This window comes from Corvus moneduloides, chromosome 24 (genome assembly GCF_009650955.1).
Source record: "Corvus moneduloides isolate bCorMon1 chromosome 24, bCorMon1.pri, whole genome shotgun sequence".
NCBI classification, from domain to species: Eukaryota; Metazoa; Chordata; class Aves; order Passeriformes; family Corvidae; genus Corvus; species Corvus moneduloides.
Window position 1 is genome coordinate 2206592 of NC_045499.1, and position 51525 is coordinate 2258116.

General features: G+C 55.9%; 1 protein-coding gene across 3 annotated transcripts; it reads right to left on the bottom strand.

Moving 5' to 3' along the window:
• Window positions 1-222: 222 nt before the first annotated feature.
• CACNA1S (calcium voltage-gated channel subunit alpha1 S) lies at window positions 223-47902 on the bottom strand. Of its 3 annotated transcripts, XM_032133366.1 has the most exons (45): window positions 47649-47902; window positions 45618-45757; window positions 41473-41578; window positions 32185-32324; window positions 31550-31683; window positions 30823-30975; window positions 30365-30570; window positions 29700-29803; window positions 27944-28092; window positions 26909-26990; window positions 26248-26408; window positions 25434-25659; window positions 24666-24873; window positions 24251-24371; window positions 23697-23811; window positions 23477-23570; window positions 22675-22744; window positions 22314-22446; window positions 21943-22072; window positions 21152-21211; window positions 20447-20553; window positions 19939-20026; window positions 19645-19752; window positions 18763-18815; window positions 18365-18511; window positions 17905-18106; window positions 16400-16558; window positions 15541-15651; window positions 14982-15065; window positions 12182-12238; window positions 10250-10378; window positions 9587-9652; window positions 8965-9056; window positions 8309-8468; window positions 7753-7880; window positions 7243-7339; window positions 5791-5893; window positions 4871-4972; window positions 4627-4751; window positions 3463-3591; window positions 2637-2836; window positions 2124-2188; window positions 1624-1718; window positions 930-1046; window positions 223-698 (listed from the first exon to the last, which is right to left on the bottom strand). In XM_032133366.1, exons 3-45 carry the CDS (start codon window positions 41509-41511, stop codon window positions 438-440), a joined length of 5310 nt encoding a protein of 1769 aa, XP_031989257.1. In that variant the 5' UTR covers window positions 41512-41578; window positions 45618-45757; window positions 47649-47902; the 3' UTR covers window positions 223-437. The 3 variants fall into 3 exon arrangements, with proteins under 3 accessions (XP_031989257.1, XP_031989254.1, XP_031989256.1); XM_032133363.1 differs by lacking the exon at window positions 47649-47902 and having other exon boundaries at window positions 45618-45861; XM_032133365.1 differs by lacking the exons at window positions 12182-12238; window positions 47649-47902 and having other exon boundaries at window positions 45618-45861.
• Window positions 47903-51525: the final 3623 nt, after the last annotated feature.

Sequence of the window (51525 nt, forward strand, 5' to 3'; positions counted from 1 at the left end):
CTGCAGGCAGGAGGCTGCAGGCTCCAGCACAGATATGAGGATGCAGGGTCCAATGCTTGGATATCAGGAGACCCCCAGAGCTTGGCAACCTCAAAATGACTGGACTGGAGGCTGCCACGTGAATCTCTGCCAGCTCTGGCTACACGTGGTCTCGCATTTGCAACCCCCTCCACTGGCTGTGCAGGCAGGGCAGCAGAGGAAGGAGGGGAGGGGGATCCAGAGTCACACAGCAGGAACACTTTAATGACCTGTCCAGCTCTTGCAAGACCCCGCTGGAACAGCACTGTCCTGTTCTGCACCAGCATCCCAGAGACCTGTCCCAAAAATAATGCCACAGCTGGCCAGAGGACCTCAGGACCACAGGCAGCAGCAGGGAACAGTGTGGCTCTGCTCCAGCACCCCCTGTGACAGGACCCTGGGCTATTGCAGCGGGCAGCTCACAGGCGAGTGGCAGTGACAGTCTTTTGGGAGGGGGCTGCACCGAGCCCTGGGGAGCTGCCTGGCAGCACGGCTGAGGTGTCCAGTGGGGCAGAGCGAGTTCTTGTGCCCTGCAGTGTTTCTCTTCCCTTTAGCAGCTCCACGGCTGCTTTCTCCACTTCATCCATCTCCAGCTGGCTGCTGGCCGCCATCTCGTCCCTGGTCACTGCTACAAATGATGAGTCACGGGCCAGAGCCTCGAGGCCTCCAGAGATCAGAGCCTGTGCAGAAGAGGAGAGCACAGCCTGGGTGCTCAGCCTGGGGAGCTGCCCTGGCTGCAGGCACCCACCCTCTTCTCCGCCCTTCTGCCCTCAGGGCTGGCACATACCTGCTGCTTGCCCTTGCAGCTAAGCTTTGCCCCCCAGTCTCCCATCGTGGCATAAGCATGGTATCCCTGGAACTTCCTGTCTCATCCCGGCTGTTCCCTCTGCCAGGCTGTGCCCTTGCCTTACCTCCTGAATGAGGAAGGTGATGGCTGGGGTGGAGGATGTTCCTGGCTGACCAGTTTCTCCATGCTGGAACCTTGAGCTGGATGCTGTTCCTGTCACAGTGCCATCCTCTGTGGGCAGCTGGGTGAGAGTAGCACAGAGCTGCAACCTGGGCTGGGACACTGCCCAGGGAAGATCTCTCCTATGTTAGTGTGGGGGCTGCAGGTTCTGTCCCCTGTCCCTGTCCAGGGCCTGGACAGGCAATGCCATCCTGCTGGAGCTCCTGGGTCCAGGGCACCCCCAAAATGGGACCAGCAGGGCCATGTGAACAGAGAGCTGGGAACCAGCCCCAGCCCCCTGCCCTGGCACGTGCTGGGCATGAGGCACTGTGCCCAGCAAAGGGAGCATGGGGGCAAATCCGATGCGCCCCTTCTGCCTGCCCTGGCTCTGGAGGCTGATGGGGAGCCAGAGGAATGTGCTTGCAGCTGTTCCAGCTTCCAAGAGCTCCCCAGGACTGCTACAGCAGTGGGGTGGGAGCCCAGCTCCATCTCCAGGCTGATCCAAGAGAAAAGCTCTGGCAAGGCTGGATTCACACAGTGAGCCCTGGAGTGTGGCTCTGTCCCAGCACAGCTGTGACAGCCTTTCCCAGGATGGGAGGGAGGTTCCCCCGTGTCCCCCACATTACACATCCCCTCTGGACATGCACTGACCCTTTTACCTGCTGGGGGAGGAGTGGCCCTGGTGATGAGGGACCCCCAGAGGTGGCCCCTCGCCTCCTGCTCAGCCTCTCCATGGGTATGGGGCAGCTGTGCTCTGTGGGAGGGAAAGGTAAGGACATTAGATGGGTACAAGAGCAAGGACACCACTGCCAGAGATGGGAATGGGCTCGCTAGACTGGGGGAAACAAAGGATTTAGAAGTTCAGCAGCACCCAAAGTCCCTGTCTGAGGAGGTCTTGTGGCCCTGCTGCCCTGGGATGGCCAGTGCTCCCCTAGCCTGAGGCACTGTCTCCGTGTTCCATCTCCCCAAACGGTAGAAGGAGGAGAAGAGTCTCCTGGAGCTCTCCAGAGAGGTCCTGCTGTGCTCAGTGCTCTCAGCAAACCTCCAGCTTACTGGGGCCTGCATCTCCTCCTTCCACCCATCCACATCAGACCCTTCCCCCTGCCCTGGCCCCTGGGCTGGTCCCAGTCCCGCAGAAGAACAACGAAGCCAGACTCACCCCACGCTGGGCGCCTGCGTGCTGCTGGTACCGTCTTCCTCAGCACCTCATCCTCATACTGCACCCTGGCAAGGGCAGGCAGGTGGGTCAGCCTGAGCAGGGCCCACACACTGAGCCCAGCTCCCCCTGGGGGTGCAGCCCTCCCCACCTTCTCCACCCTGGGGGGACAGACCTGTAGGGACAACTGGAATGGATGAACAGGGTGGAGACCCCAAGAAGCAGGACCAAGCACACTGGTAATCTTTGTCCCTTCTGCCTGTGCCCAGGCATGTGCTGGTGGCCCCAGCCTGGGCCTTGGCCCTCAGACATTGGCAGGTAAGGGGGAGGGATGGTTCCTGCAGTCCCTGGAGCCCTGCTGTCCACCTCCATCCTCATGGCACTGAGATGAAGGGGTGATGGGATGGGAGCCCCTGGGTAGGCCAGGGTGCAGCCAGCTGCCAGGACAGCCCAGGGCAGTGTGGCACGGCCAGCACTGCCCCTCTTTGCCCATGCACTGAGGCTGACTGCCCTTACCCCTCCAGCCAGCTGCTGCTGTTGGCATTGTTGATGTTGGTGTTGCCTTCCTGGGGGAAGTCATCAAGGAACACGGGAGAGTCGAGATCCTCATTGCCCACCTCAGTGAACTGCAGGGGCCTCTGGCTGGCCACCTGGGGCTGCAGCGGGCTGCTGGGCTCCATGAAGCTGTCGACCTGGCCAAACAAGCCACCTGTCCTCTGCAACCAACAGGGAGGGCATCAGGGGAAGCCTGGAGCTCCAGGCTGCTCTGGGACCATTCCCATGTCAGAACAGCGATTGCTCTGCTCAGGCCTTGCAGACCCAAAAGCCTCATTGCCCAGGTGGGAAAACTGAGGCACTGAGGGTCGATGGCCATGCAACAGCACTGGGATAAGCCAGCCCATGACAAATCCTGTCACCTCTGTGGGACAGCCTAAGGTGGTGGCACCTCTGGACACAGAAGGAGGTGCAACTCTGCAACTCCACAGCTGCCCAGGCTGTGTCTGAGACTCCCAAGGAGTGGGCAGTGAATCAGCTCCTGTGACACCAGAGCTGTCCTGCCTTAGCCTGGCAGAAGGTGTGAGTGGGAACCTCCAAACCAGCAGGTAAACATCCAGCACAACTCTGCCAGGCACATGGGCTGGGTCCTTTCACAGAGGGGAGACTGAGGCAGAGAGCAGCTTGCCCAAGATGACACAACCAGGATGTCCTGATGCTCACAGAAAGAGGTGCCGATCATCCTTGCAGAGTGCCCCCCAGTGCTAGTAGCCAAGCTGACCCACCAGCACCACTCTGAAATCAGGGCTGGGTGGGACCACCAAACCACCCTGAGGGCTGAACTCACCCTGTATATCCCTTCCTCCATGGCAGCCTCCACCATGGCTCTTTCCAGCTCCTCCTCAGCAGTCAAGTCCCCAGAAATGGCCCGATGGATTTCAGGAGCAGCTTCTTCTTCAATGCTCCTCAGCCCAGCCTGGAGGGGACAGGAAGGCAGGGCTGATGTGGCTGTGCCCCACCACCCCTCTCACCTTGGTCTTGGGAAAAGGAAACATGACAAGGCCTGCTCACCTTGCCAGGTGTCCTACCAAGGACAGGCCAGGGCTCACACCCTGCAGCTGGCTCTGTGCTTGGTGGAAGTGCTTCTGGGCTCAGGCTGTCCCACAGCTGCCCCACAGCTTCTGGGCTCAGGCTGTCCCACAGCTTCTGGGCTCAGGCTGTCCCACAAAAGGGAATGCCAGGGGCAGCCTGGCAGAGGGTCAGGCTGGTGACAGCCGAGGGCAGGCTGGGCCTCTGTCCTGATCTGGGACCTGGCTCTTTTCCTTGCTTTGCACCTTTGGGGCTTGGTCTTTTATCTCTACAGGTGATTTCCTCCCTATAAAGTCAGGAGAGTCTAGGGGCATCCCATCCTTCTGGCCAGGCACAGAAATCCTCCACCAGCACCCCTCAGGCCTGCTGTGCAGGCGTCTCTGTGGTCCCACTCAAAGCCAGCCACATTGACTCCCCTCCACCTGATGCTCCACGAGGCTGAGAGAACAGAGACCACCAGGCACACGGAGCTATCCAGACACTGCTAAGGGGAGAAGAGGGAGAAGGCCCTGGGATTGGAGCAGAGCAGGTGGGTAAGGGCTTGGATGGGCAGCATTTGGCACAGACAATCGTCTGTGGTGGGAGTTTCCAGGTCTGAAAACTCCTTGGTGAGGCACCAGATCCTGCCAAGCCCTCTCTACAACTGGAGTCAGTGGAGCAGAGAGTCAAAACCCTCCTCTTCTTTCTGAGCCACCTGCACCCTGGACACTGAGGTCACGCTCAGCGCTGGGGTCTCATGGCCAGTTCAGTGTTGGTTTACCTGGGGCACACCTCACTTCCAGAGGCCTGAGGCACAGGGGTCTCTGCCACTCTCTGAGTCACCCTGGACTTCCCCAGGCTGGGGGAGCCTCTTCCCTGACCTGCAGAATTCCTTGCCTGCCTCCAGGAGGAATCACCCCTCTGGCACCACCCACACACCAACCTGGATCTCCACAGGGTTTTTCTTGGGCCGGTACCCGTAATATTCCTCCTGGCGCTTCATGAACTTTCTGAAATGCTCTTGGATCAGGAAAGTAGCATAGAATTTGCCCACTGTCACCTCATCATCTGGAGGGAGGAAACCAACATGATGATTCTGCCTGTCACAGGACCCCAAGTGGCTGGAGCAGCGAGACCCTGACCAGGAGTGGCTCTGTCCCTCTGGGAAGTGCCACCTGGTGACATACCTCCAATAGGTGGGATAACCTGGTCCAAAAGCTTCATACTTGTTCGCTTCCAGATTTTTTTGATAATAGCTCTGAGCTCCTCATTGGCCTGTTCAAAATTACCTGTGAGGAAAGCGAGAAGGACAGAGCAGTTCATTCCCAGGGATGTGAACAGGAGTGAAGACAAAGCATGTGAACACCTGGCCAATCTCCTCGAGGGTGTGGCAGCTCCTCTCTGTCTCCCCACCCAACAAAAATGAGCTTAGTAAGACAGAGGCTTTGATTTTAGCCAAAATACTTGACAGATTTTGACCTCCCCTTTGATGCTCCCACAGGGTTCATCATTCCTGAAACCCCAGTCTATCCCCAAGATCTCCTGGGCTTCTCCCAGGCTGCCATGTTCTCACCCCAGCCAGAGGGATGCACCATGCCACACAGCTGGAAGATGCTGATCCCAGCAGCTCACCACTGCCTGGCCTCGGCTCCTGCCACAGCCCAGAGCTGCTCATGGTACAGGCACAGCCCACAGGCACAGGAACAAGCTGGTGGGACACCTTCCCACAGCAAGGCTCAGCAAACTGTGCTGCTGGCAAGGAAGGGGTGAAAGCAACTCCTCCCCAGCACAGCTCAGTTCAGAGGATGGGAGCTGGAGCAGCCCCACTCCCAAGCTGTTCAGGGTGGCACTGGTTCACTCCTCAGAGCTGCAACACGTGGGCCTTCAGCTAAAACCATCCTCCAGGCTCAGCCTGAGCAGTGCAACGCCCACACCCAGGGCTCTGGTGCCAAGAGATGGGCAATGAACACAGAGCTGAGGGTTTGTCCAGAGGCTCTGATCCCACGGACAAGTGCCCCGAGATTCCTGCCAGGGGTGTGGAACCCGCACCCGGCACCACGAGGAAGGTCCCTGTCAGGCTGTAGAGGCAGACAAGATCACTGCTTACCTTCTGTCTTGATCTTGAGGGCCGTCCTCACCAGCGCAAAGAGGGTGGCGTTGAAGGTGACGGTGCCGTCGCTGTTCAGGGGCATGTTCATGCACACCAGACGCTGCACAGCAAACCAGCACCTGTGACCCCAGGCGGCAGAGGAGGCTGGCAGCCCCCAGACTCAGGGCCTGTCTTGGCCAGAGGCTCTGCTCAGGGCATGGAGCTCTCCCAGCCCTACCTGCCCTGGCCCAGGGGCTCTGCACCACCCCTGCTACCACAACTGCCAGAGGCAGGGACATCCCTTGTCCCAGCCAGCTGAACCAGGGCAAGGGATGGGTAGAGCCAGGGGAAATAACCTATAGGGGCATGGGTGCCATGGGAGAAAATCATGGAATCACACAATTGTTGTTTGGCCAGGTCGACAGCTTCATGGAGCCCAGCAGCCTGCTGCAGCCCCAGGTGGACAGAATCACAGAATTTAGGTTGGAAAAGATCTGTAAGATCATCAGGTTCCCCCAGCACTGCCAAGGCCACCAGAAATACCATGCCACACCCACACAGCTTTTAAATCCCTCCAGGGTGACCCACAGCTGCCCTGGACCGCCTGTCCCCGAGCCTAACCAATCTTTCGGCGAAAAAATTTTCCCTAGTATCCATCCTAAACCTCTCATCCTGCAACTTGAGACTGTTTCCTCTTGTACTGTCACTTGTTACTTGAGAGTAGAGACCGACTCCCACTTGGCTTCAGCCTCCTGTCAGGGAGCTGTAGAGAGCAAGAAGGTCCCCTCTGAGCCCCCTCTTTCTGCAGGCTGAATCCCCCCAGCTGCTTCCAGAGAGACAGGAATCATTTTGTTTTGTGCTCCCCACTCCAAAACACGCTCCAGGCTGCTGTGAGGAATCCGGGGATCAAATTTCCCGATGTGTTTGCCCAAAACCAGGAGGGGTGGCACCAGTGCCTGAGCTCCTGCCCATGCAAGTTACACACAAGCCTCACACACGCCCTGGATTTGTTCAGAAGGAGCTGAGCCAGGAAAAGTGTATTTCTGCCAAGAACGTTGGGGTTTCCTGCTCCCTAAGCACCATCAGCTCTTGGAAACAAGCTCTGCAGCCCAGCTGACATGGCCACACGCTCAGGCCCTGCACTGCCCTCCTGCACCAGCTGCACAGGGGAGGCCTGGCACTCCCCTGCACGGAGCGCTGCGGGCAGAGCCAGCCCTTCAGTGCCACACCTTTGAGGCAGGAGGTGAGCACAGGTAAGTTCTGATCTTCAGGAGCCTGAACCACATCAGCAGCACCTCTCCTTGCCCCCCGAATACACCCCTTCACTAAAAAGGAGAGGTCAGGGCAGAGTGTAAGCCATGGCACTGGGAAGCTGGCTGAGTGTCACTCTCAGCCTCCCGCGAGGACACAGTGACAGCTTGGAGAAGGTGTCCCTGTGCTCACACACCTTGTCACCCCCTTGGCTCTTACCTTACAAGCTACACGGTGTGGGCAGAACTTTCCAAAGCCCAGGGGAGGTTGGATACGCCTCAGCAGAGTCACCACATCCAAATGTTTGATTCTGCCCCTGCAGAGGGAACACACCAGCTCAGCAGACCTGCTTAACGATGGCCTGGGGAGGTGCTCTGGGAGCTCATCCCTGGGATCTCCCCCGTGCTTCTGCACTGGGAAAATCCCTGCTCTTCCCTGTGCTCCCCCTGGGGAAAGCAGCTGCTCCCTTTGGCTCCAGGGAGGAAGGAGAGGTGTGCAGTGGCATGGGAAGAGCTGGCGGCCTCACCACAGCTGGATGAAGAGGGAACTGAAAGTCTTATGTTCCCAAATATCCCGATGGCTTTTATCAGATCTGGACCAACTCTGGCAAGCCCACATCCACCTCTGAGATGCTGGAACCTAACTCGCAGGCAGTGCCACAGCCTACCCTGCCATGCAGGTTTCCCACTCCATGGAACACCCTCTCCTTGCTCACCCACTGACACTCACTTGGCCTCGGGGTCGTACTCAGCCCAGATCCGTTTGAACTCGTCCAGGTGATGCGGCCCGAGGATGGACCAGTCCCGTGTCAGGTAGTCAAAGTTGTCCATGATGACAGCCACGAAGAGGTTAATGATCTGAGGGCAGAGGAATGGATGGGAAGGACCCAGTTAGGGGAGAGAGACCCAGGCAGCAGCACGAAAACATGGGAGGATGTGTTCTGGAGAAGAAGGGGCTTGGGACCTCCTGGAATCAGGGGATGCTGGGGGAGGGTCTTCCCATGCAGAGAGGAACCCCCTGCTCAAGCAGGGCTTGTGAAAGGACAGGCACATCGGCATCTTGTCCCTCTCCATCCTGGCAAAGGCCAACACAAACATCTGGAAGGCAGCACACGGAGGCTGTGGGAAGAAACTAAAAGGGGCTCCTGGGTCCCCCAGGAGTGCAGTGCCAGTTTCCAGCATGGCTGGGTAGGTGGGCTGGGGGCTCACCCCATGGGACACACAGCCAACAACAGCCTGTTATTGTTAACAGGGGTGCCAGAGGGGCCCTGTGGGAGCCAGCGTACCAGGAAGGCACAGAGCATGTAGAAGCTGATGAAATAGAAGTAGGCAAAGCCAGTGCCACAGGTGTACTCCTCGCCCTCGGCATAGTCCGACTCTGGGTCACAGCGCCGGCCGTAGCTGCAGTCCAGCAGGATCTCCTGCCAGGCCTCGCCGGTTGCACACCTGGGAAGAGGGGACAGCTGCTGGTCCCTGCCTGTCCTGGGCAGGAGCTGGGCATGCAGGGAGGGCTGAGGCCGGTCCAGTGCACAGGGGAATGGGAAGCTGCTGGGAAGGGAGCAGTCAGGATTCTGGGCTTGCTGCTGTAGGGCCACTGAAAGCTTCCAAGTGAAGCATCTGGAGTCAAGAAAAGCCTTGGGCTGAGCTCCTGCTTCCCATGAGTTTCCTCACAATTCACAAATTAAAATCCAGTCTGGGAAGGAAATATTCAGAATAGCAGCCCCAAAATGCCCCTCTCTGCCCCTCTCTCCGGCAGCCCAGCCACACCAGGTTAACCCATGGCCTCTCCTGAAATGCTCCCACTGCTGCAGGAGCCTTTCTGTGGGACAAAAAAGAAATCAGCTACTGCAATGCTGGTGCTCCCTCACTCCAAGCTGGGCATTCCCACAGGCTCAGAGCCCGGCTCCCTTTGGAGCTGCTCACACAACAGGACAAGACTGACCTGAAGAGCAGCAGCACAGCTTGTGGAAAGGTCTGGAAGTTGTTGTTTCGGTTGATCTGGGTCCCATCCACCATGGCAATCTTCCCAAACATCTGTAAGTCCCAGTGTGAGGTCTCCAGGGTGCCATCCCTTCTAAGGCACCAACCACCCTCCAGAGCACCTCTGGTGCCTGAGCTCCCCTTCCTCTTGTTTATTTGGCTTTGGGCATGCCCAAAAGAGATTGAGATTGGGGTGTGGGAGCTCTGGGGCTTAGAAGCTACTTGGACATTCCTGCCAGTTCTGAAAACACCCCTGACTACAACTGCACTTCATCTGGGCCAAGGAGACGAGGTCTCCTGAGCCAGCACGAGCACTGGTGCCTGTGTGTCTGGGCCGTGCCACTGACTCCCCAAGCGCTCTTTGCCATGTGCCTCAGCTGCCCTGGCTAAAACCCAGGGATGGGCGGCTGCTGGGGTGGCAAACATCCTTGCAGACCAGGGTAAACAGGTCCCATCATGTGCAAAGTCCCAGAGAAGGCCTGGCAGAGGAACCAGTCCCTCCCTGTCCCACCTCCCCAGGTGCCATCAGGCTCAGGGCATCTGATGAAGACCAATTCCCACCCCCCTGCCCCTGTGCCCCTCACCTGCATCCCAATCACAGCATAGATGAAGAAAAGCATCACAATCAGCAGGGCCACGTACGGCAGAGCCTACGACAAAAGGACCACGGCTTGTGTGAGACACAACCCAGGGACAGAGCTCAGCTCTGGAGGTGCTGCAGGAGGCCAGCATCAAGGTCCCTGTGTGGGGAGGGACAGCTTACCTGCTCCTCTCACCACCCTCCTGCTGGCCCCTTCTCTGGGGTTCATGGGAGGCTGATGGCAGCCCCCACGGGGTCTCGCTGGCTGGACAGAGGCTCAGCACACCCCAGGGCTGCCCAGGGCTGAGGGAACTGCCCAGGTCAGGGCTGTGAGCTGATGCTGCAGCGTGCCCTGAGGTACCCACCTGCAGATCCCAGCCAGCTGGGACCAGGACAAATGGGCCCAGGCAGGTCCTGCCAGCACCTGGCCCAGCTCTGACACACAGTGCTGTCAGCCAGGGAGTCCCACACACCTTTCCCCCACATGGGCAATGTTCTACACACCACAAGCCCCCAGCCCAATCTGAGGTCAGCAGCCTGCCAGTGCTGGAGCTTTCTGCCCTGCCTGCTGAGGACAGGCTGCTCGTGCTACCAGCCTGAGGACCAGCCACTGCTGCCAGCCCCGGGCCTGTGTGTGTTTGGGAGAGGAGCACTGCTCCTGACACACCTGAAAGGACTTGATGAAGGTCCACAGGAGGGTCCTGACACCTTCACCCCGGCTCAGCAGCTTCACCAGACGCATCACCCGGAAGAGCCGGAAAAAAGTGATGGAGACGCGGGAGTTGTCATCAGAGTCCTGCAGGCAGAGCACAGCAGCTGCAGGACAGGGAGTGCTGAAGCCTCCAGGCTTTCGAGGCAGGGGGGGGTCCAGGTCCTGGGGTGAGGAAGGGTAAGGAGACCCCACCCCCAGGCACCCATCACGGTGCCCGCAGCCCTTCCCTGCACACAGGATCAGACTGCAAGGAAGATGTGCTGGTGCTTTTCCCCCTGGCACTTCTCCCCCCAGCCTTCCCAGGGATCTCATCTCCCCAGGCCCCCATGCTCACACCTTTGACACTGGGATAACGCAGGAAGGAAGACATGCTGCCACACGGGGACTGGGAGAGCTGTGAGGGCCACAGGGCCACCACACACAGGCTGAGTCCCACCAGGCTGTTGCCCAGCACATCCTGTATTTGCAGGGTGAGGTGTAGGGTGGGCACCAGGCACAGGAGGGGGTAATGACAGCTGTTTAAGCAGAGAAGGGCTGTTTTGAGAATGTTCCAGCAGGACTTTAACCAAAGGAGGGACTGAAGAGAGGAGTCTCTGGGGGGTGCTGCCCAGCGTCACCTGGCCATGCAGTGATGCCTCCTCTCTGTGGGTATCCCCCTGGAAGGGGGGAATAGCCATGTTCCCAGGGGTTCAGGGCGGAGTGGGCAGGCAGGAGGTGAGCCATGAGGCATGGCTCCTGGCCTGAAAGGAGCAGGTTTTGTCTGGGAGCACCTAACAGTGGTGGTTGGAGATGCTGGGGGCTTGGTCACCTGTGCCCTTGAGAGCTCCAGCATGGCACAGCCTCAGCCACAGTCTCTGCTACCAGCAGCCCTCCTGGCACAGACCCTCCTGGCACTGTCTGTCTGGACTCTGGCACTGCTTGGGATGCTTTTCCCACTGCCCCCTTAGCCTCCCAGGGCTTTACTGCTGCCACTGGATCCCTCTCACTCCCATCACTCAGGCCACCCACTCCCAGCTATTTCAGGGCAACAAAATCCAGCTGTAAATGCCCCTCCCAGCAGCTCTGCTTTCCTCAGCATCACACTTCTGAGTTCCCAGGGCTGCACTGAACAACTCCATCTCCTCTCCCACCTCTTTCTTTTGCCTGTCACTCTCCCGGTGCCTCGTGACCATCCAGTGAGTGCAGTGGTCATGAACATCCCATCAGCCCCAGGGCACCACGTCCCCACCACTGGGATCTGGGCAGTGTCCTGTGCAGACCACCTTGCACCCTGCAGTTCCCAGCACCAGGGCCCTGGGAAGAGGCTCTGGCACGTCCCTGCAGTCAGCTCACTCCACATTTTCAGACCAACCCAGGACACCCCATTGCCACTGCACCCCCTTGGTGATCTTTGGCCACCGGTGCAGGGCTTGGCTCACTCAGCCCTCCAGGACATTGGGCTGCACCCAGGGGACACAGCCAGCTCTGGGGGAAGGCACAGTGCAGGGATCACCCCTTTAGCCATTTCTCTGGCTGTCAGAGGCTGCATCCCTCCAGGCTTTAGGCAGCCAGGGTGATGGGCAGGAGGACCAAGGCCAGTTTTCCTGCCCCCTACAGCTGGAGAGGTCCTCCAATATGGCAGTTCCAGGGGATGGGATGGTGAAGGGCAGGGCTGGGCTTTCAGATGGGCCCAGGAGGGCTGGGGAACAGCTTTGCACCTCTCAGGGTGGGAAGGGGGGTCTGTGTGGGTGGGGTGTCACCCCAAATCCCTCTCAGCGAGGGCAGAGTTACACCCCATAGAGAACAGCTGGCTCTGATGTGCCTCAGGGACATGCAGGGCACATGCAAACGCTGGCCACAGGCAGAGAGGAGCGGAGAGCACAGCAGGCACATGCAGCTGATATTTACAATGCCATCACAGCCTCCACCGAGGCAGTACAATCCGCCACTGGGTGCAAGAATAGTCTGTCAAGAGAACAAGAGAGTCAGCACAAGAGAGGCAAGAAGGACAGGGAGGGAGGGGTGGTTACACAAGAAGATGGAAATTGGAGAGGAGGGGAACAGTAAAGGGCAGGCAGAGGCCCTCCATCCCTTGGGCCCAGGGACAAGGTGATATGACTGCTGGTAGGCAGAGGCAGCATCTGGGTGAGCAAGGAAACACACAGACTATGAGGGGCTCACCCACTGCTGTGCCTGCTGTGACACACCCTCAAAGGGGCAGGGCTGTGCCCAGGACAGCTGGGCCAACCCTCAGGAATTCTGCTGCCTCCCATGGTCAGGCCAAGGGATCTGGAGGCAGCTGACCTCCTCTGCAGCCAACACACGGCTCCTCTGCAGCCAGCCGGGCTGCTCCCAGCATGGCAGCTTGGACACCCAGCCTGGCAGTGCCAGGGGTGGGCAGCAGGCAAACCCCCTGGGGCTCCTCAAAGCCAGTCGGAGACACGCTCCTCTCTGCCCGGGATACTCTGGGGCAGGGGGCTCAACACCAACCCCTGACTCCAGCCCCTGTGCTCCCTGCTCAGCCCAGGCTCATTCTTGGGGTCCCAGCCAGCAACTGGGGAGTGGGCAGGTTGTAGGGGTTGGCCCTTGCCAGCGGCTGAGCTTCCAGGGCAGTGACAGGAGCAACACAGCAGCAGGAGCACTCCAGTCTCCTACATTTCAGAGCCTGGGGTAGCACTGCCAGTGGGGCCCCCATCCCTGCTTCCCTCAGACCTCCCAATACCCCCGGGGATCTGGGGAACTCAGACAGGGACTGAAGAGCCATGAGGATCTGGGAGAGGAGAGGAGAGGAGAGGAGAGGAGAGGAGAGGAGAGGAGAGGAGAGGAGAGGAGAGGAGAGGAGAGGAGAGGAGAGGAGAGGAGAGGAGACTTTTCAGAAGGGAAAGAGAGGTTGCCCCCACCCCCACCCCCTCTCTCCATGCCTCCTAATCCTAATCACAACCCCCTGCACATCACCAGATGGCTGAGAAACACTTGGCAGTGCTGGGAGAGATGTGGGAAATGAGAAGACAGCACATTAGGAAAGGTAAGACAGCCCTGAGGGGACAGAGATGAACACTGCCAGAGCAGGGCTGGCTGTGACAGGGGTCCCTGAAGATCTTGGGGGACTGGGGAAGGAGACCAGTGCCCTTAGTGCTCCTGCACACAGACCCAGCAGAAAGGATCTAGGAAGCTCAGGCCACATAGAACATTCCCAAAATTCTGCCTGGCCTTCTGCACAGCCCTGCTGCTGTCAACAGTGCTGCAGCACACAGAGCACAGTACCTGGGTCAGTCCTTGCCAGCCCAGTCAGGGCACCAGACCCCTCCCAGTGCCTGGGATCTGTGTCCTGGGCATCCCCACAGACGCTCAGCCAAGGACAGCAGGATTTTGGTACCCGTGACAAGTGGTCTCTTGCTCCAGAGGGACTGAAAACCACTGCCCAGTCCAGGGCCTGGAGCACGCCTTGAACTTCAGCTGAGTGGCAGCAGGCTGGGGAAGGAGGCCCGGCAGGAAACCAAGTCACAGGTGCAGAGAGCTGGTGGGCAAGGATGAGGAGGAGCCGATGACAGATGAAAGCTGTTGGCACTTGCATGAAATCTGGGAGCCCATGAAGGCTGAGAAGCCCAGAGGATGGCTGTCCTGATGGGCAGGACTGTGCAGAGGGACACAGGGCTCTCACAGGAGAGGAAGGTGGATGGTTTTTGCTCATCCCAGCTCTGTGACACCTGGACCACCCTACAGAGAAGAAGGTGACTGCTCCCAAGGGCCTCACCTTCCTGCACAGGGAACATCTGAAGGTGACCCTGTGCAGGGGCGGCAGAGGCAGCAGCAGTGCCAGACCCAGCCCTGCAGTACAGCACAGCTGGCAAGCCCTGCCCCTTTGAGGAGGCACTGCCAAGTCACTGGAGAGGGTTAATCCATCATCTGCCCCATTCTACAGCTGCTCCTGGAGCTGCCGTCAGGGCTGCTGAAGGAAGCACACACCTCCCACAGCAGGGAGGCATTTTCAGGGCCAGACACAGGTGTGGATGTCCCCGTGCTGGGGAAGGCAGGGGCATGCTGGCTTCCTAGCACTGCTTTGAAAATGCTCCCAGCAGAGCACTCACCATGCAGGCACTGCCTGAGGCACCAGCCCCACGGGTTACACAGTGCAGAGCTCCTGCAGGGATGTCTGCAGCTCACACAGGCACACAGACACCACCGGTGTGGGTATGTGTACAGGCCACTGTGTAAAGGGACACACACAAAGCAAATGTCTGAAATCTGATGTGTCTGATCGTTCCTGTGGGGACAGCGAGCTGTGGGAACCCTTTTACTCCCACCTGCACTGATCTGAGGCTGGATGTGTGGATCCAGGCACACACAGAGTGAGTGGGGCAGGGGCTGGCACACAGCCTGCTGCTTACAGTCCTGAGCAACTGCTTTCCACAGGAGTGCAGTGCCTACAGATTCAGGAGACCAGAGGGGAGGGGGCAATGCGACATGCTGGGCAGTTGGGGATGTTTGAATAGGGCTTCAATGCTCCAAGGGCCACAGCTGTGCTCTCCATGCACTCATGCCAGGTGCTGATCCTGGCTTGTCCCTCCTCAGAACCAAGCAGAGCAGGGAGAGAGGAGAGGACACCATCCCCCTGCAGAGCTGGACACCATCCCAGCACTGCTGCCTCGTCCCAGGGCAGGTGCTACAGTGCAGCCTCGGGTGGGGACCCGAGCCCCCCGGCACTTACGTCAATCTCACTGAGGATGACATCGATGATGCTGCCAATCACTATGAGGAAGTCAAAGACATTCCAGGGGTCTCCGAAGTAGCCCTGTCAGGGAGGAGCCAGAGAAGAGTGAACATGCAAGCGTGTAAGTCAAGGAGGAGACAGATGCTGGAGCCCAGAGGAAGGGGTACAGAAGGTTCTTCAGTGACTGTGACCCTCAGAAGAAGGGATGGTAGCCAGACCCGGCACCCTCTGCTCGGTTATTTGGTCCTGTCTTGCAGTGGAGGGGAATGAGGAGGGTGGGTCAGGATGGCTAAAGCTGACCCCACTAGTGACCCTGAAGATGGGAATAATGGCCAGCTGGACTGGGTGGGATTTGGCTAGCAAGGGTAGCCCTGACAAGCAGCAGTCCCCCCAGAAACTCCAAGGTCCTGCACATGGGGGTCCCTAAAGGTCTCGCAAGGAGAAGTTTTCTGGAGCTGCAGGGCTAGGGGTGCTTGTCCTCAAGAGACACCAAATGCAGGATAAATGGATCCCCTGGCCTGGCCTGCTTTCCATGCCAATCGTGCTCTTCTCTCACCTTGACTTTAAAGGCCATGAGCTTGAGGACCATCTCCAGGGTGAAGAGAATGGTGAAGGCCACGTTGAGGATATCTGAGATGTGGTTCATTTCTGCAGACTGGTTGTAATGCTGAGGGTAAGGCAGAAGGAGTCATCAGCTGACGGCAGATCCAGCCTCCATTGTGAGCTCAGAGGTGTGTGCTGGATGCAGATCCCCCTCCCACAGACAGGCCTATGGCTCAGGAAAAAGGAGATTTCCCCCCTACAGGCCCTTCTCTGGGGTCCCCACATCCCACTGATGCCACGATGATTTTTTGCCTTTTATACCCCTGTTATACTTTTTATAACTTCTGTATTCCTAGTGCTTTTTCCCTACATTCTTGGCCTTGTTTGTCAACCTAAGAGACTAAACATTTTAGAAGCTTCGTAGCCAGGGATCAGTGTGCCCCAGACCCCAAGGTCCTCTCCAGAACACATTCTGTAAACCAAGATAGAACCATCCAGGGGAAGGCTCCTTGGGGAGTGAGGCTCACTCGAGCCTCTCATTGGGGAATCTTTGATAGATCTGCTAATTAGTAACACCTATAATGTGAATCCAGATCTTTTGGGGGTGCATTGCAGTGGGCACTGAGGTGCATTCGACCTGGACGTGGTGCACCTAAGGATCCTTAAAATAAATACCAAGGTAAAATCCCTTTTTCCCTTCTAACCATGTCTGACTCTTGATTTTAAGACCAGGAAAAGGCATCACCACCAGTCCCATTTTGCCCCTATCACACCATAAGCAAGTACCTCCTATCAGGAGGCTCCCTTGGGGATCACTGGGCTGAGCCAGCCTGTGCACTTCCAGACACCCCTCCACCACCCTGTGCCCTTACCTGCATGCCCAGGCAGATGGTGTTCAGCAGGATCAGGAAGAACATGAGGTACTCGAAGTAGGAGGAGGTGACCACGTACCAGATCTGGTACTGGTAGGGGTTCTTGGGGATGTAGCGGCGCAGCGGGCGAGCCTTCAGCGCGTACTGCACGCACTGGCGCTGGGGAGGGAGGGAGGGGAGGTGTGATCCCACTGCAGGGCACACACTCAGCACCACCAGCAATGCTGCACACCCCCCCAGAACCAGGCTGGATCACCCTTCTCTCCCAGCCCAACCACATGGGCCAGGTACAGCAGTGGGGCATGCAATCACTGTGCTTCCTGCAAAAACACCCCGGAGCACCCACAGGGGACAAGTTTCCAAAGTCATCTTTTGCCTCTAACGATGGCCATCTGCCCTTGGCCTGACTCCTCCAGCCCAGAGCCTGCCTGCTTATCCCAGCATTTCCCCAGGGTCTCTCAGGACCGGCTTAGAGCACCCTGAAGACATCAGATGAACCAGGGGTGAAGGGGGCACTGAGATGGCTGCACAGGCCTGTCCCTCCCCAGCAGCCCAGGGCCATCTCTGCTGCGTTTCTGTGTGGTTCACATCACCCTGGCACCCCCAGCTCGAGCTGCCCCTGCTGCCTCAGTGCAGGAGCGTGACAGCACTCCTGGGCCAGCAGCCACTCCTGTCCAATGTCCTCCCCAGTGTGTCCCACATCCTCTGCCAATGCCTCTGCTGCTTTCAGCCTTGCTGTCCCCAGCCAGAAGGATGGCATGAGAGCATCACAGAAGGTGATGTTGCGGAAGGTACCTCTGGAGCTGGTCTAGTCACAGCTTCCTGCCCAAAGCAGGGCCAACTGCAGCATGCTGCCCAGGACAGTTGACTTTTGAATAGCTCCAAAGATGGAGGCTTCACAGCCTCTCTGGGCAACCTGTTCCAGTGCTTGATCACCATCACCATTTTAAAAAGGGCTTTTTTAATGTTTAAATGGAATTTCTTGTTTTCTTCAGTTTGTGTCCATTGCATTTTTTCCTGTCACTGGGCACGACTGAAAAGAGCCTGGCTCAGCCTCCTCTGTGCCTTCCCATTGGTGTTTACACCCATAGGTAAGATCCCTATGAGCCTTCTCAACACCAGACTTGACTCCCAGACCCTCCTTAGATGCTCCAGACCCTCCATCACCACCTTTGTTGGACTCACTCCAGTACATCTATGTTGCTTTTGTGCTGGGGGGCCCAGAACTGGGCACAGCCCTCTGCTCCAGCTCATTCTGGACACCCTACCTGTCCAGGGAGACCCACTCCCTGTTTCTGGTCCCCTCTGCCCTTCCCTCAGATGGCTTGTTTTGTGCTAGACATGGGTCCAGCTGGCCCTGCCCCAGCAGCAAACAGACCTGGGGCAGGTGCAACTCATCTGTGTCAGCAGTGTCACCACAAAGAAGGGCTGATCCAAACCATCCAGCCCCAGCAGTGCCAGACCCAGGGCTGGTCCTCCTTCTCCTGTTCCAGCACTCCCATTACCTGGTTCTTGTCCAGCTCACAGTTCTTGTACTCATTCTCCCCTTGCTCCTGGAAGGTGACGATGACAAAGCCCACAAAGATGTTCATCATGAAGAAGGCAATGAGGATGATGTAGATGATGAAGAACATTGCAATCTCCACCCGGTAGTTGTAGATAGGGCCTGCGTCCTCAGCATTGGTGTCAATGGCCATGTACAGCAGCCTACAGGAGGGAAATGGAGGCAACAGAAATCCTAAGTGGGTGGGAAAGACCATGTCTCCTCTTGAAGGTTACAGAGAGCTTTGGGGACATCCAACAGTGGTGGGACAGGGTTGTTTGGGTAACCTTGCCAACTGCACAGCCACTGCCAGGGTGAGCAGTCCTGCTTCTCAACCTGGATAGCTCTCCTTTCTCTACCCTGGCCAAGGCCCATGGCAGTGCTCTGCTCCCAGCACAGACCTTCCCTCAGCACAGACTCACTGTGGCCAGCCCTCGAAGGTGGAGACTGTGAAAAGCGACATCATGGCTGAGAAGACGTTGTTGAAGTGGAAGTCGCTGTGCACCCAGACCCGCTGCTGGACCTCAATCTGCGTGGGGTCCGCGTCCACATAGTTGATGAACTGACCCCTGCAGCAGAAGGGACACAGTGCAGGGCCCCCCTCAGCCCACGTGCTGCAGCACTGGCCTCAGTCCCTGGGAGGGGAGGACAGCCCTGTGCTTGCTCCCGATTTACCCCAGGGTGAGGGAGAACATGACGACACCTCAGGTCCACTTTTTGGATGCAACATTCCCATGCAGGAACACAAGCATCCCCCACCACATCCCCCCAGCTCCCACCCCTGGCCTCTGCCCACCTGGGAGCTGCAGAGAGCTCTTACCTGCACTCCTTCTCTGTCAGCTTGGATGGGTCTGTGCACATGTAGAACTTGCCCTGCATTCAACAGAGACCAGAAGTGGTGTTGCTTTGACTTCAGAAGCCCTGGGGAGTTTTGACTTTTTCCCAGCCCTCAGTCAGTCCCTCCCCCACCATCTCCACGCAGCCTCCCACCCTGGCCCACCACCACCACTGGCCTCCCCACTGTGCCTGCCAACACAGCCCAGTGCACAAGGGGTTTCCAGAGTCATGGCAGACCTGGGGTCAATCCCAGGCTGAGATCAAGAAGCACTGCCTGGTGATGGGAACAAACCTTCCATGGCCCTGAGCTGAGGCCTACCTAGCTCACCCTATCTGGGAGTCAACTATTTGGAAAATAGGGAAGAAAGCAGTAACCAGAGAATTAACTAAAATCTACGGTATGCTGACAGGTCTGCTCAGTCTGCTGGGTGTCCTGAAAGCTCTTCCTACATCAGCTCAGAATTTAAGCTCAGTTATTAGAATAAAACTGAGCTCAGCCAGGGCCAGCTCTGCCTTAGAGCAGCCGAGGCCCAGAGAGCAGGAGCGGTGCCCTGAGAAAGGAAACCCTTCACAATCAAAGCACAGAGGAAATCAGTCAGAAGCACCAGCTGCCTTAGAAAGAGGAAACTGAGGCACGAAGTGAGGTGAGGCAGTTGGCCCCTTTGCAGGTGCAGGGCCTGGCAGTACCCTGGGTGCTTCCTGCCCTCCTCTCACTGCCAGGCCTGGAGCAGGCGGGTCCCCTCACAGAGCACCGAGAGCACAGCCTGTGCTGACCCCAGCACCGGCAGACACCATCCCCAGGTGATGTCCAGGACAGCCTGGCCAGGATGTGCTCGAGCAGAAGCCCACTTGAGGCACCACTCACCTTGAAGAGCTGAACTCCGATGCAGGCAAACATGAACTGCAGCAGTGTCGTGACAACCACAATGTTACCTATGGTCTTGATGGCCACGAACACACACTGGACCACGTGCTGCAGAGGTGAAGGACAGTGCAGGTGTGACCACGTTTGGGGCAAGCCCCTGCTCTGTATCCCACACCCAAGGGCAGAGGGAGTGGGCAGAGCCCTTCACAGACGGGTGGTGGGAATCGGGAACAGGGCACAACACCTGCCACATACCCACGGGAAGAGGTCCCCCCGTCCCAGCCTCTCGCTTACCTTCAGCCCCTTCGCCCTGTTAATGGCTCGCAGAGGCCTCAGCACCCTCAGCACCCGTAGGATCTTCACCACAGAGATGGTACTGGACCTGGGGAGGAAGGCACAGCTGAGACGAGGTGACCTCCCTGCCCAGACCAGGCTGGCACAGCCCCACCAAGCAGCCATGGAGGGCAGGCTGGGGCCAGCAGTGAGGGACAAGGGACGGCAGAGACACGCGGATGTCACCGGCTATCACCCCACGTAAGGCCAGGTGACACTGGCAGCTGGAGAAAGCAGATCCAAACTGAATTTCTACCCATAGACCTTTGACACTCAAGGAGTGTCCTTTGACCTCCTTGACCTTTGACACTCAAGGAGTTTGCGGGCAGCTGTCCGTGTCCCCTAAACGTGACATTACGAACACATGGGCAGTCATTGGGCCAGCTGCTCCTCTTCCACCCACCATCCCCAGCTGCCCCACCAGCCTGAAGAGACCAGTGCCCACTCTGTGGCACATGGAGGTGCTTACTCGATTCCCATGGAGATGAGGGAGACAGCGACCACCAGTAAGTCAAGGATATTGAAGGAGTTCCTGCAGAAGGAGCCTTTGTGCAGGAAAGCACCATAGGTTGTCATCTGGGGAGCAGAAGGAGTTAGGAAAGAGGCCAGACAGGGCTCAGGGGCATGGTCCCTCCACAGGGGGAAGGGTAGACAAGGCACAAGGCCCCAGCTCCATGGCCTGGGGACCCTGTCCTGCTCAGACCTCTGCAGGTGACTTCAGGTGGAAATCCTCTGTGCAGCACTGGCTGGAGACAAAACTCTCCCAGTCAGTCAGCAAATTAAAGAATAGTAAAGACTCTTGGAGTGGAACAACATGTGGCAGCAGCTTGGGTTACGACTTTGGTCCACAGGTTTTCACTGCTTTCTCTTTCTCTCTTTTTCTTAATGGCACGTCAGAATGAAAAAGCTGGTGCCACGGCTGATGTGTTCCCGTGTCACAGCACAGCTGACTTAGCTGCTGGACCCCACTAGAGAGGACACATGGCCTCTGGGACAGGTCATGCACTACCCAGAGTGCATGAAGGAACTCTCGGGGAGGATCAGCTGGCAGCTCCTCCTCACTGAGACCTTCAGGAGCATGAATGCCTAAAGAGTGTGAGTGTCCATGGCCACAACAGTCTAGACCTATGTGCTTGGCCATGCTCATGGCAGGACCATGGGGCAAAGGACTCACCTTCAAGACAATTTCGACTGTGAAGACAGAGGTGAAGCCGATGTCAAAGTATCCAAGAATCTGGGGACAGAGACACCAATACTGGATGAGATTTGGGTGACCTGGGAAATGCTTCAGTGTGTTCAAACATCCTGGAATTGTCCACTCTGTGGACTAGGGAGCCCATCCAGCTCAACAGTCTCTAAGCCCAGTACCAAGAAGACTCCAGAACTTTTCCCAGCTTTGCTGATTTTCTCCAGTGCACGATCCAACCTGCAGCTGGGACAAAGCTCTCCCTTTCCAGGTGAGTTAGGCTTGACCTGATTCACCTGAAAGCATCTGATCCCCAAAAACCCCAAGGGCCCTGGGAGGCTGTCTCATGTGAGATCCCCCAGTCCCTGCCAGACCCACTGGTACCTTGGAGGACAGGAGCCGTGGCTCCAACCACTGCATGCCAGCAGCATCCGAGGGCACTGCACACACCAAAGATCCAGTTTGCCACCTCACAGCATGTCTCTTTCCCCAGTAAGTCACCACAGTTTCAAACCAAAATAATCTTGCACACCCTGTCTGGTGGATCTCTTCATGCAGAAGTAAACTGAGACATGGAGCAGTAAAACGCTGTCCCAACTGCACCCAGAATGGAAAGCACATCCAGCCTCTCCTGCCAGAGGGCACTGCCCTCCCAGGGGCAGGGCTGCAATCCCAGGCTAGGCACAGCATCTGGCAAGTAAGTCCCTGCTTGCTGGGGGGCTGGGAGTCTCCACGAGGTCTCCCCCACCCATCCCAACCCTCTACATCTCCACGGGCACCTTGTTGCGGAAGGACTCGGCCCGGATGGGATCCTCAGCCGCCAGGGAAATGCTGCTGAGCAGGATGAAGAGCAGGATGAAGTTGGTGAACCAGGTGGCATTAACAGTCCTGTGGCACAGGACCCGAAACCTGCCAGGGACAGAAATGCCTTGAGATGCTGCAAGGGGCCAGAGGGACATGAGATGGGGTCATGGCAGCATGGCAGAAACCCTGAGCACAGGAAGGCCCCAGGCACGGAAGGATGTCTGTGAGCTGGTTCCCTTCAGAACTGGCTGTCATGCACAAACAGGACCCCGCTGTGAGCACTTGGTGCCAGAGGCACCTGGGCCATGCCTGGCCCTACAGGGCAGGGACAAGGGCCAGTGCCTACTTGTTGGTTGGGCTGAAGATGAAGAAGGAGCTGGCTTCAGGCATGGGCACAGCCTTCTCCTTCAGCTGTAGCTCTGCAAGGGGACGTGGCCGAGGACTCAGGGGGATTTCAGGCTCATCTTCCTCATCATCACCTGCAGGGTGGCCATGAGAAGGGAAAAGAAAAGAATCATCCAGAGTGGGAAAGGGAATACAACCTCATGGACAAGCTTCCGATCCCATAATCCTGATCTGGCATGCAAGCCACAGGGACCTCAGTACCCCAAGGCTGGTGAAAGGTCACCACATCCTTTGCTCCTCACACACATCCCTCTGCAGTGCCTGCCCAGCCTTCCTGCTGCCCTGCCAGGGACAAGTCTTACCTGGGAAGTCTGCAGAAGGGTAGGGGTCTTTGATCTCATTGACATTGGATTCAAATTCATCCACTTTCAACTGAAACAAGGGAGAGACAGAGAGGAGGATGTGCCAGCTGGCCAGACCCTCTCATCCTGGAAGCCATGTGGGATAAGCAGCATCTCTACATTTGGCCAACAGAGCACCAGGCACATGGAGTGCTGGCCCAGGCTGGAGCTGGGTGAGGGGATGCTGCAATCGAGGGAAAGAGGATGGGAAATGGGAATGTGTGCTGAGCAAGAGCCTGGAGCCACGCAAATATGCCAGGGGTGGAGTAAGATATGGAGCAACTCCTGTGTGAGTTTCTAAGGGCATCTCTGCAAAGTGGACAGGGAAGTAGCTGCTGGCCAGATGCTCCTCAGGGGCAGCTCAGCACGCAGCCAGCACGGCTGAACAGAGGGGGTTGCCTATGGAGGGGCTGGTGTGGGCATAAGGGAGGTCTGGGATGCTGCTGACTTGCTTTGCTCCACTCCACACTGGTGTGCACCAGACCATCTCAGCCACTGACCACTGGCTATGGGCAAGGAAATGGATGTGAGAAAAAGGATCCCCAGCAATGGAGCTGTGTCACCAGGCAACGTGTCCTGCCTGGGCCCAGAGAGCCCCCATCACCAACAGCACCCATCACCAGTGGATGCTACAACGAGGAGTGATTCTGGTCAAGAGCCCAGACCCAGGCTGGCTCCAAGCCTTTGTCTATCCTGGCTGGTGGGAGAAGGAGCCTGGGCCCTCCCCAGGAGCTCTCCAAGGTTCACCTCCACCAGAACTGACCTTGGCTGTTGTGGGAATCCCTTCTCCCTTTGCTTTCTGCTCCAGTTTCTTTGCCATCATCTGCTTCTCCTCTTCAGTCTTCTCTGGGTAACCTCTAAGCAGAGAGGAGGGGAGAGCAGGAACTGAAGTTTGGGCAGGGGCCACAGGAAAGGTCATTCTGTCCCCTCACACCCAAGCACCTCGTTTGGGAGCTCCCATGGCTGGGGATGGCAGCGCTCACCTGGACATCTTCCGCCGTTTGCGTTCCTCTGCTTTGGCCTTCTGGGCTAAAGTCAGGCTCTCAGCCTCAGCCAGGTTATCGACGGCGATGGCCAGGAAAACATTGAGGAGGATATCTGGGAGAACAGTGCTAAGGACACGGACTTGGTTCCTGTCTGGGGGATGTGGCCAGAGCCATCCATGGTCTCCAGGGTGCCCTTAGAAACCCTCCTGGAGCTTGGCCCTTGTGATAACCCTGGCTGGTGATCCCTAACCGGCATCCATCCCTTGTGAGCACTGAGCTCTGAGCTGGCTGCCCTCTCTGGCTGAATCTCTGCCTGCCAGACATCCAGACCTGCTCCAGATGTGCTTTCCTCCAGACCCCAGCCTTCAGCCACCGCCAGTGCAAGCCCTGAAGCCCGTGGTTTATTCCACTGCTGTTCAGAACCGAAAAGTTTAAGGCAAGCATTGAATCACTGAGGGGAGCCCCTGTTTCCCCCCTTCCCAGTCCTGTGCAGCTGATGCTATGGGGCTGGGTGCAGGGGGCCTGGGCCTGGCTTTGCAGGCAGAGGATACAGTTCCCACAAACAAAGAGGATGATGAAGTAGATGCAGACCAGCATGCCAGGAAAGGATGGGCCCCCGTAGGCCATGATCCCATCATACATGATGGAATTCCAGTCCTCTCCAGTCAGGATCTGGGAGCAGAGCAGTAATAAAGACTCAGGAGCATTCACAGCAGAGCATGACAGAACCCCACAGACTGATCCTACCCTGCTGGCTCCAGCCCCAAACCTTCACAGCCCCTCCAGCCCCATGGTCAAACCCTCCTTTCTGCTCAGCCCTGAACCTGAACTACTGCTCATGACTCCAGTTGCATTTCCCTGTTCCTGTCCCAAAGCCACATCACTCCCACAAACCCACATCCCCCTGAGACCTAACTCCTGCCTGGAGACCCCCAGCCCCCCGCTGTCCTTCCCACAGCCCCAAACCTGGAAGACACTGATGAGGGCCTGGGGAAAGTTGTCAAATGTGCTGCGGCGCACTTCCATGTCCTCGAAATCAAACTTGCCCCCAAAGAGCTGCATGCCCAGCAGGGCAAAAACTATGATAAAGAGGAAGAGGAGGAGGAGCAGAGAGGCAATGGAGCGGACTGAGTTGAGCAGAGAGGCCACCAGGTTGCTCAAAGATGTCCAGTACCTGGGAAGAGGAGAGATAGGGGCATGTGGGAGGTGAAAGAGTGGGGAAGGCTGTGGGCAGGACCAGGCAGGCACAGGGAACCTAGCCAAAGGGACCAAGGTGATGTGTCAGCAGCCCAACAAGGGGGACTCCGGACCCAGGCTGGGCTCTGGGACTGCTCCAGGCAGGCTCCAAGAGGAAGAAACGAAGCTGCAGACATGGTGTGACAAGCAAGATAACGCTGCTGCCTGCACAGGGCACCAGCCAGCTGGATGGGGAAGAGGGGTGAACACAGTGGGTTGGGGCCACAAAGAAGAGCTACGAGTCCTGGCCCACAGCACCCCCATTCACAACATCCTAGAACCCCGAGCTAGAGTGGGGCCTCAGCTCTGTCCTACTCGCCACTCCCAGTAAACCATGGCCTGGAGACAAATCCCCAGTTCGGCCTAGTTCCTCCACCCAGCAGCCACCAGCTCTGTTCACGCTGCAGCCTCCCCTGGGGACGGGGCCAGTGATGCCCAGGAACTGTGAGTGATGCCTGGGCACCGTGAGCTGCCAGTACCCACAGCTCCCTCCCCAACCTGGTGATCTTGAAGATGCGGAGGAGTCGGATGCAGCGCAGCACGGAGATGCCCAGCGGGGACAAGGTGCCCAGCTCCACGAGGATGGTCTCCAGGATCCCCGAGCACACCACAAAGCAGTCGAAGCGGTTGAAGAGCGACATGAAGTACTGGCGCAGCCCCAGCGCGTACATCTTCAGCAGCATCTCGGCCACAAAGAGGGCAAGCAGCAACCGGTTGGCATTGTCTGGGGTGGGAGATCCGGCCTGTCAGAGCAGGGGCCTCAATCCCAGCATGGCTGAGCAGGCAGGGAAGGAGGGCAGGGCTGCTCACCCTCCTCTGGCCCACCCAGCCCTGAGCTGCTGTTTTTCGCGGACCACACGGGAGGAAGGTGAGGGGGTGATGTGCAACTGTGTGCTGGTGTGTGTGAGCACACGGCTGTACAGCGCCCGTGAGTCCTTGCAGGGTGGGCACGTGGGGTGTGCGTGTGCACGTGGGGCTGAGCTGTGTGTGTGTGTGTGCACACCTGTGCTCCATGTGCCTCTGGGTGTGTGTGGGTGGGTGGAGGTGCAGTGGCTGCACTGCTCAAGTGCGTGCCACATGTGTTCATGTGCAGAGGTGCCATGGACACACTGTGTGTGTGCTCACCAGGCAAGATCATGTCCCTAAGAGTACATACGCATGGTCAGTGTGAGTTGTGTGGCAACAAGGCTCTGTGTGTGTCTAAGAGCCTCTGTGCAGTGCCGCTGTGGCTGTGCACTCACAGCAGTTCACACAAGTCTCTGGGGCAGCAGGGTGTCCTGGGCCCTCCTTCTCTCTTAGGCTCTTTGCTTACCTTGCACTTGTGTCAGCCAGTCTGGCTGTAAGTGGTGCTCAGAGGCGATGGAGAGGGTGTTCAGTGCCACCATCAGGATGACAAGCCAGTAGAAGAACTTGGACTTCACCACATCCCTGCACTTCCTACGAAACATTCGGTTCCAACGCCTCCACTGACGGCTGGAGAGATGGCAAAAGATCAGCAGAGCTGGCCAGACCCAGGCTCCTGGGCTGTGCCTGCAGGGCAAAGCCACCCCTGCTCCCTCTTCTGAGTGCCTTCCCTGAAAAGGGATGAGGACCACAACCTGCCCCTGGAACTCAGTGCATTCACTCAGGCACTGCAGGTCATTCACCCTCCTGGCTTAATTTTGGCCTCCAGCACCTCTGGTTAGGAGCTGCAGGCACAGCTCCTGAATTACATGCCGTGCTGCACAGGCCATGGGAGGATGCTTGGAGCCTGGTCCCACAGCAAGGACACTGTTCACCTTGAAAAGCTTTTTGCCAGTACCAGCCAAATTCCCTGTTCGCTGCCCGATGTTTGCATCTTCCCCCAAACACCAGTCCCTGTCTCTCTGCCAGAAACTGGTGGCTGACCAGGAAAGCCTGGCCCAGCTGGGCCAGCAAGTGAGAGGCAGTGGAAGCCCACATACAAGCAGATGGTTCAGCCAGAGCACACTTACAAGAAGAGAATCCACTTGTTCATGCCCTCAATTTCATACAAGCTCCCTGTCTCTGACCCTCCTTCATCCGATGCCATCATACCTAGAGGGAAGGACATTTACAGGCTTTTCTTGGAGCCCTTGGGAAGAACATGTAGGAGGGAACCTCTTCCAGAAGTACACCAGGAAGAGCTTCCCCATCAGAAGGGAACTCAAAACAATGCCATCCCAGGGAGTCAGCAACCAAAAGTTGGGCAGAAGGCTCTGAGGATCAGGTGCAAACCAAGCACGAAGCACCAGGAATCCCTGCCCTGCAGGAAGAGCAGAGGTAGCCCAGAGATGGACAGCAGAAGGTACCCCAGCATGAAAAAAACTGGGGCCAGTTGGGATCTGAGCAAAGGCTGAACAGAACACGGGCCACAGCTCTGGAAGAGGCATTTTGTCTGTCCCAGTGTTTCCCAAGGCTCTCTGCACACATGCATCACTCAGCTCGAGGCATTTAAAGTGCTTTCACCAGGCAGGGTGGCACGGCAGACACTGTGGCTCTGTGGTAGAGCTCCCCAGGCTTTGCTGAGCTTTTTTAGATGCCTGTATATCCACCTCCTTCCCTGAGGTGGATATACAGGCTAACCCCTTCTAACCCCTTGAAATTGTCAAGTGATGGCAAGAAATTCATGCATCTGCTAGTGTGAGAGCTTGTGGCCCTGCACGGCACCCCTGCACACCAGGGGCACACGCTCCTCATGGTCATTTAAGTGCCTCTTGCCAAAGGAGACTCAGGCCTTGCTTGGGGTCTGCAGATATTAAATACTGTGGTTGAGGTGGAGGATTAGCACCAGGGATAAATCATTGCTAGTTTGGGTCAGATCCAGCAAAATTAAAAAAAGAAGAGGAGGGAAACTGTTCTGCAGAAGCCAAAGCATTTTGTTTCATGGGTCTTTTAGACAAAATGAGTCTTTGTGACTTCTTCAGAGATTCCCACCTTGCCTCTCTAGGTGGCCAGCATTAGGAACCCAACTCCCCCACTAAGGGTCTGTGACCAAGCAGAGCTGGTACCTTCTCCCCTGGCCCGATCACTGTCCATGACCTCAGCGTGGGTGATCCAGTCCATGTAGCCCTTCAGATCCTCCTCCAGCTGCTGCTTCTCCCGCAGCTTCTGGAACGTGCCCCGCGACTTGGCCTTCTCGCGCTCCTTGGTGAACTCTCTGCGACAAGGCAAGCAGCACAGGCTCAGGGGATGGCGTGGAGGTCAGGAACCACAGCTCTGTGCCAGGCCAGCCCTTGTAGAAAGTCCTGAAGTACCCTGCCACCAGCGCTGCCCCTCCACTGCTCCGGTGACTTTCTTCTTTCTTGGCCCATGATGCAGGGTCATGGGGCCATCCCCTGATGGCAGGCAGGGCTCCTTCCCCACCACTGCTGCTCTTTGGGAGCTCCTCGCTGCGGGGTGCTGCAGCTGGACACCAGATGCTGGAGGCCAGGGCAGTTCCCCTGTCCTGCTAAGCATCAGAGTGGGGTCTCACCCATCCTGGGGCCAAAAATGCGCCCCAAGCTCTCCACATGGAGAGAAGGTAAGCTCATCACATGGCAGGTAAACAGGACACTCTTTTCATGGTAACATGGAAAGGACAGGTCTGCCAATGTCCTTGCCCACTCTTCCTGCTCTCTTTCAATTAATTTCTTTTCTCTCCTGGTGTCTGGCAGGACTGTGGACCTGCTGCCCAGCTGTGCTGGTGGTGCCTGTGTTAGTAATAGGTCTCAGACATGGTAACAATAATTTTCCTGATCTCAAACATAATTTAGCTGTATTTGCAATGTTATTTCAGAACCTTTACCGTGCCAGCAACTTACTCCAGGATCAGATGACTGTAGTCCAGCTTGTCCTGCTGTCACAGCCAACCCTATACAAGAGTCAGGTTCCTGTGGTTTATCTTGTGCTTTTTAACTTGTTTTAGTTATAGTAATACCCAATTTGTTTTAATGTTGCAGTGGCATGGCTCTTGTCATACTAGAGGCCTAACAAATCCAAGTAATTAGGGTATAACCAACCCTGTGAACTAACAGAGATGACAAGAGTGATCCACTTGCACAAACAAGGATTGAAACACATAAAAAAGACCCTGACCCTACACAGACTTGAGAGGAAAAGCCCCCCTCACTTCCCAGGACAACACATATTTCCAAGCAACAAAACTGGGATGGTAGCAGTCCCACAGCAATGCTTGGTAGGTTGAGCGTAACATCTCAGGTTTTAACTGTACCACTGGGGGAATTAACACTAATTGAATTTGGCCTAGACTGTCATAACAGACTGATGACAGCTCATTGGTGTACTTGGACGAGGCTGTTGAAGCAGTAATTAGACTAACAATCATTCTCTTGGATCCCTTGCACTCATCAAAGATGCTCTCCTTAGGCTGGCCATGAGAAAACTGTGTGTGCTCGCAGCAGGAGGGCAGCTGGAGGGACCAGTGAGGACTGTCCAGACCCACAGCCGTAGAGTGACCACTGCTGCCCGCTCAGCTCCTTTTGCTGGGTGTGCTGGCAGAACACACCACAACCCACGTGCTCCCAGGCTGGGCTTGCTGACAGCTGCTTGTGCCACAGGGAAAAGATTTCTGTGTTGAGTGTTGAGCTAAAACGTCAGAAAGCCATGGACACTAACACAAAATGTAACTCACGGCTCAGTGTTTCTAAGCATGCAAAACAAAAAAAGGGTGAGGAATGAGAGAGGAAAAAGAACAGAACTTTTCCAGGCTTCTTTCTTGTATAGTTAAAACTCCTCTGCTGGCAGAAAGGGTAGGGTGGCACTTACCCACTGAGCACCCCCAGCACCAGGTTGAGCACGAAGAAGGAGCCAAGTAAGATAAGGCTGACAAAGTAGATCCAGGGCCATTCATTCCCCATGGCATCATTTACCTGGCAAGGAGAGATGCAGGTGAACTATTCTGAAGGCACTGTCCGCTGTCTGCTTCCCCTTAGAGCCCCTCAACAGCCTCTGGGATCTTTGCCCCCTCCAAAGGGAGTGCTTGGGTTGGTGGCACATAAACCTGGCTCCAAGTCCTGGCTGCCTAGAACACTGTGTCTGGTTTACAGCTGGACCCAAGCATTTTGGGAGCAGACTTAAACATCAGCCCCAAGCCTAAGCTTCAGCACGACTGTCTCCCAAGGACTGCAAAACATGGGCTTTGCTGGAGGAGCATCCACAGGCATTGCTGTGCCTGGCCCACACGAGGGTGGGAGCTGGAGCAATCTCCTGTCTACCTGGAGAGCAAGGACAGCTCAGGCAGTGCCTGCAGGGACGCAGAGACATGACTGGTGTGTTATGGGATGTGCATCTCAGTAAGAAGGTTGGTGGGGGCAGAAGTCTTTCACAGGTAGAGCCCTGCCACGGGGTGCTGTCTCCAGGAGGGCATTCCCTGCCCTGAGCCAAGACCAGGATCACCTCCACCAAACTGGGCACAAAGTGCTGCAGCCTACCCAGTAGAGAACTTCAGTCCAGCCCTCCATGGTGATGCACTGGTAGACAGTGAGCATGGCAAAGCCGAAGTTATCGAAGTGGGTGATGCCGTTGTTGGGCCCTGGCCAGCCACTGCGGCACTCGGTGCCGTTGATGGTGCAGTGTCGCCCGTGGCCGGAGCTGGTGCATGGGGCTGGCTTCTCTGATGCCACCGTGGCGATCACATCTGAGGAGCAAAGCCATGGTGTGAGCAGCAGGTCAGGCCAAACACAGCAGCCCACACTTCCTCCCCTTCCAAATGGCGCCTCTTTCACCACCCCTCACGCCCAGCTTCACGCTGTTTCACACATCCCTCAGTCCTGCCGCGCTCCCAGGCCCGATGCTGGCAAGGCCACGCTTTCTGCTGAACACAGAATCCCTGCGGTCTCACAGCAGCCACACAGAGACGCCTCTGCTGCATCCTCCCACCACACTCTACCTGTCCCAAGGTAGTAGCAGGTCTTGTGCATCCGGCCCTTGAAGAGCTCCTGCCCGACGATGGCGTAGATGATGATCATGAAGAGGACCAGCAAGGCGATGTGGAGCAGGGGCACCATGGCCTTGATGATGGAGTTCAGGACGACCTGAAGGCCTGCACAAAGATGAAGGGAGAGGAGGTCAACCACTTCCTAAACAGCTTTGGGTGCACCTTGCATCCCTGCCAGCCCACCAACAAGCAGCCTTTGAAATGCCCCTTGCCAAGGGAAGAGGGGCACAGGTGGGGCGGGACTGAAACCTCTGAAGCAGGAAATCCTTTCTTCTACCCACCATGAAAGCACGTGGAAGAGCACAACAGAGCCAGGCAGTGCTGAAGGCTGCTTCATGCCCCTCCCTTTGTTCTGGTGCTCTCATCCTGGCTGTATTCACAGCAGTTACGGAAGAACAAGATCCCTGCTCTGAGAAATTTGAGCGAGATCCTGGCCACACAAAGGCACTGACGCTGAGCCCTGGAGGCAGCCACATGTGTGCCAACCTGCAGATCCCCAGGGCTGACAACTACCACCTGGAGGAACAAGCAAGGACCTGTGCCTCCTTTACACCTACTTTGTGGCTGGGCTTGATCCAGCAGCAATAAGAAACCCGTCCCATGGCTCCCCACCCTGGCCAGGCCCAGAGGTCCCGTCCAGCCACCAGCCCTTCCTGACAGCAGGGCACCCAGCACCCACTCGGCACTCCGGACACCAGGCGCAGGGGTCTCAGCACACGGAACGCTCGCAGGGCCTTCACGTCAAAGCCGCCTTTTCCCCCCGAAGGCCCTCCCTGCTTCACGTTGACCTGCTCCAGGGTCATGGTGATGAGCCTGAAAGAGCCAGGGCATAGGGAGGGAAGGAGGAGAAGCAGAAGGAAGGACAAGGAAAAAGAGAAGAGCATGAGAATGGAGACCAAGGAATCTGAGCTAAGGATTCAGAGCTCTGCAGGCAGAAAAGCGAGGCCAGGACTGCCAGCTGTGCTCAGCCTCACCCAGGGGGCAGCTCTTGGCAAGTCCAGCTCCTGGGCACGGCTCCACTGCTGACAGCCTGGGACCTCCCACCCTGTGCGCAAACCCTGGAGGACCCCATGCCACCCCCTTTCTCCAGGGGACCTAAGAAGCATGAAGGAGTCAAGACAGGAAGAAACAGGAGTGAGAGAGGATCCCAGTGGATGTCAGAGCAGGAAAAGGGAGCCCATGGGAGAAGGCCATGAACTTAGTCAAGAAGTTATCCCCAAACACATTGCAATCACCAGAAAAACCAGTCCCTGACTGGCTGTGGAACAGGCCTGGCACAAGCCGAACAGCAGCAGCCTTCCCACTTTTCCTTACCCTAGAGTCACAATGGAAAAGTCGAGCACATTCCAGCCGTTCCGGAGATAGGCATCCGTGTGGAAAAGAAAGCCGTAGGCAATTATCTTGAGCATCGCCTCGATGGCAAAGAAGATGAGGAAGGCATATTCAATCTTCTCCTGGGGATTGCAAAGGCAAGCAGGAGAGAATGCTTCATCAGACCAGACTGTCACTTCCCCTGGTGTCCTCACCGTGCACAGTCACCCCCTGTGACTCCGGCTCAGTCCCTGCTGCCACCCCATCTGTACCCCCCTACACACCCCAACCAGCACCCTGGGGACAAGGGGTGGCACCAGTGCTGAGCCACCACATGCAGCTCTCTGGCCTGCAGCATGCCCCTCCCATCCCTTTAATGTCCCCCTGCCACTCTCTGGCCTGCAGCATGCCCCTCCCATCCCTTTAATGTCCCCCTGCCACTCTCTGGCCTGCAGCATGCCCCTCCCATCCCTTTAATGTCCCCCTGCCACTCTCTGGCCTGCAGCATGCCCCTCCCATCCCTTTAACAGCCCCTGCCAGGACCCTGCCCTGAGCCTATTCCTACAAACTGCTCCAGCAAAGCCACCTAAAGGTGCCTGGCCCAAGGCACTGCTCCTCTGTGCCTCTCCTCCCTGCTGCTCATCTCTCATTCCCTCACAGCCTTCCTCCTACAGGCAGCACTGACCTCACCTTCTCATCCTCTCCACCTGAGGGCTTGCTGGGTCTGTCCTGGAGACCCTGCACAGTCACTGTGGGACAAGCCAGCTGTATCAGGCATTCCCTTTTGTCTGGGGTGATAAGGAAGCTCCCAGGGAATGGAGGCCTTGGGCTCAAGACCTCCTGCCTAATGCCAGACATTTGCCTGGCAAAGTGACCTGCTAGAAATGGGCCTGGGGCTCACTGGGCAGAGGTGCTGCACCCCCTCCCAGGCAGGAGCTGGCACCCCACTGCAGGGGCTTGGCACAGCCCTGCAGCTGCAGGGCCAGGATGGCTCATCTGTCCCTGGAGCGCAGCCAAGAGCTGCCTGTGCCCAGCTGGCTCTGCCCATCACTGCCATCCCTGCCCTTGCTGCCCATGTCCCTTCCAGACTGGGATTAGAAGCCTTCTGAAGCAGCCAGGTGGATGGGGCTATTTATATTTCTGGTGTTCCCTGGTCCCTCTCCTCAGCCTATATCCCCTGAAGGGCAAAGAGCATCCCTGCTTGGGATCTCCAGGGAATCACCCTCAGAAAGGCACAAATGTCTCTCTGAGACCAAACTGGGAGTGGGTCTCCACTGGGGAATGCTGTAGTGCTGTGAGCACACCTTTCTCCCAGGGTCCCCACGCCCTGCCAAATGGAAAATCCTCTCCTTTTACAAAGCCAGGGCCAGAGCCCAAGACAGAAGCATTGCTCACTCAGTTACCATGTCCAAAAGCAGTGACCATGCTGTGACCCCAGGTGACTGTCACCCACACAATGCCAGTTTCTTGTTGGCTCTGAGGGCAGAGATCTTGGCATTGCCTCTGTCTTCAAGGTTTTAGCTATGGCAACTCAACACTGCTCACCTCCCACCCTTAGGGGACAAATGCTCCCTGGACTGTCCCCCAAAGCCTGTCCTTGCTAATCCCATGCAAATAAAACTGCCATGGGGATCATTTCAGGTACAGAGGGGCTGCAGAACCATGCCAGCAGCCAGTGGTGTGGTGGGGTGTCCCCTCAGCTGCAGAGGAAAAGCAGGAAAGCCCACTGCAAGCTACAGCAGCCCTGCAGCTGCTGAGGCTGGTGAGTGTCAGGATCCAGCCTGGAGCAGGATGCAACTGCTGAGGCTGATGTCAGGATCCAGCACTGCAAAAAGTCAATTCCATGCCCTGATTTTCCAGCAGAACAGACTCAGGCTCCAGGGTCTCTCACAAGAAGGGATCTCCCTCTGAAAACCCCTTGCCCAGAATCAAAAGGTGACTTGCTCTTCCTCAGAGCTCCCTTTGAGAAGCCCACAGCAGATGAATGGTGCTTTGGACAGCTTCAAGGGTATTTGCTCACCAGGTCCAGCCAGTGAGCAGCAAGGTTCAAACCTGGGCCAAGGAAGAGGCAGCAGGCAGCCCCCTGCTCCCAGCCACCCTCCCCCAGCCTGGGAGGGACAGAACAGCAAATTCCAGCTTCTCTGGGCAGCCTGTGCCAGGGCCTCACCACCCTCAGTGTATTACAATTTTTTCTTATAACTAATCTAAATCTACCCTCTTTCAGTTTAAAACCGTCACCCTCTGTCCTACTGCAACACACCCTGCTATAAAGTTTGTCTCAATCTTTCTTATAAGCCCTCTCCAAGTACTGGAAGGCTGCAATGAGGCCTCAGAGCCTCCTCTTCTCCAGGTGAACACCCCCAGCTCTCCCAGCCTGGCTCCAGAGCAGAGGGGCTCCAGGCTTAGAGCATCTTTGTGGCCTTCTCTGGACCTGCTCCAACAGCTCCAGGTCCTTCCCGTGCTGGGAGCCCAGGGCTGGAGGCAGCTCTGCAGGTGGGGTCTCACCTGAGCAGGGCACAGGGCCAGAATCCCCACCAGTACCTGCATCCCCTCCCTGCTGTGGGGGTGAGCCCAGGCCATGGGTGGCTTTTTGGGCTGCGATCAAGTACAGTACTGGCAATTAAACTTACATGGCTACAATGCAGCAGCCTAAGCCAGGGCAAACTTAGTGCAGCCTCCAAAGACCAGCAGGAAGAAGCTGAAGGATATTTCATCCTGGCAGACTTCACACCAGGTCAGGGACCACACGTCCCTCACTGGTGCAGACCCCACTTCCTGTGCCCAGGCTGGTTTGAGAAGAAATCACCTCCAGCCCTGGTGCTGCCCAGGCTGCAGGTCAGCACAGGGACTGCACTCACGGCCCAGTCGCCACCCCGTGCCCATGCCATGAGGGCCACACTGCACAGCCTGCACGTGCCATGGACAGACACAGCTCTGCTGGCTTCACTGAAGCCCTGGCCAGCTTCTGGCAGCTGGAGACCCACACTCTGTGCCACTGCCACCCACTGTCCCCTCCTCACCCCAGAACTCAGGGCTGGCTCCCCACTGAGGGATGCTTAGGGCAGGGCACAGGGCTGTCTGGCACAGCTGGCATTGGAGGTGTGAAGAGCCAAAAAGCCACTAGGAAGAGATACAGGTCTCTGTAACCCTCTGGGCACACAGGAACACCACCCATGGTGCTGGATGAGCCGTGGGCAGCAGGGTGACAGTGTGCACCACGCTGATGTGACACAACATCACAGACACAGCCCCAGCCTGCTCAGCATCGTCAGCTCCCAGTCCCAGCAGCCACACGGGACTCTGGAACGAGCCCCACCTTTGTGTCCCTTGATGCTCTAGGTTTTAACTTTTATATTTTTCAAATCCTGTACTGCCCAGTGTTTCTTGCAGCCTGTTCACTTCTGCTCTCTCGTGCTGGGTAGACATAACAAAGCCTCTCCGGGCCTGCTCTTCAAGGACACCCAGACCGTCCTAGGCCCAAAAAGTATAAACCAAAAGCCTCTAAAGGGGGGGTAAGCTTGGGGAAATAACATCATTAACTGAAGCTTTAATTGGAGAATTAACCCTGCTATGCAAATGAACCAAACCTAAAAAAGTGTGAAGAACTCATGACCTGTCATCCATCTCGGGGTCCATTTTGAGAACGGCCTCTGGCTCCCCAGGGGTACCTTTGAAGGCCTTTCAAATAAATACCTACCTTTATTCCCTTACTCCTGTCTAGTCTCTGTTTTTAGGTGGCCTCTCAAGGCATCACCTGGGGCCCTCTCCCAGGGAGCAGGGGAAGCAGGGTCTGAATGGAGTCTCCCAGCTGGGCAAAGTGGGGCATAGGTGGTGAGGGCACAGCATGACCACAGGTGGAGAGTTACCCCTGCCACATCCACCTGCAACAAGACCTCACAGCCCTCACCCTCCCCATTGACTCCTCCAAACTGTCTCCAGCTCTCTGCCCTTCTCCGTGCCATTTGCTCCTGTGCCATCAGCCCTGCACCTCCCCCTGAGCCTCCCAGTCCCAGCTGGGCCCTGCTCCCCTTCTCCCCTGCAGCTCCAGCCCACCCTAATAGAAACATTTTTTGGAGGTGCAGCAATGGGTTGACCAGGACACAGGCACGGGATGCCAGCACCAGGACATGCAGGACAGGGAGCTGCGCTGCTCAAGTCTTTCTAAGCCCTTTGTAACCATAAAACATCTGTAAAGGTGTTCCCCAGAGGCTTGCAGCAATCATCCTCTGCAAAACAGAGCAGCTCAGAGTCCTTCTCCTATTCCCCGAATGGAGGTGAACGAAACCCTGCAGATGTGGGACAGAGAAGGGGACAGGACAGGTAATGCATGGAAATACATTTACAGCAATCTCACAGGATCCCCTTCCTTTGGAAAACAAGATGAAAGTGAGAGCTGGAGCCAAGGAAGTCTCCCCTGAGCGGTGGGAAACCCTGGCACCCAGCTTGGGAAGGGCACAGTGGAAGGCAGGCGGGGTTTGGGACTGCTGCAGACCACAGCCAGGACGAGACATCAAGAGAAACACTTCTGCTCTCCACAATGGCCTCTGTCACAGCACAGGAAGTACTTGGGATGGGAAGACGTGCAGGAAAGAATTTGGGAGAATTTTTGAATTGTTTGCACAGATTTTTTAGAGCAGGTAGTTGGAGCAGATATCTCCAGAGGTCACTCCACCCCTAGCTGCTCTGCAATGCTGTGACTTGCCTGCCACATTCTCCAGGCACAGCTCCTCCTTGCCCACAAACAAGAGACATACCAGGGCTGCAGACACAGGAACCAGGAAAGCCATAACCCCCCTACAGCAGCTCTGAGAGCTCAGAGTGGACAGGTCCTACAAGTTGTTCTCCACTGCATCTCCCTCGCTGGCTATCCAGAGCTCCTCACTGCCTCACGTCACACCAGCTGTCCCACAACTGTTCCCACGTCTGTGAGACACCTTGGTGGCATTCCCGAGGCTTCTCCCTGCACTAGATGTCTTAGGTCTGCTTGGTTTGAAAAGGCTTTGGTGGGTGCTACCAGCTCAGTCACCAAAACCAGACGGATTTGACTGCAGTATGAACAAGGGCTCAGTGGTGCCTGTCAGACCCAGGGCATGGAGAGCCCAGCTGGAAGAACAGAAATCTCAAGAAGCTGCAGCCAACCCAGCCTCCTCCAGGGCTGGGAGCAGAGGGGCAGCAAGGTCCTTTCCAAGGAAGCCTTGCCATGGAGCTGGGGACCCCAGGGCAAGGAGGCTGTGGTGTTGTGAGTGACACTCAGGATGAGCAGTGAGCTGTGGAGAGTGAGATGAGAGGGGCCCGGCCCATCTGCCTACCCAAAACCCCAGGGTGACCACAGAGGTGGCCAAGCCACAAGCTGGGCAGGGTGCCAGCCCTTGCCAGTGGCCCCAGGCCAGAGTGAGGGGAAGGAGGGAGGCAGGGGTGGCTCACACAGCTGCATGTGCACCCCTCCAGGTGCCAGCAGCAGAGCAGCAGCAGTTTCTGCAGCTCAGGCATCGAGTCTGTGCGTGCAGACATGCAGGGGGTGTTGCCTGTTGTCACAGCTGCTGGAAGGCTCCAGGAGATCCAGGGTGACCCCAAGCTCTAGGAAAGCCACATGCAATCACGACTCTCCAGCAGCAAGGAACCCATGCCAACCTCCAGGCACAGGCCCCAACAGCTCCTCAAAACCAGCAATAGGCCAGCAAACTGTGCTCAGGGACTGTGGGACACGAGCCAGCTGCCCAAATGCAGCTGTTCCTGTGTTCCTCGAGATGCCCATGACACAGCCCTGGGGTGACAGACATCATGCAGGACTCACAAGTAACTACAGCTCTCCAGAGCAGATGAAAAGCTGGGACTCCTGCAACTGCATCAGACGCCCGTATTCCTGTCACCGAGTTGCACCTGAGGCTATGTTCAGGCTTTAAAAGCACTGAATTCCCTGACCCCAGGGCTGAGATACAGCCCAAAATGGTGGGATTTTCAGAAGCATACTCCTCAGCATCAAACATTCATTCTTCCTGAACAGCACCTAAAGCCATCACGTGTGACACAGCAGCGTGCCTGCACAGAGACCACTACCTGTGCTGCTTGAATTGTCTTCTTGACAGTCCGAGCTCCAGCTCCGTCCCCCACTCCCTGGGCCCCATGTCCTACCTGGTTCTCCTACAAAGCCCACAGGACTCAGGACAGCTGCTTTTTGGTGGTCTGAAAGGCTGGCCTCCCTCCAAGCAGCCACTCTTGAATCCCACTGGCGGGGAAACACTTTGAAGAGAGTTGGCTTTAAATTGACAGAGAGTAGATTGAAATATTAGGAAAAAATTCTCCCCTGTGAGGGTGGGGAGGCCCTGGCACAGAGCAGCTGGGGCTGCCCCATCCCTGGAAGTGTCCAAGGCCAGGCTGGACGGGGCTTGGAGCAACCTGGGATAGTGGGAGGTATCCCTGCCATGGCAGAGGGTGGAATGAGCCTCCTGGCCCAAACCATACAACAATTCTATGATCCTATGAAAACCAGATATTTCAGTGTGTGCAGTGTGTCAAACACCACCCACTGGAACTGCAGGAATGGCTCAACTGCCCTGGGAGATGAACTGTACTCTAAATTCAGCTTTATTTCTTCTCTGCTCATAAACAGAGGTCAGGCAGCCAGGTCACACAGAGCCACCTGTATTTTCTTGGGGGAATCCCTGTGAATAACCTGCCTTGCTAAACACACTCTGAAGCTGCTTGCTCCTGGAGTAAGGTGTCCGGTGAAAAACAGTGGGATTTGAAACTCTGGAAACTCAAGTAGAAGTCCAAATAAATGCTGTGAATTATTGAACAAGTTGAAAAGTCAAAATCCTTTCATCAGGGTTGAAGAAAATAATTTGATTCCAGTAGGAAAAGATAAAAACAGGGTTAAAAAAACCCTTCTGGATCTAAAGAAATCTAATATAGAAAGAATAATAATGAAATGTGCTGAAATTAAACAACTGTGCTTCTTCCAGGACAAAGCAAAATGGATTCTTAGAAAATGTATGGGTTATTTAATTTCACTATTTTCATTTTTATGGTATTGCATTTTTTCACCCCCCAAAAATGAGTGCTGATTAACCAAGCTTTCATGAGCCTAATTCTAAACCCAGTGTAAACTCTGACTGCAACTCTTCCCTGGCTGGTCCTGCAAACACAGAGTGGGGCTGCTCTCCAGGTGTTCCAACCTTGCAGGGAGGCAGTGGCAGCAGAGGTCTCCTAGGAATCCTCTCCTCCTGAGACTCTCCTTGCTGGAGAGCTTTGAAGCAGAGTGGCTGTCACTGCTCTGAGGGCCTGGGCTGCAGGAGGTTCCCTGGATGAGAGGGAACCTCACTCCTGCCTCCACAAACAACGTGGGGCAACGTCCTCACTGCCCTGACTCAGTTTCCCCTCATACATTTTGCCTTCTCAATAATTTCAACGTCTTTTTATAAACTCAACCCTCTCCAGAGAGGATTGGGTAATGAAGAGAGCCAGAAAAGGGACAGGGAGAGATGAAATGCATCACAGCACCTCTCTGCTGCAGGAAAATGCCTCAGCAAGCCTTTCCTCACTACCTGCAGGATGCCCCAGGCGATGGGCCCCTGGCTAAATTCTCAGCTGGGTTTGCTCCTGCAAAGCCACCAGAACGTGGTGACAAAGGGACAGCCAGCAGGGATGAAAGAACAGCAGCCTGGGGCTGCCTCTGGCTCTTGATACCACGGGCTGTTGGCATGGCAACAGGCTGAAAAATCGCCCAGCAGGGTACAGCATAAGTCATCTAATGTACAATAAATAAAACCAGATGGAATTTCATTCATGCATCACTTGGTCCTTGCCCACCTGCCTCTTGCTCATGGAAGAGGTCCTTGGGCAGCTCTGGGAGCCCTGAGAGGCCGCTGCCACTTCATGCCCTTATCCCCACACGCCGCTGGGCTTCCCCCAGCTCTGCCCTCACTGGGCTCAGCCACATCCCGAGCCCCCCCAGAGGGAAGCCCCCATCCCCACTGGCCCTGTGGATGCTGAAAGCTTGATGCAGAGAAATTTTCCAGCTTTCTGCCAGAATCCATGTGGAAGTTTCGCTTTCACACGCATGCTAGCTGGGAACAGTGAGAGGTTTTTGTAAACAATACTTTTATCTTGCCACCTGCAGCTTGTTATGCAGTATTGTTAGGATACTGACTGGAGAAATATTTTGAAATGGGTGTTGTAGGGTTTAATCAATCATCCTGAGAGGTGGATGGTCAAAGGACAATAACCTTATGTCATTCAAGTGAACCAGGTTATAGAAACGAGTTTGGAAATTAATAAATAATCCCATCCCCTTCCTCTGGATCGAAGTATGCCGCTTTTTTCACCATTCCCGGTACAACAGCAACATGTCCCCATCTCCCGCTTCCCATGGTCAGCCTGCCCAGCTTTGCCTCTTTAACCTCTCCCCTGAGGTAACTGCACCTACCAAACCCTGCTATGCTCCCCCAGCCAGGGAAGAATCCAAAACCAGTGCGAGGGGTTGGGGAAGCTGGTCAGACCGGCCAGGAGGCTGAAGGAACACCCCAGGAACTGCCCCTCTGTGGGCATTTACCCTGAGGAGCCCTGAAACCAGCAGGAGAGAGCATTTCATTAAAAGGAGGGATTGAGACGTTTTGATTCAATCACCCTCAGTCTCTCAATGCAAATCAATGTGGATTGAACCACAGCGGGGATCTGAAGAGTAGAAAGGAGTGGTAAACTAAAAATAGTGCAGACTGTTGATTTGGGTCACATCAAAACATCGTATTCCAGGAAAACTGGAGCGACTGAGGAAGAAAATGGAATGATTGGAAAGGAGTAATCTTTCTGCCTAACAGAAACAGGTTTTTTCCCCCTCTTAAATAAAAAGTAGCCAAATTAAAATACAGTTTTGAAAGGAAAGGCCAGAAGAATTTACTCCAAAACACTGAAACAAACCATTTGAGCCTTTCTGGAACAGAATGTTTCCCTTTGAAAGTGTGATTTTAAAAAATCAGTGGGATTTTTTTATTTTAATTGGCATCAATTCTTCCTTCACATGTACTTCACACACCGACCTGCTGCCTTTGACTTCAGCCCAGAGGTGGTTTCAGCCCCTCTGAAAACCCATTTAGCAGCCACTTCTTCCCATCCCTGCCTGCCTTTGACTGCAGCAGCTTTGGCTGGACCCACACTTGCCTGACTGCACCCCTGGGGCAGCAGATGCCCCCAGAACAGGTATTGCCAGCCTGTACCCGTGTCACACCAAGCAAGCAGCTCTGCAGAGCCCTCGGCCACCCGGGGCCACGGGCAGGGGTCCCAACTGTTCCTTACCAGGCTGGAGTTGGCGATGTTGGTGTCATCTTCAGGCATGGGCAGGTAGATGGCCAGCGCAACACAGTTGGCAAAGATGGTGAGGAGGATGATGATCTCAAAGGGTCTGAGAGGAAGTGTTAAGGAGTGGAGACAGGAAAGCAAAAGCAGGTACCATCCCACCCCTGCCCTGTCCTGTCCTGCTGGGGTGTGGGTGGAGAACCAGCCCCCCACGGGGGCAGAGCACAGAGAGCAGCCAGACCTCAGCCTCAGCACATCCTCAGGAGCTGCAGGGCCTGGACACTCAGTGCATGGCTGCTGCAGAGGGTCAGCTGTGGCACAGGACAAAGGGACAGGAGAGCTGGTGGCTTCCCCCTCCTCATCCTTCAGTGAACCATCACGAAGGGTCAAGACCGTTTGCATAATGTAGGCACTGAACCTAAGCACCTGCACTCAGCATCCTCGAGGGAGACTCCTGCTGCTCAGGCCTCACAAGGGCTGTATGGCCCTAGCTGGAAGGTATCCAGGGGCAAACCAGCTCATCCAGGGTCTCCTCTGGCAGAACAGCCCCAGGTGTCCTTCCAGCCTCGGTGCCCCAGGACAGGCAGCGCTCCTGCGACTGTCCTCAGGAGTGCCTGGGGCTGGGAGAGAACAGAGTGCTCAGCCTGGGACTGTACCACCCCCTTTGAGAGAGAAACTCTGCTGTTTGACATCTCAGAAGGAAAGGGATGACTTACTATTACCCCATGAAGACCCTGGGACAAGCACTTGGTCACTCGCAGGCTCCTGCTGCTGTCACTGCTCTGCTTGGACAAGCTTCAGCTATCACCTTCCTGAAGCCTCCAAAGAGCTCAAACTCTGGCTCCAGGGCATCATTTGCAGCCAGGCTCTCCCTCCAGGGACTCCCACTCTCTGCTTCCCCCAGCACTCTCCCTTGAGGGCTGCCTTGGGCTCTGGTGGCCATACCAGTGTCCAGTCCAGCATCACAGAGCGAGGGGCACCTGGGCAGCATGCCATCCACAATGGCCAGCTGAGCTGGCTGAGTGCTGTCAGCTGTGTCCTGGGCTCATCACAGGCTTTTTCTCCTTTTCTGAACCTTTCTATCCATCAACCTGATGACACGTTAAAAACTGAAGTCAGCTGGAAAAGCTGCTCCCCTTTGTGGCCAGGTAATGAATGAGGCAGAGCCCAGGGGTTGGAGGCTTCCCTGCCTGCTTGGACAGAGCAAGACAAGCCCTCCTTGAAGGGTGACCTCGGCTGGAGCTCCTGTAACTGGAATCCACTTGCTGCTTGTGGTTCTTCAAGTCTGGCACAGTTATGAGGTAGAAATGCAGTGGGAATCAAACAAATTGAACCAAAACCCAGACATGAAGTGTGACCAGGTACAGTGTCTCTGCCTCCTGCCACTGACCCAGAGCATCCTCCTCATCTCCTTGTCCTGCAATTTGACTTCTTTCTCTCCAGTGTGCTCCCCCTACACAGCATCCAAGGGTCCCCACATCTCCCTTGCAGCAGGAATTAGGCCTTTGCCTCTTGCAGCTCTGTGGCCCTCCAGGGTCCCCAGACTCCTCACCCATCTGTCTTAAGTTCTCCTGGCTGCAAAATGACCTGAAATACCAGAATGGCGTCACAAAGTGAGACACATCCCAACAACCACCAAGCTGTTGGACCGGCTGTCATGCACACAACACCCAGTAAGCTGCACAACATTCAGATTTCCTTGTTCTAATGAGCATGGGTTTTTTGAGATGAGAGCAAATTTCAGCATAAAACCCCCTCTGCCTCAAGTCAGCCTGACTTTCACCCACTCTGGGCTGAGTGGAGTGATGGCACCAACCCTTTAACTACTTGAAAAAGACCCTGGCATGATGCCTTAGGTTTTAACCTTTATATTTTTCAAATTCTGTACTGCTTGCTGTGTGATTCTGAAGTTTCTTGTAGCCTGTTAATTTCTGCTCTCTCATGCTAGGTAGACATAACAAAGCCTCTCCAGCCCTGCTTTCCTAGGACACCAAGACTGTCCTAGGCCAAAAGTATAAACCAAAGAGCCTCAAAAGAGGGGTAAGCTGAGGGGAAAACTGAAGCTTTCATTGGAGAATTAACCCTGCTATGAAAATGAACCAAACCTATAAAAGTGTGAAGAATTTGTGACCTGGGGTCCATCTTGGGATCCATTTTGAGAACAGCTTCAGGCTCCCCAGGGTGTACCTTTGAAGGCCTTTCAAATAAATACCTCTTATTCCCTTATTCCTGTCTAGTCTCTGATTCTAGGAGGCCTCTTAAGGCATCAGTTCTTAGGCAGCACCAGAAAGGACATCTTAAGGCATCAGGCCCACTCCTGTGGCTCAGCTTTGTACCCTGACAGCAGCAGCTACACAGCAGTGATGGGCCCAAGGAGCAGGAATACATACTGCCACACTGAACCCACAGCCCTGGTATCCGCACAGAAGAGGGTCACAGCTAATCTCCCCTCGGCAGCCTGCATGTCCCTGCAGACCATAATAACCCACAGGAACTGGAACGACCCGACCCTGTCACGCCTCGCATACCCTGATCCCTGAGTGAGGGCAGCCAGGTGCATCTGGGTATAAATACAGCCAGGGGCTGGAGAAACCTGACTCCCTGGATCACTTGTCCTGCACAGGTCAGAACCACCTGCACATGCCACCTTTCTGCTGGGGCACCCACTTATCCCCACCCTTCTGCCCTTCCAGAGAGCCCTGATGCAGGAAAGATCCCCCCACTGTGCTATGCATTTGCTCTGGCATGTGCTGGCCCCGGAGGAAGAACGTGTTTGAGCCTGCTGGAAGATGTAAGTCCTATTTCCAGCTCCTCCCCTGCCACTCGGGTGCATGCACGAGTTTCTTCCCTACTCAGTGCCTGTTTAAGACACCCTTCTGTGTGCCCACAGAACCATCGTTTCTCTTGCCAGAGACACATAAAATGAGAACCCCCCAATTTTGGCTCTGCTCCCACTCCCTGAAGGGCAGAGAGTCCCTTTGCAGTACAGGAAAGAGGCCTCAAACTCAGCACCACCAGAGCTGTGAGCATGACCTCACGCCTGCCAAGGGCTCCCTGGGCTTTGGACAAAGCAGCATCTCTGGGCATGGTTTTGGTATCCCCACAGCAACACATCCAGCCTAAAGTGACCAAGCCACCTCCTAGAGTAAAGCCTGGCCAGGGCTGGGATCATCCTGCCAAGGCCAGGAATACAAAGATAAGAGAATATGAGAAAAGTTGTGGTGGAAGAACTTGATTCCATTCCCCAGTCCATCATTTTTGCTAGAGCCCAAATGTTTTGCTGAAATCAAAGTGAAATATTTCATCTCCCACTCTCTTCCTTTACATAAAATACAGGTGAACAAAGTGATAGTTCCTGGATGCATGGCAGAAACATGACTTTTCGGTATTTCTGAGCTACAGTGCCCCAGTGAAAAGGTCAAAAAGCAACACCCACGCTACAACAGTAAGCCAAAGGCACAAAGAAAGACTATCCCTCTGAACAGTATCACCTACAAAAGCCTTCACCTGTGACAGCAGTACCAGGGAGGGATGAGAAAGGGAGCTGAGAGGCCAATCATGTCAGCAAGGATTTGGTGGAGCCCCCCACCAGGGCACAGCACAGCTGTGGGATCAGGCAAATGGTGATACACACAAAGAGCCATCCCAAGTGACCCACCATGGTCTTACTACCCACCCCAAACCTCTCTCCCAGGGTGTCACCTTGTCCCCAGCCCTCACTCCCCCAGCCTGACCCCACCCCCGCCCCAGGATGGGCACTGTGCCCCCTCCTGACACACCAAACCCCCTCCCCTCTCAACAGCCTGTCCCCCATTTCTCCCCAGCACACAACACGCACAGCACATTCACTCCCACAAGTCCCTTGCCCCCAGGCTGTCCCTGCCTGTCCCTGTCCTACCCCACCAAAGGCCCCGTGGCCTGACCCGCTCCTCAGCCCCAGCTTTCCCCACCAGCCTATTCATGCCCCAGTTTGCACAGCCATTGCCTAGGCCAGGGCTCCCTGAGTGCCTCGCTGCCTTTTACAGGCCTGATGGGACAGTCAGCACGAGCCTGGAACAGGCTGACAGCTCTCGTGCCCCCCAGCACCCGTGCCATGCTCACAGGCACCCACACACTGCCCCCAAGCCCCCGCAGCCAGAGGATACTTCCACTCCACGATGCTGATGCACGCCTTCCGCAGAGGGTTTTCCAGGGTTAAGCAGAACAGAGCCCTGGGTGGACGAGGAGCTATCGGTGGTACCGGCTTCTTGGATTTCTCCTTCTGTTGCCTCTTCTTCACGTCACCCTGGGGAGAAGCAGGCTCCATGGTGTTGCTCCCCTAGCTGTCTCTCCCCCTCCTCCCCTGCAGTCGAGCCCCCCTTCCCCAGGTCCCAGCCAGCTGGAGCTCCTCTGGGTCTCTGTCTGCTCCCTGCAGCAGGGGAGGTGGTGGGGGAGTGGGGGCTGGAGCCTGCGCTCGCATGTACAAACACACAAAGCACGAGTTTAAATTTAGATCCCGGCCCGACTCTGGGTGCTGTCCCAGCTCCTGAGGCAGCAGAAGGGCCCCTGCAGCTGTTCCCTCTTTACCAGCACATGGGGAGTCGGGCGAGTGCTTGGCGTGCCACTGGCTGGGCTGGGGGTGGGACAGGCTGCCCGTGCTGGGCACTGTCTCCGAAAGAGAAGAGCCTGTGTCCCAGGTCAGCTCTGTCCCCAGCGTCCCCCCTGCACTGGGAAGCAGCCTGGGGCTACCTGCATTTGCTGAATCACAGCAGGGGGAGATGGAGAAGCCAGCTCTGGCCAGTGTCCCCCCTTCATCCCATCTGCAGTTCTCTGCAGGATTTCACCATCAGCTGGTGCACACTGGTCACCTGAGCCCTGGGCCGTGTGGTACTGGGGGGCTACAGGGTCTTTGAGGCTGGGTCCATTTCACTGGCTGGAGATCCAATCTCAGAGCTCCAGGGAATCCTGGTGAGTCCAAAAAGTGCTCAGGCTTGCTCTTCTGGAGGCACAGAGGAAACCCTTGGCTGGCACCAGTCACTCAACCACTTGCTCAGCCTTACGGAGGTAAGTCCTGCATGCAGGGTATGGAGGATGTCTGGGGATGCAGGAACCCAGCAAGGGGTTGGATTTGTGTCCTGCCAAGCCCTGCTGGCCTTGGGAAAGCCTAACTGGATGAATGGTATGGTAACTCCCGAGCTGAGGTAAGGAGAGAGGCGGGTTATCAGCACCTTCCACAGCAGGGGACTGAGGCACCAGAAGTGTTATTCATGGGGGTTTTCCTGGGGTTTTCTAGACTGTCAGCAAAATAACTGCAGAGATCTAATTGCTTACAGCAATGTCCCACAGCAAATGGCCTCCCTGGTGCACAGATGTTACAGCTGTTGTGACTGACCAGTGAGCCCCACTCCACCTCCTGCACCCCAGGGTGCTGCTCCACCCACGGGACTGTGCTGCCCTGCTCGCAGCTTCGTGGGGTCATTCTGCTGGCGAGGGAAATGCTTGCCAGGAGTGCAGCCGGCTGTGCTGGGGGCCAGAAAGGAGTGATCGGGGAGCCCACGGCAGGGAGAGCAACTCCTGCCGCTGCTCCAGCCAGTGTTGGTGTACTTTGGAGGAAGGTGGCCTCGGTTGTAAAGGGGTTCATAGAATCCCGGAGTAGCTTGGGTTGGAAGGGACTTTGAAGATTATCTCGTCCCACCCCCCTGCCGTGGCCAAGGGCACCTTTCACTAGGGTTAAATTAGCAATCTGCCCCCTTCTACACCATTCTGTTGCGTTTTGTGCAAATCAGAGTCCATTTCTGCCGCGGGGTCCAGCCCCGCCTCCGCGTGAGGCAGATCCCTCTTCTCACTTAGCCGTCATTTGCCCCCTCAACCCTAAGTGGAAGCCAGGAGCCACATTCCCGCTGCTGCCTGTGCAGAAGAACCTGTCCAGGGACCGCAAAGCCGCGGGGCCCATCTAGTGGGGATCTCCGGGAGGAACATCTGCCTGGGACGCCCGGGGACCTCGAGGAGGAGGGGGACGGGGGCTGCGAGCGAGGAGCGGGCAGGGGCTGTGGGAGGGATCCCCGAAGCCCCTCTGGGTTCGCAGACCCCCGGAGCCGCCCCTCGCCCGGCCGGGAGCGGTTCGCACGGGGCACCCCCGGACCCGGCACGGCTCCCGCACACGCTGCAGCGCTCTGCCCGACGGAGCCGCTTCTCACCTGCTGGGCAGCGAGAGACTGCTTCCTCGTGAAACCCCCTCACAGCCCTTCTCCTCTTCCTCGCACACCTCCTGGGCCTGCATGTCCCTCTCCCGCTCCATCACCGCACTGGCACGGCCTTGGGAAGGGTCCCAAAGGGAGCTGGGCCGTGATGGGGGTCTGACTCCCGCAGGTGCCATCTCCTGCCGCCGAGCCGAGCCAAAAACTGCCGTACGCCGCTCTCCGACCCGTTCTGCCGCTCGTCCGGCGCCGCTGCCAGCCACACTCCCTCCCCATCCTCTCCCGGCTCCCTCTCCCCGCCCCGGTCCCGGTCCCTCTGCGGCCCCGCTGCCCGCCCCTCTCCCCGCCCCGCTGCCGTCCCGGCGGTCGGTCCGGAGCTGCTGCGCTGCCGGGCGGTTCCGTGCCCGCACGGCCCCCGCCTCGCTCCCGGGAGCGGAGCAGGGCCTCGGGCCGCCTTCGGGTGAGAATTCACGGGGGACAGCGAGTGCTGGTGTTTGCGGGTGGCCGCAAGTGGAGAGACGGGGCGAGATCCAGGGAGAGCTGCCGGGCAGGCGGAGAGGCTGAGCTGGCTTCTGCACACCGCGTGTGCACAGGGATCTGCACGCGTGTGTGCATGGACCTACACGCGTCTGGGGGGGGGTGTGTGTATTCTTCCAGTCAAGGACTGAGGGACTGGTTAGCCAGCGGGGAGCAGCATGAGGCTTTGATGCTGCTGGTGATGTTCCTGTGAGGGCTCCATCTCTGTGGCCAGACTCACATATGGGTATATCCACACGTGTATGGAGTTGTGTGTGCCCACTGGTGTCACCGGTGAATGGTTTGGGCACTCAAAGGTGATGACAAAAAGTAGATTTTAATACAAAGGTGATGACAAAAAGCATATTTTAATACAAATTTGTGAAAGTGCAACTTAAGGGAGTTCAATTACGATGTTCACCCTGTTACTGACTACATGGCTGAAGTATGCATAGGAAAATCAGACTGGAATCCATTTAGGATGATTTACATGGAGACCGAGGATGCAAAAGAGTCAGGGTGCAAAAGAGTTTTGCAGCACTCAGTCATGGACTGATTTAACAATTAAACATTCAATAGCATTGGCTACATTTTAACAGTGACTTAATAACAGGCTCACAACAAAAGCACTCATAGCATAATCAATTCACACACATGCAGAGACGTGTAACATCTATGCTGATCCCTGCAGAGGAGTCTGCCAAAAGTTCCCCTCAGGTTCAGGGACATATGTCACATCCCTTAGTGAATCTCAACAGGTGGGGCTTGCACCTTGAGGAGTGTGGTGGGGGGATCAGCCAAGGCCTCCTCAGCCTCCATCTTTCCAAACTTGAGGGTTCATGACTGTTATCACAAACTTGAGGGTTCATGAACTCCCATTCCAAGGCAGGTGCAGATGCAGCCACTGTGGTCCAGGAGAGCTCCAAAGGCTCCGGACCTCAGCTGGTAGGATCACAAAATGATTGGCTTTAGTCACCCATAAGTTAGATACGACAGAAGTACACTGGCACAGGTTGCCAAGAGAAGCTGTGGCTGCCCCATCCCTGGAAGTGTTCAAGGTTGGACAGGGCTTGGAGGGTCCTGGTCTAGCGGAAGGTGTCCCTGCCCATGGTGTCAGAAATGATACAACTTTCAAAACTTTTTATGTAACTTTAGTCAGGAGTTTGCTCAGCTTTGCCCAGGGGGAGGGGAATTGCAGTTTCTCTTCAAAAGACTCTGTTCACCCGGCAAGGCCTGATGAGCTTAATATCTACGGGCTGGGAGTAGCCAGAAGATACACATAAATGGACATAAATGACTATTCATGAACTTACCCCCAGTGGTGCAGCCGGCGACATCTGGTCTGGGAAAAGATTGATAAGGGAACCAAAGAATGAAGACCAAACTAGCATTGAAGGCAAAGGGATCAATAACCAATAGGAGATTGAATACTAAGAATTGTGTAATTTACGACCAATGAACAAGAATTTCTTTGTGGTTTTGTATGTATAAATATGTGAAAAGTCTGGTAAAGATGCATGTGTGATGGAATGAATTTCACTGCACAACCCAGGCATGTGTGGATGAAATAATTTCTGTTGCACATCCTGGCCAGAATAAACTAATGCCTAAATTCTCTTTCCTATCACATCTTTCCTATCAATTCCAAGTTTCCATCCTGGCCATAACCCAAGCTGGGAACAATGGTACCATTCTACTCAAGTGAGAACTCAGGTAAATGATTTACCAAGGCTAAAAGGATAACTGCTTATCCTTTTATCTCCACCTTGGTTGGTCACGGAAGACTCCTGTACAGTCAGAATCATTCCCACCTTTACCATGCTCTGGATACAGTCAGGGACACTTCACTGCCCAACTGGTACAGTCAAGGTGATGCCTTAAGAACCTACAAATGAAACAACACACACTTTCGAGATAATATTAGTATAGGAGGTAATATAAAAGCTGGTCTTTATTGGAGGCCTCCAGGGGCAGTTATGCAAAAATGTCCATAGAAGCCCACCTCCCACAGGGTGAACACAGTTTGTAAGCTTAGCAAATTAGCATAATTGACAAGAATTCCCAATTAGAAGCACAGGTGATAAGGTAATTCCCCCTTCTGGTTCAACCCTTTTGTGGAGCCCCCACCTTGGTACTAGATGTACTTTGCTCATGAAAATGTGTCTCGAAGAGCTGTGTTCAACCTTGGTAGCCAGGGAGAACCAAGATAGGATGGGGGCCCTTGGAATGTGTTTTGTCTTTCTGCCTAAGGAAAGGGCATGGAAAACTACTGGGAAAACCAGCCACTAATACAATAATAGGCTACAAATACATGTGTAAAGAGTACCTAGAATATATAAAAGAAAAAGGCAAAAATCAGCACAGCATCCAAGGCTTATGAGCAGCTGCTGAGGTGAAGAGCAGGCCCAAGGAGGAGGGCACAGGGGAGGATGCACCACCAAAACCTGGGCACCTGTGCTCAGCCTTGCTCCTGCTTGGACCTGCAGGTATGGAGCTGCAGCAGGATTCATCAGCCCAAAGCAGGGACATGTTTTCATTTGCTAAGAGTTTACTTCCACACCCTCTGATCTTTTCCTGTTGAGTATGGCCCTTGGAGATGCACGCACGGCCTTCAGTATTTACATAGAAAGAAAGCACCCCTTTACCAGGGTTGTACCTACAAGTCAAAACCCCAGATAAGAAGTTGTCACGGAAACTTGGGAAGAAGAAAAAGCCTCCAAGACCAAGACCAAGACGGGCGCCTTGCCATGCCCATCCTGCTGCCTCTCTCCTGCCACGAGGAAGATGCTGAACACAGACGAGCTGCCAGGCTGTCGGCTGCCGCTGGAATTGCTCCGTGAGCTCCTGCCTTACTGGCAAGGATCTGACACCATCTGGTCCCTTTGTCCTTCAAGCCACGTGGCTGCCCCTGCCTGGTGCCATCTTGGGAAGGGCATTTTCGGGCATTTCGGGTCTCTCTTTGTTCCTGTGGGGTTTGTGAGGTTTAGCAATTTTGTATCTAGCAGTTATTCACTGTTATTTTTTGCCTGTTGCTGTTCCATTTGTTAGTGAACTGTTACTTTTTCACTTATATCCACTCATATTCCATTCCTCAGTGGTGGAAAGGTTGGAATTAAGGTGAGGTTACTCATTTTAGAGTGCCCACCTCTTTAAATTTTCTTAAACCAGAACAACGCCAGCATGTAAAATAGCTCTGCCTTGAGTTACCTGATGAGAGAATGAACTTGTCTGGGTCACAGCAGGCAAAAAAGCCACCACTTGCCCTGGAGCTGGGAAGAGGGGAAGAGGCTGGGTGTCTTGGTTTGAAAGACAGGTGTCAGCCGAGGAAGACGGGAACCTCCCTTGGAATGGAAAATATGAC

What these genes read in the sequence shown, in the direction of transcription:
- CACNA1S (XM_032133363.1), bottom strand. Translation starts at nt 45,778, where the DNA reads ATGGAGCCTGCTTCTCCCCAGGGTGACGTGAAGAAGAGGCAACAGAAG. An exon ending in CCTGGTGTCCGGAGTGCCGA is followed by an intron (nt 30,976 to 31,549) that starts GTGGGTGCTGGG and finishes ATCTTTGTGCAG; the next exon opens with GCCTTCAGGTCGTCCTGAAC. An exon ending in AGCAGCAGCTGGCTGGAGGG is followed by an intron (nt 2,189 to 2,636) that starts GTAAGGGCAGTC and finishes TGCCCTTGCCAG; the next exon opens with GGTGCAGTATGAGGATGAGG.